The 72,089-nt window shown below is 44.8% G+C and overlaps 1 protein-coding gene across 1 annotated transcript; it reads left to right on the forward strand.

Annotated features, from left to right (window-relative positions):
• The first annotated feature begins 12,580 nt into the window (after nucleotides 1-12,580).
• Nucleotides 12,581-46,380, forward strand: LOC142581924 (uncharacterized). The gene is made up of 5 exons (XM_075691365.1): nucleotides 12,581-12,926; nucleotides 37,971-38,348; nucleotides 38,916-39,242; nucleotides 45,391-45,500; nucleotides 45,985-46,380. Exons 1-4 carry the CDS (start codon nucleotides 12,830-12,832, stop codon nucleotides 45,474-45,476), a joined length of 888 nt encoding a protein of 295 aa, XP_075547480.1. The 5' UTR covers nucleotides 12,581-12,829; the 3' UTR covers nucleotides 45,477-45,500; nucleotides 45,985-46,380.
• Nucleotides 46,381-72,089: the final 25,709 nt, after the last annotated feature.

Raw genomic sequence — 72,089 nt, forward strand, 5'->3', positions numbered from 1 at the left:
AGTAATGATATTGCCGGTTTTGTCTCTTAACGCATACATCTGAATCTTGGCTATCCCTAGTTTCTTCTTCACTATTTTAGGCTTCCTCCGTTCCTGAGAGCATGTTAAATTCTATCCATATTATAGTTCCTTATGTCAGCTGTCTTACGCTTGTTGATTAACTTAAAGTCCTGCCAGTTCTATTCTAGCTGTAGGGTTAGATGCTTTCATACATTGGTGTTCCTTGATCAGATCCTTCGTCTCCTGCAATAGTTTACTGTTATCCTGTCTAACAGAGTTACCGCCGGCTTCTATTGCACACTCCTTAATGATGCCTATAAGATTGTCGTTCATTGCTTCAACACTAACGTCCTCTTCCTGAGTTAAAGCCGAATACCTGTTATGTAGCTTGATCCGGAATTCCTTTAGTTTCCCTCTAACCGCTAACTCATTGATAGGCTTCTTATGTACCAGTTTCCACCGTTGCCTCCTGAACTCCAGGCTAATTCGAGTTCTTACCAAGCTTGGTCACTGCAGTGCACCTTGCCGAGCACGTCCACATCTTGTATGATGCCAGGGTGAGCGCAGAGTATGAAGTCCATCTCATTTCTAATCTCGCATTTCGAGCTCCTCCACGTCCACTTTCCGCTAACCCGCCTGCGGAAGAAGGTATTCATTATCCGCATATTATTCTGTTCTGCAAGCTCTACTAATAACTCTCCCCTGCTATTCCTCTTGACTTGTCTCGAGCCTGCTTCTTGCCTACCCTGGTATTGAAGTCACCAATCATTATAGTGTATATTGTTTTGGCTTTACCCACCGCAGATTCCACGTCTTCATAAAAGCTTTCGACTTCCTGGTCATCATGAGTGGATGTAGGGGCGTAGACCTGTACGACCTTCAATTTGTACCTCTTGTTGAGTTTCACAAGACCTGCCACCCTCTCGTTAATGCTATAGAATTCCTGTATGTTACCAGCTATATCCTTATTAATCAGGAATCCGACTTCTAGTTCTCGTCTCTCCGCTAAGCCCCGGTAGCACGGGACGTGTCCGCTTTTTAGCACTGTATATGCTTTTTTTGTCCTCCTAACCTTACTGAGCCCTATCATATCCCATTTACTACCCTCTAATTCCTCCAATAACACTGCTAGACTCGCCTCACTAGATAGCGTTCTAACGTTAAACGTTGCCAGGTTCAGATTCCAATGGTGGCCTGTCCGGAGCCAGGGATTCTTAGCACTCTCTGCTGAGTCACAGGTCGGACCGCCGCCCTGGTCAGTAGCTTCGCGGCTGCTGGAGACTGAGGGCCGGGGTTTGATTGATGTATTCATATAGGAGGTTGTGGCCAAGTACTGCACCATGGTGGCCAATCCTTCACTGGTGAGAGAGTACGTTACCGAGATCAGGCCGCTCTCCAGGCCTGTTTATGCAATTTTATGAACACGCGTGTTTTTTTCCGGTGGAAAATTGCACGGCACCGGGATTCGAACCACGGTCCTCTTGCACGCAAGGCGGATACTCTACCTTTTCGCCACCGCAGTAGTTGTACGCCTCATTTAACCTACAGTGGTGCCTTCTTCGATCAGTCAAGGTCGACCAATCTGAACTCGGTTAAACCGCACAGATGGTACACAAATGGAAAAGCCTGGTAGTTTATTACTTGCACCTGAGTGGCCATATATAATAGAGGAGAAAAAAATTACAACTGTTTCAAAAAAAAATTTTTAGGGTTCCCGTGCGGATGGTCGTGGCGAAGATATGCAATTCCCTGATATAGTGATAAACTAGAAGAAAACAGATAAAAAAGAAAGAAAATGGGAAAACAAAAAAGAAAAGGAAGAGTACAGGGGACTTGAACTCGTGACCCTTGGGTGTTGCCCGGAGAGATAGCTCAATCGGTTGGTCCGTCACACCCCAGGTTACATTGAAGCGGCATAGCTCCTGTCCAGAGCCTCGTGCTTACGAGGAAAGCGACTGATGTTGTCCGCGATGGCCGCGAGTCCGCGAGTGGTTGGAAGGCATACTTTCTGGGAAAAATGGCCGCCTGTCGATGAGAGGGAACTCGAGCGGCTCTAGATACTAGGAAAAGCTTAAGCAGGTTCGAGGCGAGCGCGGCACGCTTAGCGTGGGAAGCTCGCCCGAGTAACTATCCCGTGGTGTGCTGCTCACGAGAGCGAAGTACCTTTGTCTAATTATAATAACCCTAATATGACTACTTTGGAAAAGAAAACGGCCCAGAGGGCTGTACTACGAGTGCTATGACTGATAATTCTCTCTCTCTCTCTCTCCTTATATATATATATATATATATATATATATATATATATATATATATATATATATATATATATATATATATCCTCATTTATGGGATCGCATGCGAGCGCTGTTGGTTTGTTTCTGCGTGTAGTGGTTAAGAGAACGAGTTTACGGGAGGAGAAAAAAAAATAAAAGTAAAATTACTCAAGCCTAATTGCAGCGCCGTGGTTCTAAAGCGCACCCACGGTAGAGAAACGGACGGAGATATAAACGTGCGTGGCCATGGTACCCATGTGAAAAACTGCCTTAATAAATTTAGAGACTTGAGAAAAAGTGACGTTAACGACAGATAACATGGCAATCAGCACTCGAATACGACAAGAAAAATTATTGAGACATGGAAAATTTCCTTGAACTAAGTATAGTATTCGAGGGAAGTGCTTCTAAGTATTGAACATTTTAAAAGATGAGGGAATATAAGATAGTCTCCGCGCTTATCGAGAGGATGGCGTCCGCACGAGACTACACCAGGCACCTTACTGATAGGTGGAGCTCTGTGGCCTGTTCAAAACCCCCTTCTAGGCCGGGCGTAGATCACGTGCGTTCCAATCGCCCAAGGTTGCGCGGACATTATTTAGTTTGAATAGAGAGAACTCGAGCGGCTCTAGAGACTAGGAAAAGCTTAAGCAGTTGCGAGGCGAGCGCGGTACGCTTAGCGTGGGAAGCTCGCCCGAGTAACTATCCCAAGGAGTGCTGCTCACGATAGCAAAATACCTTTGCCTAAATATAATAACACCAATATGACTACTTTCTATAACTATAACAAAGTAGATCGAAAATTAAATGTGTCTCCTTAGCCAATACATAGGCGCGCCTGCTCCTTGTTACATATTTAAACTCATCTCATTGTTGTGCCCGTCTTTGTATAGTGTTGTATAGCGTCAACAACAACAACAACAAAAAAATCCACTTGAAACAGTTCTAACGCAACGCTCTGCATCCTAAGTGTCAGCGGTGCTAAGCTTACAGTTATTCCACATCGACTTCACTTATAAGTGATGCGCGGAGCGTACAGTAACCACAACCACCCAAAAGATTTAAGTGAATCGGTAACTTGAAATGAATATTCGTGGTGAATTACGCGCTCATAATCTCGTCGCGGTTCAGCGCGGTCATTGTTATCGTCATTGCCAGCTGAGTCGCAGTGAATTAGCCTTTGTTTTACTATGCACTGCTTTGAATAGTATTTGCAACACAGCCATCCTCTGTGAATAGTTTCCACTACTGTGGAGCGCTCACAATTCTTTGAGTTGCTGCGCTGCTGCATTTTGTCTTGTTGCTATAACATAGTCTCGTTTTTGGTTATCAAGAAGCGGATCTGCTGACTAGTTTCCTTGCACTTCTCGTCGAACTACGCCCATACTATGAAGAAGGGCCGTCTTTTATGTTAAACCAGAGAGCTACTTCGGTGCAGCAGATGTTTATCAGGACACACTGCATCGGCCGTGATGAGCAATGGGAGACGAATAACATTTCAGATATTCAAGCAATCCAAATAGCTAGCATAAGTAGATACCAATCAATGCGATTTGGACCATGCCATCTTTTTCATTGATGGCTATGCGCTGATACCAACATATGATATTCACTAATAAACACGCCATGTTTAGTCTAATAGGCAGCTCTTCTCCATAGCATAGAAATCAAGTGACGATGAGTTGCTTATCGGGAAACAATATAACGACTTGCATAACAAGACTTCGCAGAACCGCAGTTTATGTCACCTGTTTGCACTTTCGAAGCACAGTGCGTAAAGTACCTTTGCCTCACAGTCAACATGACCAGCTCCGCAAGTTAGCCACAATACTCCATAGCTGAACAAAACGCAAGTATACGAAGTTAGCACATCTCAACCCCTAATTTTTATTAGATGATTGATGACAACGAAAAAAAAGGCCCACGAAGGAGGACATAAACTACGAGTTGTAGCCCTGTTCGGAAATTAGGACACAAATAAAAAGGTTCGGTAAAAAAATGGAGACAGGAGTAAATAGAGGAAATTAGGTATTTTCCTTTTGAGGGACAATATATTCACGAGGTCTGTTCACATAACTGTTCTCCCCTTCTTTTTTTGTTAAAAAAGAACAAGTTTTCTCGCTTTCAAAGTCACCTTAGGGCTATTGTGAAGAGTATGCAATCGAATGAGCTGGAAAAGATATCGCAGTTTCATTTGCAGTGCTTCACGGTGATAGGAATAGCTAGAGCTATGTTGCACGTAACAAAAACACAGTATAATCGTAAAGGCATCATCTTGTCACTCCTGCTTCCGTTCTGGCAGTTCTTAAGACTCCGCGCGTCATGCGTCGATATCAGCTGGCACAGTCACAGCGTGGCCTTGGTGCCTCGGGCGTTGAGTTGCACCCTTGCTGGCGCATTCTGTTGCTCGTTATTTTGCCGTGCTGGTCCTTGCTGACATGTGTCCTTCGGCGCGATAGGTCCTGGGTGGCTGCTCTTCACCATATGCCCGGACATCACACCATATGTCCGTTCGCCGCACAGGCTCTTTGGCAGCACGCCAAGGTAGTTGGGTGCCTGTGCGATCTCGGTGCTTCCTATAGAAGCTAGAGGTCCATTCACACCATATTGTGAATCGTCGGCCGAGAGCTCGGCGTTGGTACTGTGTGACAAAGGTGCCGACACGAAGTAAAAAACGCTGTCGCCGACAGTCGGCAGACCGAAATCGCGGTCGTGTTGACCTAGTGTGAATGCGCCTTAAGCGATGCTACCTGCGCTTCCACCAATGAGATAAGAGAGTTCGGTCACGTGACGCAAAGTTTGCTACACTGCAACTCTCCTAGATGGTGTGGCATTCCGTGTATCCCAGGAGCCGGAATCCACTGATCGCTCTCCCAGTAGCATGGAAGTTTCGCCACACCGTGGTCAATTTTCGCGTTTACCTTAGTGAGTCGGTGATCGGTGAGTCGACACATGCCACGCGACCTTACGTGGCATGTGTCGCCACGTAACAATACTGAAATATCATCAACAAAGCTGGAGCTTCCAACCACCAATCGATTCGGCCAGCTCTGCTTCAGGAGCTGACACACCTAGCCCATATATCTACTGCTTATTCTCACTACACACTTTTCACTGTCGGGTGAGTTTTCATCGTTTCTGCACTTGGTCATTCCACTAGAAGCAGGTGGGGTAGGATAATTAGCTCTCAGACGAACGGATCCAAGTGAGTGTGCAGCACATGCGCATTCTTTTATTGTTTTATACTTCTATCATTATTTTTTCCACGTCAACGTGATGACGGCATGAATTTACCCCGCTTATCTGCTTAAGATGCGAACTGAATAAACGAGAATACATTTCACACTTCTGCCGGATCCGGTTTTAAGAGTTGCATTAGAAGCCACTTCATGATGACACGAACCACGCTTTTTTTAAGATGAACGCAAGAATAGACAAAATTCACGCAGAACCGAAGTTTGAACGCATGAGATGCTCAGGTCAGACACAAGGTTGGCGTAATGTTCTTCTTCCTCTATGTGCACAACAATTGCACCTTGCTCTAAACGTGAAAGAACACGCGTGACACGTTGACCTACGCAAGCTTCTCCTCCAAGTGCAATAGCACTACACGGTTCGTTTTCCTAGATCAGCATTCTTGAATTCATGAATACATGATGACGAATGACGCCCCACATAACATACCGAGACTCAAATACAAAGAAAATTTGAGAGAATGACGCTGCACTGACTTGGTCGGTCGCAGTTGTTGTGCGACAAGTAGAGACGCCGGATGGGAAAGGAAAGTTTCGGTTCGTGCCCGAGAAAGGAGCTGCCAGAACGACGGCGGGTAATTCAGAAGCAGTGGCAAGGTTGAGGGCCGAATCAAGGCGCGCGATTCTGGCGGTCGCGGCATACTTACTATAAGCAGCAAAGTGCCGCAAATCGTGTTACTTTGCTGCCCTTGGTCATGGTTCACGCAAACCTGACGCATGGTTTGTTTTGACTGATATTCGTTTGTATTCTTTTATGCGGCGACAGAAAGAACGCTTGCCTTAGGTCGTGAACTGAAGCTGCAACACATCTTGGCAGCGCGACAGGCTCATTGGAAATCGCTGACAAAGATGTGCGCTGCTAAAAAATTGCCTTTGCCATCTGCGGCATAACGCATTCTTTTTTCTCTTTTTTTATGGAATTCGTTTCATTGCAGCAACCGTTTCCATGCTGAAATAGGAAACATTTTGCTGGATCGTTCCCGCTGTAGAAATGACGCGGGAGAGTCTGCCCTCATCCCTGCTATGGTCTTTCCGTTTCCGATATCCTTCACTATGCAGAGTAGCATGTAGGTGATTACATATACAGCAGAATTATCTGCATACCATTACAGAGCTTTCTCTCTTTATCGATCTCCTCCGCGGAACAGGGTGCTAGATATTTAGGACTAAAATTAAACTAAATTCTGGTGTTTTACGTGCCAAAACCACGATATGATTATGAGGTGCGCCGTGGTAGGGGACTCCTAAAATGTCGACTACCTGGGGATCTTAACGCGCCCCCAATGCACAGGGCAGGGGCATTTTCGCATTTAACTCCCATCTAAATGCGGTCGCCGCTGCCGGGATTCAGTCCCGCGACCTCGTGCTGAGCAGGGCAACAGCACAGCCGCTAAGCCACCACGGCGGGTCTAAATATTTAGAGAACTAAAACGTTAGAATAGTGGCTCTTAGCCGGACAGCCTTGAAAGGTTACCAGTAATTTGCGCCTTTTCGTAAGAAAAACGAAGTTACGCGAAGATTGCATGTTTCGCAATGCTTGTGCAGGAAAATCAACTGGAAGGGTATGAACTATGTCATTAACGAATACGTTATAACGAGTCTGAGTGGTCCGCTTGATAGACATCGCTGAAGAATTTGATCGCGTCAATTTCAAAGAAGCATAGAGCGCTGCTTTCCTGTGCGCCTGTGCACGCGTTCAGAAATTAAAGCTCTGAGCAGGTTGTGAGGAACAATCAACGAAAGCGACAATCCAGAACGACAATACCTGTCTTGGTGACAACGACGCCTTTTATGACACCTTAAGGAAGTGAAACATCAGCACGATATCCAACATACGAATGCGCTTCAAGAAGACGAATTAAAATGAGGTGTTTAGTGGTATACAATAAAAATATCATGCCTGCGTTTCTACACATCTTGGTGCTTAATAAACGGTGAATAGCGTGGAAAAATGATCATCTAAGGACCAGCCATATAAATCTTCTAAAGTAACCTCAAGCGAATAAGGAATGTATGAAGTAATAAAAACAAACGAGAATAAAGAGAAGGAAAATAAGGAAGGAAAAATAGCGGAAAATATAGCATCACCTAAGTGCAACGTCACATGTTAAACAATATTGAGGGTGCGCTGTATCAGTTATATGCGAGCGACCAGTCACAGTTGAGCATTACAAGGCAGTGCCTATCTGTACAGCCATATTATACCAGGTGTTTCAGTAAACACATTAAAAAAAAAACACTTTAAAATTGCCTGTGGCCGATAACACTATTCTAGTTCATGAGCTGATCTACTTCAAGGAACGGAAATTGCTTGCAAATAACATTAAACTGCATATTTGACTAATTGCTAAAGAAATTCTACTTAGACTCTTAAGTAATTACTTCATGGTGCATATTGCAATTCGCAAATTCTAGCCGGGGAGTTCGCAAGTTGGTTACACTTGGAACGAATTCTCGGTATGACACAAATTTCGAAATAATTATTCCCCAACTTGGCGGAGAAACGCATTGGCAGCCCAGTTACTGTTGTGCTTCAATGCATAAAACGAAGTTTTGTTGAGAAAGTAAGTGGAACAACAGTGCATTTTTACCGCAAATTTGACGGCGCATGTCTCGTAATTGGTGTCATTCACATAATTATTTTGAAGTCTCTATGCCTGGTAGTCTCACCTGCTAGAATGTGTAAATTGAAATATGCGCCTTAAGGTATATGTTAAAAGCTTAATTAGATAATTATTGTTAATTTTGTTTATTATGCATTTTACCTTATCGTACTAGAAATGTCCGCCTCTTCGAGTAGACAAGTTCGTGGACGAAGATTTTGCTTCCTGCCACAGGCAACCTTTCTAAATGTTTTAAAGTGCTCGCCGAAACACTATATATAGCAAAATAGTGAAGGATAAAGCCACATACAAACTGCATAAGTTCAAATAAACCCGTCCAATGTCAGATAGCAAGCCCGTTCACAGTTGATTGACTTTCAAGGAGATTGCTTAATATCTCTATCTGTCAGAAAATCACGAAGAGCTGGGACAGCATGTCTTAGTTTTTTTTAGCAAGACCAGAGTCGAAGGACTTTCTTCACATAAAATACGACGCCTGTCTTGCCGATACAAGTGACTGCGCAGGGACTCTCGGTGTCGTTCGTATTGCGGTCGCTCGATGAGCAGATGTTTCAAAGGCGAGTCGGTGTGGCTATAGTGAAGGCAAGCAGCGAAGATCCTCTTCTTCATCGCGTGTAAGGAGCAATTTGTGTGGGCCAACTCCAGACGCAGTCGATGTATGAGTACGTCAAATGTGCGATCGATGGGCTGGTATGTTGCGAAGCGCCAAAACGGGTCAATCCTATGTAGGGGAGAAGACTTAGACTAGTGTCCCCGTATATGCTCCCGCAGGGTGCAGAGTTGTGCATAGATCCGCCGTTGTGTTCCAGCTCTGCAGTTAAGCAACTCGTCGCGCGCGCAGGAGACAAATGCCGCGCGGTGTTCCATTTGGTTTTTTGTCTGCCAGTCGCGACCTACATGCGGCAATCGTTCGCAAGCACTGAGCAAGATGACACTACCTAATGCAGGCTGCACTCAAACGATTCGCGCAGCCGGAGGGGTTTGTACGTACATGTATGTAGTTTGTATCTACATACATACACGCACATATACAAACACACGAACGATCGTACATATAGGCAGTAGCACCCCCCTCGAGTCCTCGAAATAAAATCCTGACTACATCCGTGACTGAAACAGCTCAAAAGTGCAAACGCCCATTACCTTGCAAGAAAAAGCGGTGCAATATTTTTCAGCATGCATATGAAGTTTTCGCGCAGAGGCCGGACGGAAAGAAATGTTTTAAAGGGTGTTTAAAGAAAAGTTCACACAAGTGTGGTGGACAATTATGTGAAAAGAATAATAATCATTGCAAGGAGAATTATCGTGCCTGAAGTTATGTCAGTGACCGCTAACCGTGACCATCGTGCACAGCTGCTGTACGTTTTCGATATATGCGGTACAGACAGGTAGATTTAAACGCATTTCAATTGTTCACATGCGCACATTTTCTGCAAAGCTTATTTTTGCAATTCATACCACAAACTGAACAGCTGCTTCGTAGCAACAAATCTGCAAGTGGAATAAGATTCACGATGCACGAGCTTCTAGATCATATTTATTTCGTACAAGGGAATGGATAAGCAGTGGCTGGTGGCAGCAGGGGATGAGTGCAGGTTCTTCGAGCCTTTGGGGGCAGAATTCAAAAGCCACTGGAAAAGTAACAAGTTATTATGAGTAATAACAGGTTATCTTTATGGCACTAATTACATAAGATGTCAAACGTGCAAAGTAATTATTCACACATTACAGACTGTAGTATGAGAACACATTTTTTATCTCTTCATACATCTCAAGGTAATTTACTATAACACAGCGTTTATTAAACGTACAAAAAGAATTTTTCATTCCTCACGTTGACTAAGGCTTATCGAATAAGGAGGTAAATGCTGAAGCTATCACCGCTGTCTTTTCAGCGGGAGCGCGCGATGTTTTCGCTTACTGAAAAACAATGAACACCAGTACATCAATCGACCTTACATGAAAAAACAGAATGCCGACAAAAAATAAGAACTAAATAGTAGAGAAAGCCAGGGTGCAGCGGGAAAATTGTATCTGCTAGTATTCAATGTGCTGCGGGCACACTGTTCTAGAGCCGCATAGTCAGAACAATCGTACAACAAACACTCCACATTGGGCGAGTTGATAAGTGTACATTCCTGGCGTATATGTGCAGCGCGACACAGACATGTCGTCCATTCTTTGTCCCACGTCTGTATCGCACTGCACATGTACACCAAAAATTGCAGAAGTGAACACACCTCTCATGCCAGGCGTACGCATTTCAGCGTGTAGAGGAGTGTTACTCTAGATAGATTATGCTTTTATGTAAACAAGCCAAACTCACCAGTGTAAACAAGACGAACGCACCTCGCATATCCTGGTTCCTTTCAGAGCCAGCCGGTCTCTTTCGTCCGCACGGCACCACGTAAAAAAGCTTTGCCACGTTCCGTGCGATATTGTGCCGTTTGGTGCGCTGCACCCCGCCATACTGGAATACAAGTGTCAAAATGATGTGTTTCGTACCACTTCACCAAAGTCATTAACTTAACATCGTCGCATACCATACCTGACACCCGGAGCCGACCGGTGGTTCAACGCACGCTCGACGGTCCGCTGATCGCAATTTCGATGGCACTGACGGAAAAGAGTCGGCGGCGTGCTCGCAAAGTTGGCTTCGCAGCGGCGCAGTTGAACATTTGACGTCATTTTGCACCGCGTGATAACGCTCGGCGAATAGCGGTGCGAGCGGCGCCGGAAAAGTTACGCGCAACACTGCTTCCTGCGGGAGCATATACATGAACACTAACTTAGACTCCCCACAAACCAGGTGGTTTGACTACGCATTTGCCTTAATCTAGATATTGATATTAAAATTCACTAGGGATAACAGTGTCAGAAATTATGCGCCGCTGTCACTAATCTGTCTGCCGCCTCATTTTCTTGATTACCAACATAGCCCGTAGTCTACAGAAAAAGACTTGACGGCCCGAAGAAGGTGCAATCTTTGGTGTTATTGAGATTTATCAGGGTAATAAACACACCAATAATAAAAATAAATGATTGAATCAATGTCTTCACCTTCATCTCTTCTGAAGTAAGAGACATTTCAACTGAAAATGGCTGTTTATAATGCGTCACTGTAAGCTCTTCAGCCACAACGTTGCTGATAAGGTTCATGATGGTAGCATTTTTCTGTAGAAATTAACGTATTAAGCATACTCTAAGCTCCTCAGCTTAGGGTATCGAGCAGTTCCCAGAGCGCATCGAATATATTTAGCAGAATAAATGCGGGCGAATTTTGTAGTTTTTTTTGTAATAATTTTAGATAAGCAGAATGTCGCCCCTCTTCCGCACGATAAAACTTCCATCTGCTTTGAATTTCGCGTTTCCTTGGAACATAAATGCGTCGTTTTAAGGAATCTCGACGTCATCAATCAGCGCACGAAAGAACATTTTGTACTGCTACAGACAGAGTGATGTATCTTGTTACTATCGTTTCTTATGCTAATAGCAAAAGAGAGAATGAAAAGGTCTTATTGGAAACGTTTTCCCCCTTATAACTTGCCGAAAACTGCAATAAAATATGTAATAACCTTTTGCGAATCGCAGATCACGTATGTACCTTTGGTTTGTGTGAGAGCCAGTGCTATGGCTGCTTCCTCTGCCGCTTCGGCATGGGCTGTGTTCACGGTGACGCTCGTGAACTGGTTGCCTCGGTGGCTAGTAACTGCCGCCACGAAACTCTTCCTGTCTCGATAACGGGCTGCATTGGTGAAGACCACCTCCTTGTCGTTGGCGTAACGTTGGCTTTCCGGCTTCCCACGTGGTTTTGGGGGTGCACTCTGCGAGGCAGTGGGGTACGTATAGTTGCTCGCCGTATAGTTCTTGTAATTTCTACTTTGATGCCGTGTTGCGTGTGGTATGTGATGTCGAGCTTTTCGTGTCTGCCCGGGCGCGTCCTGGATAGGCGCACCCCTCCGTCTCTTCCACTGTCAGCCTCCGCTCGCTCTTGAAGACCGCACTGCTCAGCTCGAACCTGACAGCACAACACTGGGCCGTCCAGCGAGCCGTGGAAACCGCTTCGAGACAAAGTCTCGGAACCGTGTCCGCGGCGGGTGCCCAGACCCACTAAAGAGACGCCGGACTCGAATCACTCATTTGAAAATAAAATTTACTTTGTTCTTCTTCTCTTAAGTTGGCTTTTTCCCGTATGAATGCACAATGAGGCGAAGCCAATTGCGCCTGCCCGCCACCCGCAGAGCGCCACACGCACGCGAAATACTCGTACAGCTAGGGCGTCGCACTCGATGGCGACTTCTTCGTCGGCCGCGGCTCCCCCTCGAGTGGGTCGATGGGCGCGTCTCCCCTAGCGGGGACTTCGGGAACCGAGCGCGGTCCTAACCCACCACTGCTACGTTCTCTGATTCTTATTCGGCAGGCAGCGGCGCCGGTCGCGACTGCTCCTCGCGGCCCCGCGTTCACACGCGCGCGCGTGCCGAATATGCGGTTCCCCGGGATTGCTTGCGCCTCGCCGGCTGATTCCGGCCACGCTCACCTTCATTGACTTCGGCATACACGATCGCCGTCAACGGCGGCGGATGACGGCGACGACTACGGATAGGGTGTTGTGAGTGGCCACAACATTGCACTGTAGTCCGGATCATCCTCTGTCTCTCTCTCTGCTTACACGTTTATGTTGTTCAGAATTGGAGCCATGCGACTGGAATACTCTGGCATCGTGCACTCTGCTTCCGCCGTCACCGCTATTTTGATGTTCTTGTGCATTGTCGGTGAGTGTGAACGTGGAGAATACTTTGCACGACTGTTACTTCAAAAGAGTTCTGCGTGTCATTTTTACACTAATGCCGGTGTCAAGACAATATGTACAACTGGCGCGTAATGCCTAGGTGGCGCAAGAAATGTCTGGTCCGTACTTAAAAACCTGCATTGTTCAAAGCTATTGAAGGCACACTAACCCTTCGAAGACACGCTAACGCATCACGGGTTTTCTATTCAAACGTGCGCTATGCTCAATTTCTTGTGTACTTAAGAAAGGGGCAGCTGGACGTGAAGTCCTTGGTTCGATGCCCAGTCGTGTCAGCCACGTTTTGTTAGTAGAGCAGTGAAACATCCGTATGGTGTGAATGGTGAAATTCAGGTCCAGTAATTCGGTTGCGCAGGAGAAAATTACAGATGATCGTAATTCATCTATATGCATCCACGAAGGTTCATGGCTAAATTTCGATTTTGCAAATTACACAAGAACAAAGAATTAGTAATTCGGTAATAGAACATTATGATATCGCTTGTTTAACAGGTTGCACTAGTTATACCTGCAATGTAAAAAAAAAAACATATCACAGTTTCGCCGTAAGGACGAAGTAAGGAATGCGACAGCAACATGTTACAATATTACACGAAGAATGAGACTCGTAGCTGTAGTAGGAATATTATTTGAAGTAAACGTAAGCTGACGTACGTGTATAACAGCTGTGTCTTACCAGTACTCACGTACGGGGCAGAAACCTGGAGGCTTACGAAAAGAGTTCTACTTAAGTTGTGGACGACGCAACGAGCTATGGAAAGAAGAATGATGGGTGGAACGTTAAGGGATAAGAAAATAGGAGATTGGGTGAGGGAACAAACGCGAGTTAATGACATCTTAGTTGAAATCAAGAAAAAGAAATGGGGGGCATGGGCAGGACATGTAATGCGGAGGGAAGATAACGGATGGTCATTAAGGGTTACGGACTGGATTCCAAGGGAAGGGAAGCGCAGCAGGGGGCGGCAGAAAGTTAAATGGGCGGATGAGATTAAGAAGTGTGCAGGGACAACATGGCCACAATTAGTACATGACCGGGGTAGTTGAAGAAGTATGGGGGAGGCCTTTGCCCTGCACTGGTCGTAACCAGGCTGAGGATGATGATGATGATGATGATGATGATGATGATGATGACTAAGCAGGATCGAGTTGTGCTTAAGGGTTCTCTGAATGCTGTCATCTGACAATTTCATTTATATTTTATAATTAAAGCCAACGTCTTTGCTAGCGATTTTCCTAACACTTTTCTGTATCGGGTATATTTTAAACCTATTGCTCGGCTGAACCTGGAGGTCGCGCACAGCCGTGCCATTAAAGTTGCGCCATTTTCAAGTTTTAGCTGTTATTGTTTCCTGCTTTTAATAATGAATTCTGAGACGATTTAGGATAAGAGGCAGGCGCTGTCGGTGTTTTGTTTCATGACATCCGTTTGTGGGCTGCCAATTTGATACTTCTGAGGAGTGATGTCTTCAGGAATGTCAGACCTGGCATGAGAAACTTTAGTGATAGAATCGCGTGGCAATGTAAATCGCATATACCACATTCCGTATAGCACGGCATTGTATGTAGCATACATATACTAAATATACATGGAATCCCACAGTAATGCGGATGGTAGCGACGACGGCAAAAATTCGCTTTGAGTGACTATATAAGTGCGTAACGAAAATAATATTTTGTGAAATTTACATGTGCATGGTGAAATTCGCTAAAATAGCGTTCACGCTGTAGTCAGTTAACGCGCTCGGAAAAGTATTATTCTCGGAGTGGCTCGTGAGAAGTACAACATCTCAGAAACGCTTCAGCGTAAATGATTACAATTATGTTGAAAGCAAATAGGCACTCAGGTTTCTGTTACGAAGTAGAACGCGGTAGGCTCTTTCAGTGGAACTTTTACGGGTGGCTGAAGAACTTGATACCAAGAGGGTGCGTTAAGAGAAATCCAGAAGCCCCGGTGTTTTCTTTAAGTACACATAAAATTGAGCGTCGCGCACGTCTGAGTAGAAAAGCTGCGAAGGGTTAGCCTCAGTTGCATCAGTTCGTCTTCAATAAGCAATTATTATTACCTTGCGCTTAATATACCCTCGATCTGTTTCCAATAAACATTTCTGGGTTTACAACAGATTATTTGGTCCAGACGAGCTTCAGTGCTCATTGTTTAGAAAGATGCTCCAGCTATCATTTCCCTTTATTCTTCTATATGTTACTAACCATACTTCAAAGGTGTCACTTTCATTCAATTATGCGCACTAGATATCTTGAACAACAATCCTCAAAAAAAGAAAGAAGAGCTTTATGAAATGCTGTCTGGAATGCCCAAATTAAATGTAAACAGCTAGCACAAAACGTTACCCTAGTAGTTCACACGAAGTTAGAAAGAAAAACATCCTCTTTTCTAGCGCAGGACATCACATGCTGAATAATCATGGCAGGAATGAGCACTTTAATCCATTGTATAGTCTCTGAAAGGGCAAAGACAGTCATTTTGCGAGTGTTACAAAATTACAATCATAAAAATCTCTTGAAAGCCAACACTCCTAATGAGTGCTGTGAATTTCACGTTACCGTCTTTATTTTTCTATAAGATGTGTTTAAGTTTTAATGACCTGCTTTGGTGGCGTACAGGTTTTGGTGTTGCGCTACTAAACCGGAGCGAACGGGATCAAATTCCGGCCATGGCGGCCGCTTTTTGGCCCGGGGCTAAATGTTTATACGCTGGCGTGCCTTGCGTAGGGTGCACTTTAAGGAACCCAAGGCAGTCAAAATTATTCAGCAGTTCCCCACGGCGGAGTGCTTCATAATTTTGCAATGGTTTTGGCCCGTGTAAATCCACGTAACTGCATGACAAGTCTCAAAGCAAGACGAACCATTCATAATTATGAAACTCATATAATTACTTACTGTGGCATTCTGTAATATTGCCAGCTATGGCGCCCACTCTCGCTTAAAAAACGTTGGCTTCAAGTTTGAGATCCTAAGACAATTTACTCAGCATGAATGCGTTGTACGAGAACTGGTGCAATTTCGCACTCTCCCCTATCTTCAAAGTTCCGAGCTCTGTAAAAAGTTGCAGCAGTAAATTTACTGGGCCAGCAGTCAACGGTATATTAGTCTGAGACACTTTTTTTCTTGAATCTATTCTTTACTCGGCTTCTAAGGAATGGCGCAGGTCCACGTGATAGACAACGACGACATAAGCAAGAAAGCCGAAAAAAAAAGAGACGTGATTTTTCACGGCCTTATAGTAGACGGTAGAGAAACATAAATTACAGTGCTTTATCAAAAATTCTCGACGCTGGGTGGGGTGTCCCAAAGGAGCTATAAAAGTGCAGAGCCGAGGCGAGGGAACGGCAGTTATTTCTTTGCCTATTTTTGGGTTTGGATATATATATGTATGCTCAAAAACACGGCGGAGACCTAAGTCAACCACTTTAGCTCGAGATTTATTTCTAGCGCACAGTAAGTAGCCGTTGAAAGCTGGCGGAAATAATTGAACTCGGGCCCGCTTAGAACTACTTTCTTTTTTCCTGTCTGTTGATAGGAGCTATATAAACCACCCTTCAAGTTCTTAACTAACCATAGCGCCCTATATGAGATGAAGGCTTCCACCGATCTTTCTCGGTTATTCATGTTTGCGCAAGGAGCTTTGGCCTCCGTCCATTTAAATGCAGTGTTTTTTTTTACTGCATTTAATTTTGTTAGAGTCGTAAGTGTTGCGAAGCGGCCTATAGCGTCTTACATGCGTGCTGCTGACTTCTCAGCTCTACATCTTCCATGGAGCTGCTTGCTGTGTTAGGAGCACCCTGTATAGGCAAAAATACCTTTACGCGAGAGTTGTTTGTAACAGCAAATTGCTCTCAGTGTTGATAATACACATAACATTAAAGGTTGCAGCCAGACGATGGTAAAGAGCACGTCTGAAATTCTGAAATTTAGCTTGTGTGCACAAGTGAGTTTTGTTAAACGTAACTGGTTATTTCTATCGCACAGATAAAAATTATCCCTTATAGCGCATGTTCATGAAGGGCCCTCTTCGTGAAATCTGAATGGTGGCTTAGCACAGAAAGTATCGGCGGAAATTCGGACAATAAGACATTCGTCTGTCACGTAAAAACCTACGGGAATTTCGACTCGTTCAAGCAAATCACTCAACTATTTCGAAAAAAGAGGTCTCATCAAAAGAAAATGAAAACATAGGCTGTTTTAGAAATAGAAAGTCCCACGGCACCGCTTATGTGCTTTTGTAATCATTTCCCACTCTTTCGCGCACCTTTGTACACGCGGCGCTTTACGTCAACGTACCCTTGGGTGCTCAAAAACTGTACCTCCCTAATATTTAAAAATTTATAAAACGAAAGAAATGTTGGACACCCACCCAAAGCACCAACACAAAATAGACACCAAGAATGAAAGGTTTCCTTGTTGCTCAAATTTTTTGGTACAGTCGAGGGAATGTTTGTCGCTTTTATACTGCGGTAAAAATTGTTTCAGTTCTGTATCAGTTCCATCTTGCAGGTAAATATATCACGCGTTTTACACAAAATGTGCTTCTTGAGGCACATTTCAGGTATGTGTTTTAATTTGTTTGTAACATGTTCAGTTACAGGCAAATTTTTAAACATAGAATCAGATAATTCGCCGAGAAATCTTATAACCGACTTTGTGAATGAACCGTGATATGAAATCGTTATTGGAATCATGAAGATGAAAAACAGAGCGCCCAGACTACATCCCCCCCCCCCAAAAAAAAATGGACACTGCTTAAACAGCAATAGCTTCTCTTTGAGAATGCCGCCTCCGGCGCAGATTGAAAAGGCCTGAATGCCGAAAAGAGCTCGTTAAGCTCCTTCACATTCTGGAATCGCATTAGCTGGAGCAGCGACCCGAAATTGAATTCTGGGGAGATCGTTTGTTTCTCCGTCTCCGGCACGGTGTTCGTTCCGGCGGAAGCAAACGCGGCCATATATGCAATGCTTTTCTCTAATATTATGCAGTGTGCAGCAGTAAAGCTTATTAAGGTAACGTTGATACGTCCTTGCTTTATGGGTTGCCTCAAAAGGTGTAACTTCATGCTAATAGTAATTTTTTTTCCTGGAAAGTGCATTACATTTTATTTCGTTTAATGTCTTCAATACCTTACATGAAATGAAAGAAAATTTATAGAAGAGAGGTTCAGACGCTCCACGATAAAACCGATTCGCTTTTTCGGGGAGGCGGTTAGGAAAGAGGTCATGTCCTGTTTAGTACCGGCAAATATATTTGAGCCGCTCGATACAGGCGTGATATCTTCAATAATGTAATGTCTGCACGCTCTGACTTATCGACGAGCGGATCAGGAGCGCTCGGCCTTGAGAAAACTTTCTGCGACACTTTCACCGCATGGTCGAGATTGCGCTGAAAAATACATTTTATGAGATACGCTCTAGCACAGAGCTCCTGGTTAACTTTGACGACGTGAGGCTCCTTCACAAGCAAACGAAACATGGCACACGAGTTTCTTTTTCTTTGTTGTTCTTGTTGTTGTTGTTTTATTGTGACAGCAATTACTTAGGCAGGTGCTTGAGCTGTATTTACGCCGTGCGCGTTGAGATGTATTTCGGCCGTGGACGTGCACACACGCGCGGAGGCTGAGAAGGTCTCGAAATACATTAGTATACTCGCAGTTTCGCAACAAAAAAAAAAACGGCCAAGTAGGAGCACCATAACGCTCCACTTCAACATAACTTCAGCTAAGCGAACATCTAGCGTTCTGCCTTCTGCTGAGTTATGTCCGCACACGCTAACGTTTCTGCTGAGGCTAGGCGTGCATACAGCAACATGAATGGTGTGTACGCTGATCTGAGCGGACCGGACAGTATGTGTCAAGCTATAATTATCTCTCATTTCACGTCGGCGCTAACAAACGCCGACGGTTTCCCGTTTAGCGCGAAATCATGGCGCGACGCCTGTAACGCTGCAGTCAGCGTTCCTTATCAAGCCAGCGTTGTGGGGCGCCTGGTATCTGCCACGGCACTGTTCCTGCAGCGCTGAAGTGACTCTCTTAGGTGGGACCTCGCGATATCACGTCGCTTTCGTATATTGTTACAACACCGTCTAAGGAGCTCGAGCGCGAGGCTGATTTCAATGTGTCGTATGCATTACTGCTAATCCTAGCACAGCTTCAGCAGTGCCATCTTAATAGCTACTTTCCTATGCCTTGTAGAACGTAAGCGTGCTTAACCATTAACAAATCCGTTGCAGTTGTGAAATGTATGATACCTTACAGCTTTCTGATATAGATCGCTGGTAACGTAATAAGTATAGCAGTTGGGTGACTGACCATCAACTAACAATGACATGAACATACGCCAGAAGCTTTTTGCTCACACAAATGTGAATGAACCTCATTTTTATTTATCTGAATGGCGCAGCGAACTCGCTTATCAAAAATGTTTGAAAAAAATAAACGGTTTCCCAAGTATCCGGTGTCAAACGAGAACCTTCGACTTGAAAGGTAAGAAACTTACAACATTTGTCTGTTTGACGAAGGCTGCCGTTCCGTTGAACTAAAGTAAAATAAAAGACAGCTGATTTTTTCTTAATGCAGAGAAGACATGTTATTCGGGACTTCTAACAGCTTGCAGAAACAGTGAAGACAAACCGCTCAAGTTGCACAGGAAACGACGCAAGCCCTGTAGCGAATAGGACAACTCTAGCAGGTTCTTTCACGTTGAAGTCGCACAACTTAAGTACAGAAAAGCTACACCGACCATAGAAATGCCCTTCCTATCCGAGAGAAACAAAGTTAGCATGAGATAATAAGGTGGTGAAACTACGTAGAATTTCCTGCTGCCAACAAATTGAGTATGAAGGGAGGAAAAGCTCATAAAGTGCAGCGTTCAGTATAGAAAAAAAAATGGCTGGCTTTAGTCGGCTGATAAAACGAAAAAGAATCCCCTACGATCATTTCTTCTTACACGTCAAATGTCTTCTTCAAATACATTAGCGTTTTCATTATTGGTCTTTTGATTTCAAATAGGGTACATCGATAGACAGCAGTTATGGCAAGCTCCGAAGAACAACCGCGTGTACCGTTTGCGGTGAAGTTCATTTGTTGCCTTGTAACGTGCGCTCCAGCACCCGTTACGCTTGGGTGATAATGTGCTGATAAATATAAATATCCCTTCTCTGCTTCAGCGAGATTAATGACAGCAAAGGACCTAACGACCCTATACGAGCTGGAAAGCGTTGATAGTTTTTTTTCTTTACTGCAAGCATTTTGACAAGACATGTGTTCACTTTGTTTGCTGTATAGTTGACACGTAGTCGTTTCGACGTGAATAACATGGCAGCTTTCATGAGAAGTAAACAGAAATGGATATACCACAAAGAGAACATGTGAGAATAACACGTTTTATTTTCTTTTCCCCGAGCTTCGTAGTCTATCCGCACCGTAACACCTCTTATTTTATTCACTGTTTGCCATCACCTGAAAACTGACTTTACTCGTAGTTCAATGAAAGGTGTCTTGTAACTAAACCACGTGGCTAACAGGTACAACAAATGGGATTTCTTTTGTAAGAGTTGGCGTGGATAGGGTAGCATGACATCATGTAACGTAAAAATTTTCCAAAGTTTTTTATCTCAGTCTCCTGAAATCAAATTTACTCAGCCGTTGACGCAAGAATCTGGCAGTGACCCGCATTGTTTTTTAACCGCCCAGTCACATGACCCTCTAGTTAATAGCAGGTCAGTTTGGTTTGCTTTCAAAGCGAATAGCATTGCCTACCTTGACCAGTTGTTCTTTACTAATTGTCTGAAAAGAGAAAAGGAGCACCCAGAAGTGGAGAGGATTTTGGTTCGGCTGAGCTAGCCCAGTGAAAGTATATAACTGGATGAGAAAAATGGTGCTGGTGTCTGCGACTGGACCGCATCGCCTTACTTAGCTTGCGGTGGCGCGACGAAAACTGCGGCACCGTGCAAGCCAGAATGTTAAAATGCCGCTGAAATGGATCCTTGGCGAAGAAGGGGGAGCGGAGCGATGTTGTATACGTGCCTAAATGGCTCAAAAATGTTATACTTCTCCGCAAAAAAAAAGAAATAACTACGTGCAAATAAATCTGTTCTCCATTGCAGCTCCGACTAGCCAGTGTCAGAGCGATCGATGAGCACGCATCTTCTATTCTTTTTGAATGGGGGAAGGTCAAGCTATACTAAAAAAAAAAAAGAAAATCTGTTTTGTTCAGCTTAATAATGTGTTTTAATGCATAGACGTCAATATCACATGGGCAGTTCTCGCGGTTTTGCGATTTCGCATAAGAGTCATGCGCTTTGGTTTCTCCGCCGTAATTACTTCGGTGACCACTCACGAGATCAACGAGATCAGCCAATTAAAGCGGCTACTTTGTTAACGGCTGATGCAAACAAAGGGGTGCTCGTCGGTTCCAGAAGTTCAGTGGCTGATGCAATCAACCCGGTTTCTCCGCAGCAGCACTGCAGACACCACTGTTCCGAACGGCTCCTTCGAACTATTAGGACCCCAATGATCCTTTGTGAGCGAGTGACTTTCTCTACCCACTTGCACGGAATGCGCCGGTGGCGCTGTCAGTTTCGCCACACGCCGTCGTTTTCGCCTCATCGCTCGTATCCATGGGGCGACCAAGAGGGATTAGAACGCCAATTTCTAGGGAATAGTACGGCGTGGCAGGCTCGAATATCTAGCTGGCGGAACAAGTAAGTGGTGCAGTTTCAGAGCTAGCGGTAACTGTCTTATCGGAGGGATTCACAAGATAAAGCGAATAATTTGTAAGCTCATTATCGTCATGAGAACTTAGTGGACGGATGCTAATTTGGCTTAGCTCCAATTGTGTTCCTTAATGAGTAGTTACGCAAATCGTCATTCTGTCGTTGCCATGATTCTGTTCTTTTTCTTTCCTTTCTTTAATTTTTCGTTCCATTCTAGGTCCGCAAACTCCTTTCATTCCCGCCAGACCTGCGCGAATCGTCTTCGCTCGACCACCGCCGAGCTGGTGCTTCGTTCGCTCCTCAGGGTTTGCCGTTTTTCGCTTCTCGTCCAGCCTAAAGTAGCCTTCATCACCTATTATACAGCTTTCCTATACCGTTATCGCTTTCTGGCTTTTTTTTCTTTCCAATTTAGGGCTCTTGTGCGACGTGGCCAAAATACCGTGGGTTCACTTCGAGAGTCGAGGCTTGCCCCACCCCTGCCATCTTCGAGTTTGCTTCGATTGCAGTGTGCGTTCTCCGTCGATTTCCAATACAGAAGGGGCGTCGTTGAACTTACCGCCGCGCGTCACTGGCTTCCCCCCTTCTGCCATTTCTTTCTTGTTTTTCCCCCGCTTTCCCAACCTGTCCCTCCCGCGTGCTTCTGATTTGCTTCTTTTAAAAAATTCACTCATGGTTCGGGCGATCGAAGTCTCAAAGTGCAACGCCCAACTGCCCTCGTGAGGCTGGTGCGGGGAGGACTTGACGTCGGTGTTTGGGCTCGTCGATAACCATGAGCGAGGGGGGGGGAGCGGAACGGAAACAGTTGGAGCAAAATAAGGTGGCTCAAGAGCTCCACGGTTCCTAATTTTACTCTCATTCCATTTTTTCCCCTGTCTTTGTACGAAGGCTGCAGGAGCTTTGACGTAGCTGTAGGTAGTTGTAACGAAATACACCATAGGTTTTTGTATACGGCTGCATCCTTACTTTTTCTTTCACATTGTGAACGAAGTAAACGAAGAATTCACCACCCGCAGGAGAAAGTGGAGACAGCGTCCTCGAACCATTTCAGAAGAGATACCTAATTGTCTAACCTCCTCTTCCTTTTCTGAACCCTTACTGTAATGAGTCCAAAGCAGATATCAAGCCAATACTTATTTAGAGCACATAAATTACTATTCGCGCGTATTCCTTAGTTGAATATTAGGACTCACTGACAACGAATTTTTACAGCTTCGCTTTTCGCCAAATCACAAGAACCCGAATTTAGAAGCAGGTCATAGCCGTTCCGTTGTAAGGTATCTTGCTTGGTACGTACTCTTAACGGCTATGCAATGCTACCATGTGTAAAGAAAGAATTAGCGCTGTTGTCTCTAAAAACTGTGAGGGAACTGTGACAGCATCAAAGCAGTGTCAGTCTTTCTAGGCTGCAGTCGGTGCACGAGTGTCTAGTCTCCAAGTTGAACAAGATGTCGCACATGAGTCGTAGTGATCGGAACGAGCTCCTTAAGTTTTCTCCAGAATTAGTGTTTTATATAATGTATTGCTCAAATCAGTGTGCACGACCGAAACCGTTTGATGCTATTTTATATTAGGAAGAAATAATCGGCAGTTGTCCTGGAGCATCAGTGCGGTCCACGTGGCGCACGTCAATGCAGAAAACACGCAGAGCACACTCCATCCGAGTTTCGACAGATATGTAATTCATGAAGTCCGAATAAGCGCTTCACGCCTCAATAAAATAAGACCGCTTTCGTGCCCCGTCGACTGAGAGTTTCCGGAGCTGAAGAATAAAATTCGTAATGTATTCTAACCTTGTCAAGTTGACGGTATATTTTGCGGTACACCTAATGAAAGAAAGAAAAAAAGAAGGGAAAGTACGAGCTACGAGTCCCTTCACAGCACATTCTGCGACGCCTTGACGCGTTTACCGATCTTCCATGGCGTCCAAAGCCAATACGTTCGGCAGCGCGCTATTTACTGGAAACGACACGATTCTCTTCTATCGGGCTCCAGCAACCGTATTTGATGAGTTGATTTCGCAATCGCCATGTTTATAGACGGATATGAAACGTTATATTTACCAATTTGTTGTGTTCAACGTTTGCTTCTTGAGGAGGTTTCAATGCACAAAAGTCTACACATGCCCCGTAGTGCACTTACTGTTGCGATTAGACTCAGTAGCGCCTTCGTCGTGAAGATTTCACATGTAAGTGAGCTCTGGGTAGTTCCCAACATTTATATGGAGCTATTTTCAGTGGTATGCATTAGGATACTTATATAATCGTTGATGATATTGTCACGTACGAGTTTGTGCCGCTGTGGACAAAAGGACGTTGTGCGGTGAAGAGAAGGTTGAAGTGTCTCGACGATTAGTACATAGTGTTATCCTGGCTAGCGAGCTGCAACCTTGTAACTGTATATATTTTAAATACATATATTTTCTCCACATAACAATATTGAATATGAGTAGCTGTTGCTGCAATGACAAATGTTGGCACGTTCTTTGTGTAATTCTAATTTCGCGTAAAGGCTTAGAGAAAATTTGATTATCCCCCGTTTTAAGTAGAGTGTCGAACACGATTCCACTGTTTAGCGTCACTGCTTGCGATTGTGTTTGCTTCCATTGAATCTGGCGTTCACCAACATGCAATGTTTACGACAAAAGTCACAGCTTTATTGTAGTACAAGTTTTAGGTTTATACATTGTACCGCTTACAATCTATGCAGGCACATTCAGCCTGACATAATTTACGACGTCTCCACAGAGATATCTTCAGGTCAATGGTGTATGAGTTTTGTCGAGGACAGAGTGGTGGCGACAACTGCAAGCTGCTTCAACGCAGAATGCTGAGCCATTAAAACACGATACTCGGACAACTTGGTGGCCGGTACTTTTTTGCAACACCGGCGGGCGCTGGTGACACTGAGGTGACGCATTTTTGTCACATGAAAGTGAAAATGTTTTGATGCATCGTAACTGCACTCGAACTCCTCAGCGATCAGCGAGCGATCAGCGGTGACGCAAAAAGCGCCATCCGGCATGCTGTCTATGTATGGTGTTTCAATTAGTGTGGACTGTACATACTTGTACATGGCCTGCCACTTCAGCTATTCTGGTTAAACAAAAGGTATTCAGAGATATGAAAATTGACCAGGGCAACGGGGATACGAAGACGTGTTGCAACTGCTCTTACCACGTTAACCATCCTCACCTCTTGAAAACTACTCCGCGCACACTTGCAAACAAAAGATCTGTTAGGAGATATTTGCTTCAATTAAAAATTTCTTTTGTTGCAGGAATGGAAACACAGATACTCCTACCTCTCATTTCAATATCTTTGGCAACTGCCGAACATCTTTTCTTCTAGGCTTTCAGAGGTTCACCTTTATTGGCCCTCATAGGCCAAAGTTCTCCCATTAAACCGTACGCTGTTTTATTTCTATATTTCTGGAATTTTTTTATCATGACGATGCTTTCTCCATTCGTCTACATTCTGCCGCTTCCGCGGGAATGCGCAAATATTCAGCTCATTCTATCTTCGACCTGACCACACGGCAAAATGTCAGCAGAAGGCCGCCCACTATTCGGATTACCGCTGCATTATTGCGCGGGCCACAAGCGGGTGTGAGGAATAGAATCACAGCGGAGTAGATCACTGAAGTTATTTTAGCGAAAAGAAGAGATAACTGTGTATTCCGCTAAGTTACATTACAGAGCTTAATACGCTTGCTGACAATATCATTTCAAGCTATATAAATTAAGCTCGAAAACCATATTGTTGGTGTCCATCTAAATTATCTTGGCTAATGTTTTCATTCCGATTGGCCTCCTCTGTTTTTTTTTCCTTTACCGAAGAGCCTTTGTTCTTGTCTGCCTTATGCGTTCACTGAAAATGTTGTCCAGGTCTGCCCATCGAGTAATTTGTTAGTTATTTTATTTTACTTTATTATATTTATTTCTCGGGCTTAAACCGTGTTGTATTTTTTATTAAAGCCACATAAACATTGTTCCGGCCCCGACCTCTGTCAATTTTATAGAAACAGGAAAGTCACGACCAGTTTTCACTTTCTCCGCAGGCGGGCGCTCTTGTTTCATCGGATTTCGAATGTCCGTCTATATTTTTCAATTTACAAAGCTCCATAGTGTTCTCCAATCGGTATTCTATTTTTACTCATTGCGTTCTTTGGAGTTCCAAAATCCTTATACAAACACTGCGAACAAAGCCTCTACGTAATTCTATTTATTCCTGAACTGCAGGCCTGTTTTCTCATTTTCTTCACTGCGATACACAACCGGCTTTTCTGGTTTCTAAAAAGGAGCCACTTTGCCACTCTTGATTTCCTGCAGCGTTAGGGACAGTATATATATATATATATATATATATATATATATATATATATATATATATATATATATATATATATATATATATATATATATATATATGCATAGCCATCCCATTCTGCAGAGGTGAATGGCCAGCGAAGCTGTAGCACATCTCACATGGTTAGACAAGGGCACATATACTTAGTTTCGTCATTTTGTGATGGTAGTGATGATAGCTTTGTGCTCCCTGTGATATGCACTCATTAGTTGAGCTACAACCTAAGACGGACTCTTGAAGAAAGTTAAATATATACACGACCATTATTGAGTAGCTGAGGGACTCTTATCCTTGTGGAACTTCAAGCCAATATCTTCTAGCACAAACTGCGTAAACAATTTCTTGTCTGGTCCCGAAATGTCCACATTGAAGTCTGCAACGATGATCACTGTGGTAGTGTCATCATGGCTAACCTATGAAAAATGCGTCGTCATGAACCTCTCGGTTTCACACTGGGGCGTGCCTAGAGATATATACACAATGGATTTCACAATCCGCCTCTTTCATTTTCCTGTGCTGCCCTCAGCCGCACGCATTTGAAAACGTTTTGGAAGGGTCCCGGAGCTTTCGCCGGTTGATTTGTGTATCTGGGCCCACGTTGAGTGCGCGTCGGTTGTGTGCTTCATGGATCGCGAATCATTATTAATGGCTTCTTCGGGACAGCATGTCGTTCCTGAAGCCGTGTACCAATCAATGACTACTCGGTGAGCAGGCCTGAGTGGGCCGTTCTGCAAACAGTGCGGCCGATAAAGGCACGCTGAGTTCCGTTCGGCGGCACGGCTGCCTTAGAATTTGTCACTAATTTGTGCACTTGGACATCACTTTTTGTATTCTTTTTACGCATTATTTAGATGTTTCGCATATTCAAAAAGTCTTCGAGCGCAGCCTTCTGCGTCGGATTTATTAAAGTGGTGCACTTGTTTACATCGACATCTACAGCCCGAGGTCGTTCGACGTTATCGTCAAATATTGTAGAAAAGGTCCATCGCTGATATGAAATAGTGTCAAAATGTAGCAAAACATGCATATCTGCGCATATGTGCCATGTTGTTACACCCTGAGACGAGTCAATATAGCGGCCGAACCACTTAAACAACGGCAACTGTGATCCAGATACATACATCACGGGCTGTCAATTAACTCATTGTCGCTTTTCTTTAACTCCATCATACTTACAGTTTTAGCGTGCCATAGAACATTATTAGAGAAAACTTTTGTCGCATAAGCTTACCAGCTCATTTGTAGGTCATGTTATTCTCTCACGAAAACGCGCGCATGCCATCGCTCACACGGCGTTGGTATAAATGAGCGAGGCGGTTGTTTATGCTGCTGTATGCCGAATACGGCGTCTCTTGTTTGCCGCTTAACGCAGAGGCAAACAGTGCATCTCTGAAATTGAGAAATGTGTCGGCAAAGCAACACGTACAGGCACACTCATATACGTAGCGAATGCGGCCGACAGCCTACACGTATGGCGACGTACAGATGTTGGCACAGCGCTGTGTCGCCATTACCGCTTATTGTGTACGCGTCGTACGAAGTGTAGCTGATTTCAAATCGCTAAGGCCAGAACTGAGCTATAAAGGCAGTTTAGTTTGATCTATCTGCTTACATTTCAGGTCACGTCCGCCAGTAGCGAGTGCATGAACTCGACGGCGCCAGGTTAGCCTTCGCTGAACAGGATCGACATTGGCTCAAACTTCGTGGGCACGGCTTGAGAGGGTTAAAGCTTGTGCATTTCAACTTGGTAGGCGTGCTTGACTTATTTTGAGCACGGTTAATTATAAGTACAAGCGAAGACGCTGTCGCTATTCTGTTGTTGGTTCGACGACCGACCGCGCGGGGTTCGGCCGTACGATGGTCGGCACGCTGATTCTACCGGTGCTGTCGACACGAAAGCCTGTCGCAGTACAACTCGCGCTGGTCGGTTGCATAGTTGTCAACCTGGTATGATAAAAAGGTTTGAGTGACGCACAATAGTCGGTCAATCATAAGAGTGAGCGTCTTATCGGTCTCGCATCAACCCAGTGGTACCGGGTCTTACGAGTACGTGCAGTCAGGAACGCGCTGCCACCACCAGCAAGTGAGGACCGACGCTGCAAAAAGACTTCGTCAGCAACGCGATGTACTGAAGTGTCGCCCAAGTGTAACGCACAGGTTTTTCGTTAAATCAGAGAGCCATTCATCAAATGAGGCAACTACCTGGCTCACGGTGCAGTCCGGACAACTCGGACGATGGCCTGGCCGCTTTCTCTTTTAAAGTGGAGTTGCGGTCTGACGCTATGCACGTTTTCGGCACCGCACCGACGTCGAGCTACCAGTAGAGTTTCAATGCGGCACACAGCATGAGTGTTTGGAGCAGCACGTGTCCGAGCGCTTTTTTTTTATCTGGGGACTTCCCGGCGCGCAGCCACGCGCGCGACCCTTCCAAAACGTTTCGCGAATAATCCACTAGGGCAGGGCGCATGCGCCGTCGCGTCATGAAAGAGGCGGATTCCGTCTTTCGTTCGCACGGCACGCACATCTCCACAGTCGGTGGCACGTTCATCTTGCGAGTCAATTGTGTATGGTTGTACAAACATTTTGTACATTGCGTATATGGCAGTGCCTCGTGCTCGTGAATCCATGTGCTGTTCCCGAACGATTCTACTACACCCATTGACTTGAAAGAATGGACATTTATTTATTTATTGCATTATTTATTATTTATTATTATGGCTATTAATATTACTATTATTAGGGGCAGAGTGCTTGAAGCCAGTTTCACCTTTGCCGCGGGTAGGCCCGGTATTGCAATATCTCCGGGATCGGCCCACGCTCACGTATGTTATTGTTGACGCACAAACCCAAAAAATACATGGAAATTTGAATGTACTTATATCATGCATTAATATTTATTATTATTGTTGTTATTAGGGACTGAGTTCTCGAAGCCTGCTTCACGTCCTCCGCGGGTCGGCCCGGTATTGCCCTACCTCCAGGATCAGCTCACATTTTTGCTCACGGATACGAAAAATGCGTCGATAGTCAGAGGTATATAGCTTCGCTCTGAAATGGTAGTGTCTCTCCATCGTCACATGGGATGGATGTGACAACTTAGCAGCACCGCTTTTCAATACCAGAGCCAAGACAGCGGGTCAAACGTGACAGCTTATCAGTTTCGGGGAGAACAGGAAGCGAAGAACCGCGTTTCCTGTGGGCAGCCGCGAGACTCAAAACAAAAGAGAACAAATTATTCGTCTACCTCATTTTGTTCATTTTCCGCCTGCCGAATGACATAAAAATATCACCAATGATGCGACGATAATCCATGCCCACAAATTTCAAGCTCTTGTTAGCATGCCGAGAAATAATTCAACAGCGAGGTCAATAGGAATGCCCAGGCACCCGAGCAACAACGTATTTGCGCCTGGAAGGGAAGCAATATTATCCTAAGTGTCATTCGGACAACTGAGAAAACGAGCGAGAATAAAGCTATAGGCACTTTTACATACAACGTATACAATTTCGGGAGAAACAGCGGAATAATTTTAAAAGTAAGAAGAGAGAAGGGGTGGAGAAAAGAAAGATGAAAGGCAGCGATGTTAACCCGGAATGCGTCTGGTTAACTTCCATACATTGGCGGAGGGGAAAGGGCGAATAAAAAGATGAAATTTTCATCTTTCCACAGAGTCACTTTCTGAAATGCGAAACAAAATCACACTATTTCGGTTGCGTGCAACGTCACTTGAAGAAAAATCATTGCAATAAATACTCTACATTCTCAGATAGCACAACGTTTTTTTCTGGCCAGAAAGAGGGAACTTGAAACCGTTTTTTTAATCAGGAACTAACAGGGCGACGACCATAGGCATGTAACCTTTTTTTTAAAATAGTAGAGTTGAAAATGTCTTCAAAGGGAATGATTTTGTGCTCCAGTGGCCGCTTTGTTGCAATAAGTATCCTTATGACAAATAAGAGAAATGTACTGCACCAAACAACTTCAAGTGTCGTCCACATTACGAAACAATGACGCGATAGCTGGCGCAGTAATATACGCCATAGCTGTTGCACTATTTCGCCGGATATCGGTTGCAGTAAACAGACATTCGCAGGTGCGTGCGAGCAATCTCCTTTTGCGAAGAAGAAAATATCACTGATGGCGGGGTTATAGCATTCGACGGTGTCGAGAAGTTGAAACAAGTATGCTTCTTCTTCCTTTTTATCTTTCTTTCAGATTCTGTCGCTGCTTTGTCTCAACCTGTTAACCTCGGCGTTGCTTTACAGCTGAGCTACAGACGCGAGTGACTATGAGTGGCAGCAGCCAATCAAACCAGCTATCGGCTTAAGCGTGCTCCCTAGGTGCTATATTCGTTACTGCGTTGCAATCGGTTGAGTGGCTAAGTGTTTAGTGTTGCCTTCCATTGGCTTGAACATCATGCTCCAACAAGGATGACTAGTCACATTGTGGGATGTTTTGTATCTGTCTGCTTCTCCATGCAAGGGAAGATACTCTATAATTTGTTTATGTGTTTCTTTCCCGCAATGGTAATTTCTGCCCTGTAATGCACTGTAATGCTCTGTAAAGGCAAGAAAATCATCATTTAGAGGTAAACATCCGACGGTCGCTCTGTGAGAACTGAGTTGGAATACACTCAAGGCACTACCTAGCAGTTCTACGAAAACCCACAAGGTGGAAAGAAGTAATTAATTAAGGGAAATTGAGACATCCACCAAATCGTAGCAATTCCCGGACCAGGTCGAATTTTTCTTCAACTGCAATGCTTTTCTTACAACGAACCTGTATGGGTTTCCTTCGTAGCAATTGCTACGATTGGGTGGATGTTTCATTATCTCTTAATTAAACACTCAGTGTACCTTGGAATTTTTTTGTATTTCCTGATAACATTTTCGCAAATAACTTTTCTATTTTTGTAATCAACATCGACATACCTCAAAACAATAGGGCATAGACAACCTATAGCCACTATCACTAACACTATGACTAACGAACTATCACTAACGAACTAACGAGTGAGGAAAGCTTAGCAGGCATCTCTGACGAATTATCAGGCATTGCCTGAGATATTATTCTCCATATTGAGGTTAGAAGAACTGGAGAGGCTTACACAGAGTCTATTATCCATAACATTCTGTCATACGGAAGTCTTCCAAATAAGAGAGAATACGGGGTAGGATCTCAACTCCATGAGGGAATAGCGGGCAACATTGATTAACTATACAGCATTACGGAATCAGGGTGTAGACCAGCCGTACGTAAAAATACTGAAAGATATCCACAGCGGCTCCACAGCAACCGTAGCTCCAATACTATTCAGAGCGTGTTTACAGGAGGTATTCAGAAACCTGGATTGGGAAGAATTGGGGATAAGAGTTAATGGAGAATTCCTTAGTAACTTGCGATTCGCTGATGATATGTGCCTTGCTTAGTAACTCAGGGGACAAATCGCAATGCATTCTTCACGGACCTGGAGAGACAAAGCAGAAGGGTGGGTCTGAAAACTAATCTGCAGAAAGCTAAAGCGATGTTTAAGAGTCTCGGAAGAGAACAGCAATTTACGACAGGTAGCCAGGCACTGGAACTGCTAAGGGAATGCATCTACTTAGAGCAGGTGGTTACCGCGGATAGGGATAATGAGACTGAAATAATCAGAAGGATAAGAATGGGCTGGGGTGCGTTTGGCAGGCATTCTCAGATCATGAACAGCAGGCTGCCATTATTCCTCAAGAGAAAAGTGTATAACAGCTGTGTCTTAGCAGTGCTCACGTGCGGGACAGAAACCTGCAGGCTTACGAGAAGGGTTCTACTTAAATTAAGGACGACGCAACGAGCTATGGAAAGAAGAATGATAGGTGTAACGTTACGGGATAAGAAAAGAGCAGATTGGGTGAAGGAATAAACGCGAGTTTATCTTAGTTGAAATGCAGAAAAAGAAATGGGCATGTGCAGGACATGTAATGAGGAGGGAAGATAACCAATGGTCATTAAGGGTTACAAACTGGATTCCAAGGGAAGGGAAGCGTAGCAGGGGACGGCAGAAAGTTAGGTGGGCGGATGAGATTAAGACGTTTGTAGAAACAACATGACCACAATTAGTACGTGAAAGGGTAGTTCGAGAAGTATGGGAGAGGCCTTCGTCCTGCAGTCAGCGTAACCAGGCTGATTATACTGCTGCTGCTGCTGATGATGATGACAGCATTGTTAGAGGGCAGAAGTTATCCTAATAAAGCTGAATGTTAGGTATAGAATAAATGTAGTAGAAGCCTATGCTATAATCTCCAGTCATGATGGAGAAATTGAATAGTTTTTGAAGATGTTGAATTAGCAATAAAACAGGTGTAAACTCAGTACACTCTAGTCATGAGCGAGTTCAATACAAAGTGGGAAAAAGAACAGGCCGGGGAAAAACCAATTGGCTGCTACGGCACGGACTCTAGGAAAATTAGAGGAGAGGTGTTGGTCGAATTTGTGGCAAGGAATATACTTAGAATAATGAATACTTTCTTCACGAAAACCATGTAACAGGAAGTCTAATTGGAGAAGCCCTAATTGAGAAACAAGAAGTGAATTTTATTCTATACTCTCTGCCGATCTAAGCATACTGGATAATGTAGAAATTTTACGTAGGGTTCCGGACAGTGACCACGGGTTTTTCTGTCAACTTGAAACGAGTAACATTTGCCAAGAATAAACTGGCCAACCTGGATGCAGTAACGATGAAAATAGACGAATTTAGTCTGGTGGTGGCATACAAATTTGCAGATTTGGAACAGGAAGGTGAAGATAACGTTGACTTACTGAATGAAACTATAGCTAGGCTGATTTCAGAAGCATCAAATTAAGTGTTAAGTAAGGCACCAAGAGAAACCGTAGGTAAGCTGTCTAAAATAACAAGAGACGTAATAGACAAACGATAAATGGTGACAATGTTTAACACAAGAGATCAGATAGAATTCGCTGAACTGTCAAAACTGGACAACAAAAAGAAAGTAAGGGATATTTGAAATCATAACGTGAGAAAGATTGAGGAAGCAGTAAAAAATGATAACAGTATGAAATCAGTAAGAAGAAAATTTCACATAGGAAAAGACAAGATGCTCGTACTGAAAGATAAAACAGCATAATGTCATCAGCAACTTTATTCGAAGTAGTTATGTACAGGAAGCAAAGGCTTCCTCTCAAACTAGTGATGGAGTTAGAAGGGCCTTGCAAGACATGACCCGGGCGAACGCAGCAGGAGAATATCGAATAACTGCTGATTTAGTAAGAGATGAAGGAGATATGTTTGAAAAACTTTCGGCCCTTTATACGCAATGCCTCAGGACTTCAAGTGTTGCATAGAGCAGGAAGAATACCAACGTTATATTGATCCATAAGAAGGAAACTTTAGAGAATTGAATTATAGGCCCTTTAGCTGGATTTCAGTATTCTACAAGATATTCACGAAGATAATTTTCGATAAAATCAGGGCGATAATTGAGTTCTATCAACCAAGTGAACAGGCTGTCTTTAGAAAGCGATATTCTACAATGGATCACATCCGTGTCATCACTGAAGTAACTGAGAATTCTGCATAGTACAATCAACTTCCCTATGTGGGTTTGAAAGGTTATGAAAAGGCATTTGAATAAGTAGAGATACCAGCAGTCACAAATGCATTGCGGAATCAAGCAGTACAGTAGGAATACGTGAATATCTTCTGAAACATCTAAAAGCATTCCACAGCTACCATGGTTCGCCACAAGTAGAAAATTGCCTATCAAGAAACGGGTCACAAGGCAAGGAGAAAGGCAAGGAGACAATCTCTGCAATCCTATTCACTGCATGCCTAGAAAAAGTATTCAAACTAATAGGCTGGGAAGGCTCAGGAGTGAGGATCAACGGCGTATATCTCAGCAACCTTTCGTTTGTAGATCACATTGTCCCACTTAGAAGCAGTGGGACAAATCACAACAACTTATTGAGGACTCTTGCCAAGAAAGAGCATGAGTGGGATTGAAAATTATTGTGTAGAAGACAAAGGTAATTTTCATTAGCCTGGCAAGAGAACGTGAATTCATTATCACCAGTCAGCCTCTACAGACTGTGCAGGATCTATGTTTACATAGATGAATTATTTCCAGGAGACTCTGATCAAGATAACGAAATTTAAATAATAAATATGCCTTGAGTACATACGGCAGGTATCAATCAAATCCTGAATTGGAGCTTACCACATTCGTTGAAAAAAAAGTACACAATAACTTGGAGGTTAACAAAGCAGCTCTACTACAAGTTAAGCACCTCTCAAAGAGCGATGGAACAAAAATGTAAGGCGTAACATTAATACACAGGCCGATAGCATTGTGAATCAGAGAGCAAAGGAGAATAGCCAATATTCCAGTTGATATTAGGGGGAAAATATGGAGCTCGGCAGACTGTGTAATGCGTAGGGCAGACAGCTGGTGTACCATAAGAGTTACAGAATGGGTGCCAAGGGAAGAGAAGCGCAGTCGAGGACGGCCGAAAAATAGATGGGGTGATGAAATCAAGAAATTTTCCACCACTAGTTGGAATCAGCTAGCACAAGACAATGGTAATTGGAGATCGCAGGGAGAAACTTTGATACCACTGTGAACATAAAAATAGGCTGTTGGTGATGATGAATGAAAATTAAAGCATGACAGGCTTGGGGGGTCTTGACGTTGGTACAACGTCGCAAATTTGCGGCGTGTTACGATGAAAGTACTGATGACAGTGGGCCGATCTCGGAGGGAGTGAATTCCTACACGGCTCCTCAGTGCGCGAGCTGTTGCAAGCTGATACGACGAGGAAGTGGCACGAGGAGCATGCGCCTATCGTTTCAAAGAACTGGGCGGCTTCGGTACCAGGAAATAACGCATGCTATCGTGGCCTAATGGCTGACTGGCTACCTATAGGCTGGAGGCCGAGGTACACGCGAAAGAACTTTAACATGACAAGACTGAAGTGGCTTACTGCTTATGCCTTGTTTTCTCTTTCTACTGTAACAATCGTATGTCTCTGATGTTTGTCAGATGTTAAGAAACAAGTAACAAAAGAAGAGTTTATGGCCTAACGGTTAGAGCATCTGACTGCTGTGCTCAACGGCAGAGGTCCAATTCCACTATCGGTGCCACATTATTTTCTTTTTATTAAAACTTGAGGTGCACGTTAAAGAACCCCAGGCCGTCCAAAATTTCGGAATCACCCACTACGGCGTGCCTCATAATCAGAACGTAGTTTCAAAGATTTCACGGCCACGATACCTGCGCAGAACTTTTGCGTCTTAAACTAACGGGGCGCACCCACAATTTGCGCAGTGAATAGCCAGATTGCCGCCATTTCTTACACTGTAGGCATGCTCCCGGAAAATTAAGCACATTAAAATTTCCGAGCTTGGCGGCGGCAGTAATCCTAGAGCAGATAATTCGTTTACTATAGTTCTGCCGACTGCTACACAGTGCGACGCACGGTAGAAACATGAATACGCAATCTGTACGAGAGCGGCGTTCATTCATTGATTTTCGCTTATGCACTCGCAAGATCCTCTTCCTTCTTTTCCTTTGTTTTTTTTCTTTTTTGCTGATCCCTAAGTTTCCGTTCATTAGGCATTCGGTAGCAATCGAGTGGGCAGCGCTTCCAGCTCGCATGCGTGTACGTGCTCATGCTCTACGTTTCTGCCAATTATAAATCGAACTAATCGAAGGTTTTGCGCTGCGAGAGCGATTTGAAAAATGTAATCAATAAATCTTTTTCACTCTCCTAGTGTTAACATCGTCTTTCTTTTCCTTTTTGTCTTCTTACATTTTTTAAAAAAAGCTGTGCGAGCTGTTTTTCAAATTAGCTGTCTTGAGGCTTTTTAGGAAATTTGTTGTTTTTTTTCTGCTCCGGCTGATAAGCTTTGCTTGGGTTATTTTTCGTACGACTTTTCCATTGATCTGTCTAGCTCCACTCAGTACATATAGCAAGAAAACGTGGTGTCGTGGGCTTCGTAATCATTGGAGTGGCTTCTCCCTTCTCGAAGTTAAGTACCATAGCTAAATTGTTGCCCACTTGTGGTGATTACTTTGGGCGCCGAAATGAGCAATCTTAATTAACTCTGATGTATGTCAGTATCGAGTACACCTAATTGATCTGTGCGCGAAAAGGGAAGCATATGTCGCCTTTTTTATTTTACTGATGTGTATGTCACTGTTTCAACCGTGTTTGCTCGTGGACAGCTCTGAGTATGGGGTCACTCATGCTTGGACGTGTCCTGGGTGCTTCACTTTGCTTGCCTGTACTTATTCCACATAAATGCGAGCGCGGCTGAGTCTTTCTGTTTTGCTTTCATATTCAAAAACCGTTGACTTCGCACATTAATCGGAAGAGCCTGTGAGAAAAGAAAGCACTCCGCCCTTTATTTGAATGAGTGAGCGTTCACTCTGTGCCTCGAACTGTAAGCAACAGTGCTATCAGACGTGCACGTACATTAAAGCTAGCGATAGTGTAGTACTGTGCAATTCTTCCAATGACGTAAAAGGCTTAAGCAGTTATATATTATTGGATCAGATAACCCAGGAAGAGACAAATCTCAATAAATATGCGTTCTTGGTAGCTTCAAGTGAAGCTGTGAGTACAATATGTGACATGTTTATTTGCTTCTACACATATCTTTATTTCAACCTCAACATCTATAAAGCGCTGCTCATAGGGACAACAATGTTTACAACTTCCATTCCCAATCACTATCTATCATGAGCAATTCTAAAGCGACGGAGAATTGTCTGTATACTTGACGGTGCTACCTGTGCTTTTTAACGTATTTAAAGTGGATTGAACATGAAACGTGTCAATGAGCACGCTATAATTGCTTGTGTTTCTTCTTTTATTCTTTCTGCTATGCAATAAAAAGATTATATCTATCTCAAACGCTTTCTCCAGAAACAAAATAGACACTCAGGCGCGCTCTGAAGGAGCGTTCGTAGAAAGCAATGTAAGGTATAGCACCGACGCATGATTAAAAAAAGATATCTACCTTGTAACAGCCGTTATAAGTCGAATCTATATATAGTGCACCCGTCGTGGTTGCGTAGTGGCTCAGGTGTTGCGCTACTGCCTCGGGATCAAATACAGGCCACGAGGGCCGCATTTCGATGGGAACATGCGAAAACACCCGTGTACTTAGATTTAGGTGCACGGTAAAAAACCCCAGGTGGTCGAACTCAATCCGCAGTCTCCCGTTACAGCGTGCCTTGAAGCCAGATCGTGGTTTTGACACTTAAACCCTCTAATTTGATTTTTATATAGTGCTCAAGCTACAGGCTAACTTGACCGTCATTAGTCTTGCTGAGCAGCTAATCTCCGCTCTTTCTATTAAATAGCGTTAGATAAAGTAACTGCCATTACGGAGGATAATTTGTGAAACTGCCACTGCAGCAAAATATAACATTTCAAATAAGGAGAGTTTTGTAACTAAGTATTATCTGGAATGTGCAAATCGAATTTCATGTAGAGAAGATGTTCATAAACCACACCCACAAGGGATGCTGCAAGAATTCATATATGACCGCTCACTTGTGCCTCCTTTCATGAGTCCAGGCGCGAATGTCGGAAGCATCGGAACTAACCATATATTTCACTCTGTTCCCTCCATCATGTGATTGTCACTCGCTAAAGAAAGGTACACCAAGGGAGGCGCTGGGCTTGGTATACATAAAAATCATTTTTCGATACTACTACACAAAATCTTTCGATAACCCTTTGGTTCATCAGCTTTCTTTCTTTCGTTTTCATCGGTGCGACCATTCGGCGTTAGCGACGGTGATAACACAGTGTTCTTCCGCAACGTACTGTCACAACGATTGTCTTACTCGACAATTTTTTAAGAAAAAAAAACTAGTTTGGTGAGTGTAATCGAGATGGCCTAAATTTCTGTTTGCAGCAATCCAGTCGGCGTGTGGTGTGCAGATCGTGCGGTTATCTGTGCCCACGTGGGTCGAGAACGGCACCGAGGACTCAGTGTTGTTGGACTGCGAGTACGCGTACACTGAGCGCGACGACTCACAGCTGGTGGTCAAGTGGTTCCTTAACGACGACCCAAAGCCCATCTACCAGTGGATACCCGAGCTGGAGACACGCCACGTCTCTCAGAGGCTGAAGGGGCGCCTGAACACCGACTTCACGGTCACCGCAAACCACTTCACAAAGTTCCGTGCTCTCAATCTGTTGCGACCGACCACCGAGCTGAGCGGCAGGTACTCGTGTCACGTGACCTCGCACAATAGCCAGGACCAAAAGTCGCAACTGATGACCGTCTATGGTGAGCACTGCGCGTTATTTTTAAGCTAGATAACTCACTGTTTTTCACTGTCGCATGCAAGAAATTTGTATGCGTATGTTATTCAAACCTGCCCAAGACGAAGTAAGCTCTGAAGACAAAATAGCTATATTAGTTTGAGTGCATGACAAAGCGCACCAACCTGTTCAATATGAGGTAGAAGATGTGAGTTCCGACTAGTTGATGGCCTCACTCAAACATTTTTTTTTGTCGCAAATGCTTGGTGCTCGCTAAGATAGAAAGAAATGCCCTCTGTGGAGTTTCTTTCTCGTTAATAAGCATACAGCAAAAGGAATAGCAAATTGTTGAGAGGATTTATTTCATTACTCTTGAGAAGTTTGTTACATACTGATTGTACAAAATAGCTGAATCACCGTACAGTTCTAGCTTGGTGCCCGTAAAACAATACATGACTATGTTGGCCGCATGAGCGAGTACAGGCCTATAATGTTAAATGTAGGCTGCTTTCCTTGGCTAAAGAAGTAGCGTTTTCCGTAGATTCCTGACGCAGACTGTACGACTATAGGTTTTTCATACATTCCGCTGCAGCACGTCCAAAGCACTTCGTGTTCAACTTCTCAAGAACCGCCGAAGAATCGGCGACCACCTTCGTCTGCGAGGCGACCGGCGCATTTCCTTTGCCCACGCTGTCGCTGTACCAGCTAGACGAAGGATCTTCTGCTTCCCCACCACGGCGTCATGCCCTCGCCCCAACGCAGAGGGTGACGCCCCAGCAGGATGGATCCTACGTCACTCGCGTCTCCAGCCAAGTGCCGGACGAACAGTTCTCGCGCTCGGGTCGGCACTTGTTCGTGTGCCTACTCTCCATACCGGGCACGGACTTCAAGAAACAGCGACTGATCGAGTTCTATCCAGGTGAGCCATAATCGTCGCTCTCATGTGTGGTCTAAGTTGACGTTTTATTCATGTTTACAATTAAAAGAGGGTTCCTACCAGAGTCGTTAAGGTTTCAGATTATGCGGGACAGCCTGAATTTCGGTTTAGCCTCATAAGATGACACAGTGGTCCGGAACTGATGTCTGGTGCAATTCAAACCTGTACAGCTGTTCAATCATGGCAGCTGCGAAACTCCTCGTAGTCACCCATATTTTATAATGCGGGACACATGACAGGGGAAAAGTGTGCAATATGTTTATTGTCGTACCACCTACCGATAACACAACCAACTATAGAGGCGCCACATTGACGCGAAATGAGGTAGACGCGGAGGATGCCCGCAATTTGTAGGGGAATCGTTGCATCGGTATGATTGAAGAACCTTGTCATAAATGCAGAACTCTTTCACAAGCAAACCCGCTGTGGACACTAGTGCGACTCGAGCAAGATAAGAAAAATGGTACAGAATGTAAATGGTAAATGGAAAAGAAGGTAAATGCTTCCAGGTTACAAAACTGGTCTTATTTATGCAGTTAGCAACTGTGTTTCACTACAGTGGGTGTACTCTACATCTTGTTAAGAACGTGTGTGAGCGAGACAGGACACCCTGTGCAGCTTCTTAGACTACAGCCCTAGACACTTTCTGCCATAGTCCCTTAAAAAGTAAGCTCTAAGGAAAAGCTTGTGCTAGACGGAAAGTTGATGTTTTTTTCAAACACGTATCACTAGATTGAGTATAACTGAGTGAGAGTGCTCAACTGCTCTAATAGGTTGTGAACTTGATATATAATTTGGGAATGCGAAAATTCATGTGCGTAGTATACGAGCAATTGCGATGATCTGTGGGCTCTAAAATACTACGCACCCAACACTTAGAAGATTTATTGGGCTATTGGCAATTTACCAAAACCAAAGCAGCAAATTACTTAGCGCCTGCCACTTGTTATTCGCACTCGTGCAATACTCTTAGTTTACTCTTATGCTTGTTTATAGCAACAGCCAGGGACCCGTAACGATGGAACGTGATTTGCGGTGAAAATTTCTTCGTATTGGCCAGTTTCATGTACTAAGAGGCGCGATAATGCAACCACTTTTAATATCTTTTCTTTACGTACGTACGCCTGAGGCGGGGAGGGGGCAGAGGGGACCGCATTGAATTTTGCCGCCCGGGTATCTCTAACATGAACCCAATGTATGGCAGACGGTGGTCTTAGCATTTGAGCGTGCCTCATAATCAGATCATAATTCTGCTACGTAAAAATTCCACAATTTATTGTGTTCTTCTTGATATCTCTTAAGATATAAAAAATCATGGAAATTAATTTTATCAGACTCGCTTTTACAGCGACTACAACGTGCAATAACAAGCTAAGTTATTTTAGGGCTACATCATCCTTGCTCGCGCATCAGGAGCACATGATTGTTAGAAAAATGTTGCGTGCTCCAAGTAGAACACGCAACTGCACCGAGAGTCTTGTGGCTACTGCCCTTGCACGCCATAATGAATAGAAAGAGCACTTGCAGAATTGTGCTTCTGCATAATGAGCTTGGAAATACTTCTCCGATGGGCAGGCACGATTCTTCATTAACGCAGCCTCGAACACATCCCCAAGCTGCTTCGCCCATAGCGAAGCCATGCTAGTGCGAAACAACACCTGCACCTCAAGGGCGTAGGCAGAAGACTGCCACGCCACGTCCCGCTCCTCTCTTTCCCCAGGTTCGCTTGCTTGATCGCCGGAGACAAGAGCGGTTGAAAAGAAGAGGAGGCATGGGGTCGGGCATCGCAAGCGGCCGAGAGTTGAGCGGAGTGATTTGGGGCGCTCAGGAGCAGGGCCTTTTTGCGATATAGCTCTTTTGAACCGGCTCAATCAATTACAAGCCGCCCGCATTAAGCACTCTCGCAACGCCGTACACACCTCGCCACGCTCAGGCCTTGTGCGTTACCGCGTTCAAGGGCACCGAAAGTTCCAGATGGGGCCTTCGCGACGTGGCAGCTGAACTGTGTAGGGCCTCTGTTTGCATGTACAGGTACGCACAGACAAAGGGGAGAAGACGTATAATTATGCGCCGCCTCGTACGCCATGTACACACACACGGGCGGCTTTCGAGAGGAACGTAGGAGTGGCGGCGGCAAACGCGATTAACACGAAGATTCATGAGCGCTGTCGTGCACGGTGCAGTCCGTGTCTGCACATTCCTTGCGGCCCAGAAAGAAAGGGAAACACCAAGAGCAAATGAAGCTTGAAAGCCCAGAACTGTTTCCAGAACATGGCACTGTACGGAAAGAAAATAAACAGATAGGAAAGACGTATATTATAAATGAAGCGAATGAGCAATAAACAGGGCTGGACGTGGTTGGAGCGAAGGGTTTCGAAATAAGCGGAAGTGTTCTGTTTCTTTTCCAATTTCGAAAGGGTTTAGGAACCGAAAAGACCATTACTGACGCTGAAGAGGAACGGGTTGAGAAGAAAGAAGAGGGAGCTATGGTGAGAGAGAGACGAAAATGACAGCAAGTTTGTTTCAAGCGAAACCGTTGCACACACAAAGAGAGCAGCGCGGGCTGCGCAATGTGATTTGCGATTTACGTCCTCGTGGCGGAGACATGCTGTTCTCAGCGCCACTAATTGCTAAGAGATTCAGCAATTGGGCCCTCAGGGAGCCGTAGGTGGCAACGGGCGTGCGTCGCACATGGCGGGCTCTCTAGGCCCTCTCAGCTCAAGCCACAATCGTCCTGCTGGCCTGCTGAAAAAGGCACAAACCAAGCAAAAGAATTGTGAAAAGCGCTAGAAAAACAACCTGGCGCTAACAAATGATGGGAACGCGTTGCGGTGCTCCGCTATTTTGAACCTTAATCGGCGTCGTTCAGACCACTGGTATTCTGGCATGCCTTGCCAATAGAACGCAGCACATCGTTTTGCTGGAATAAAAATCTGCTCGTTATTCAGAAGCGAGCGTTATTACAATGTACTCCCTGTGAGAATTCGTGGTACCGATGACGCATTGGCGGCGCTTTGTTTCTGACTGTGTGCAACCAGTTTACCTGCTTTGATGGTATTCGCTTAATGTGGAACGCCTCTGCAAACATGCACCTCTGGCCTCCTGGTAAATGGAGAATTTTCGTTTTATGAATATGGTATTGCCCAGAGGTACGCAAATTGCAACCATAAGCAGATGATGTCTGGTCACAATTGCGGTGCTGGAAACTTTGGTGACGAGATCCCCCCGGGAAGTTTCATTCATTCAAGATTGAACAATTCCAAGCTTTAAGTTTTCGTAGAACAGTCAACGATTATTTATTTTTTAGGCTAACATGGCGCTTTATTTTTCGAGTGCAAATTTTTTCGAAATTGTCAAATTTCTGTTTTGTAGTCATCGCTTGTATTTGTTTAAACATTTAGGGTATTATTCTGCGGGGCAGAATCAACCGTCTGGTAAATACTATTTTTGGGATTTAGATGACAAAGGTTCCCCGATGGAACTGTCGAGTACGATGACCAATTTAACGATTATAAAATGCGAAATCACGTAGAAAGGATGCGAAACGCAATGCATTTAACGATGCCACCAATGATACTAACGTTGCTGTTTAAAAATACTGCTAAATGTTTCACGGGTGAGACAACAGAGATTATTAAAGCGATAACTTCTCCAAAGCTCAATTTTAATGAACCACAACTATTCACTTCCTTGTGGCTACCTGAACAAGATAAACAGATTGCTCACTACATTCACCTGTTTTTTCTTCCAAGGCCATGTTACCTCGTTTAGAAGCTGTGCTTATAAGAAATGTGGAACCAATTTTTGCGTTATAGTCACTAAGAATCGTTTTCACTTAGGCAAGAAAATTTGTCACCAGACAAGGAGGACGCCCTTTTTTGTGCTATGATACGAACGATGCTAGCGAAGGCATTTGTAGCCATAACAACACTACCAACAACCAACAACAACAACGAAGATTACGATGAGTGTGCGCCTTGTTCTTTTGCGACATAATAGATGGGATAAAGTTCTTTACCTGGTGTTTTTCTGTGCTAATAGTAAAGAAGATGTGAGCAAATTGTTCAGAAGTTTCGAATTACTAAAGCAAGTTATGTTTCATTTTGGTTCGTGATTCTTTGATCTACGACTTTATTTCCTCATTTATAAAATAATAGGTTCTTTCACAGGCCTTCATTTCATTAATTACTTGTTGATTTTGCTAGAGCATCGCGTTCTTTATTTATTCCGCTTGACACGAAATACGTGGGGAGCATTACCGATGTCCTGATATCTAATGAGGATGGCAATCTCACCAGCAAGGTTCTTATGCCAGGCATTGAAATAACCTTAACAAATCTACATCCTTGGTCAAGACACGATGGGTTGCCTAAATGCGAGATATGCAATATTTCAATGCCCTTTGCAGATGCTTGAGTAGACCGCAGACGCTCCAGTAAATCGAAAGGTTCCTGTCGCGCTATTTATTTATTTCTTCCAAACCAGCGATGTTTAATGCGCATTTGTGTGCAGATGAGGAACAGCCCAAAGTGATCTATTGGGAAGTGAGCGCCACTTCTATGTTGCATCAATTCCGTAGCGGCCTTCTGAATTATGCGCCGCTTTCGAGGCAAATTTATAGGTCAAAGCGTAGCGCGCTCAGTGGAACTTGTGGAAATTTGGTTCCCAGTAAAGACGAACCGAACGATACTGGCAGCACATTTAGCACCGAGGCTGAAGGGACTATATGGCTTCAGGTTTCCGGCGGAATGGCTTTTCAGCGCATCACGCATAATGGCGGAGGCGAAGAGTGTGTGAGCCGTAAGTGGCACCCTGGGCCCTACGGCAAACGATCGCCGGTGTATAGCTGTTCTCGTTTACGTGGTACCCCTTGGTACGGACCCGGTATTTTTAGTGCCCTACCGTAGAAGAACGCGCGAAGGCAGGAAGTAATTTCTGCTCGTGAATTATGGATGAACTGACGCCAGCACAAAACAAAGGACAAACAACCGAATGGCTTTCAGCGGTGCCACTGAAAACAGCATTTTCTTTTTTCTGCGTTATCTTTTATTTTCACCCGCTACCAAAATCTCAACGATTTTGTTTTGCTCCAATGTATCTGCTCCGATTCATTAATTATCCCGAGTGATTGGTGATGTCCTAATGGCTGCGACAGCCGGATGAGCTTTTGATGCCAGATAGTATCGATTTTGGGCTGCGTGGACCTACTGTTGCGCAGGAATTAGTTTTTATGGCTGCTTTGTTATGTTTTATGAGGCTGGCTATACCCGTCATCAACATGGCGAAGGAAAGTTTAAGCAAAAGTGTTAGTCAGGTTCATAGAAGCGCACTGCTTATCAATCAATATTCCTTCTCATTTATTGAGAACGCTGGCACTTAGCAATGATTTTTTCGTCGCAATTTGTAAGGATAATTTTTCCTTTATCCTTTCGGTCTTTCCTTGCTTTACTCTTTCGTTCCGTTTCTTTCCTCATTTAGGATGCGTTGATGTAGCTTTACTAGGCCTTAAAAAGTGAAAGAAACTGCCACCTGATCAATCTGTTCCGAACAGTATCACTCCTTGGCATCCAGAAACACTGATCCTAATATAAATTGAAGGCCAAATTCACAAGGGTTATTATTTGCCCAAGTATAGTTTTCATTAGTCAACTTCCTATTTAACGTTTAGATAGCATGCAATACTTCATCGCGCTATTTGTCACGAAAACACGCTCACTATCGGAAGTGTTCCTGTATTTGTTGTGATCTGCACCAGCGTAAGGCTCGTCGTGTGCAGAAATTTCTACCTTCTATTGGGAAAAACAAAATTTGCATTTCCTTCTCTCAGATCTCCAAACCATATCAGTACAATGCCCTTTCGCCTCAAGGAGGCGGTCATCAGTAAGCCCAAAACGACACTCTCGATTTGCTAGTTACTATGAGAAATGAAAACAAATGGATTTTTGTTGAATTTTTTGAATAAAATTTCTCTATCGTACGTAGGGTTAGTGCACATTTCTTGAAAGGCTTTTTTTTTTGGAAGGCGCCAATTTACTTCTTATGAAGCGCAGTGTTTCTCTAATAGGAACATCGATAAGTCTTTGAACTTTGAAAGTCTTCTTGCACGCATCTTATTTCTTTCTTCTCACAGAATACTACATGGACAGCGCAACCTGCCGGGAGATGAGTTGGTGTCTCGCACTGGCTATGTTTGCACTGATCTGGGCCTCACGATAAAGTCAACAAGGGTCCGCCTACGAGGTAAGTAAGTCATAGTGGGTAACCTGTGGTAAGCACTCTTATATACTGGTAAATACGGATAGTGGGAAATGAATAACGAAGTTCCCACGAGCGGATAAGTTTTATTCTGGACACGTCACATACTTGCAAACCCACGCTAAGCTCTGATAAATATGATATGCGAGTGCGGAGTTGCCCTTCTCTTTTTGCGATTTACATGTGCAACCGAATACCATAGCGGGATTCAAGAAGGTTTCCTGCCTGGGGACTGTTTCGCAATACACAGCCAGATTCACACTGTGCCGGGATGGCCGAGTGGTCTAACGCGCAAGACTCGCAGCCACATCCAGTTGTACTAGTTATTACGGTTCATAGGAAGCATTCTTCCGCACGATCGTGATTGCATTTAACGTGGCAGCTTTCTAACGGGCCTGTTTTTTTTTGTATTTCGGCCAAAACACCTTTATGAAAGATACAATATGCAATTTATATTCACATTTTGCAGCTTCTGGTGATCTGCTTTCGAGACCAAGTCAACTTTGTCCGGGAAAAGTCCAAGCCCGGAATAAAAGAAGAGAGACGTCGTATACTCCTACCGCATCAAAACCAATCGGTAGTGGAACGTTCTCTGGGAGCCTATACAACTTTAGGGGGACCTCGCCCTGCACCATCAACTGCTAAGCGAGACCACAGCCAATAACGTTGCAGGAAAAAGGCTGAAGACAGAAGTGGTTCCATTGAATGAACGTGCACCAAGGATTCCCTGTTATTTCTGCTTAATTTCTCCTGTTTTACTTCTACGAAAGGTTTCGGAGGATATAAGTTTAGAGTATGACCATGCCGGATGTGTAAATAAGATAGCGCCTTGTTAAAATGAGAAAGAAAGGTATGCACAGGTGAAAATAAAAGTATCATATTTATGAATGATTTGCTTTTTATTTGGATCATTTTGGTCCTAAATGGTGGCGAAAAAAGTTCGGTGGAGTCGAAACATGTTTTTTATAGCACGAAACAAGTGGCGCGTTAGTTGAAAAGAAAGAACAGTGCAGGACTACACAAAGAAGGGAGCACTACTAACATGTCTGAATTGTAGCCGTTAGAGTTGTTTTCCGTAGCAAAGACAACTCCGCATAGGATAGCTGGCGGAAGCTATTATTTTACTATCGCCACTGTAAGTCTGAAACATCGAAAGAGGCATGAAAGTTTGAGTAACACCAGCAATAAAGTCTGAAAACGTAGCTTTATAATATCTCACAAGGCTAGGAAAGTATGCATTTCGCGAAGTACTGGGTTAGTGGTTTGTAAGTATTGCCCTTCAGAGTCACTCACCTGACTACAGTGAGAGAGAAAGAAAACCAATGAGAGGCAACGCAGAAAGTCAACCAGGCGAGCCTCCGGTGAGCTACCCTGCACTGGGGTATGGAAGCCCTTCGCTGTTCTTGCCCTCCACCAAGGCCGCTCGTAGCTTGAAGCGGCTGAAATGTTCTGCGCGCTAGTTGTTGGAGCCATAGGCACCAGTGGCGACGCGCCACTGAGTGACGTCCCTGAGGCTATGTACTAGAAATGAACGTGCCATTTGCACTCGAGCAGCTCGACGCTGCGTTGGCGACCTGCAGACGTTCTTCGTCACAGGGGGCCAGATGGCGTTACGCACGCAGCTCGGTGCACCTTGGACGTACGTGACGCATGTGGTGAGTTGCTCAAGTACTACAAAGGAAATCGAGCCGTTTGATGCCAAATCTGAAACCTGGGAAGTCTCCGTTCGAGTTATCACCATGTTGCCCGATTGCTCTTGTCAGCTGCGACGGCGAAGTGATGGAAATAGAGATTCTTGCTCGACAGGAATGTCACCTCAAGGGCTCCTACATCTATGCGAATGCTATGGCAGGCTTTGGTCGAGCTCTTTCATTCATCGGCTGCGCCATTGACCTCTTTATGTGGGCTCACGAACAAAAAAATGCTGATATATATATATATATATATATATATATATATATATATATATATATAATCCGTGTCTGTGTCTGTTATATCCTTTAATCTCAAGCGCGCCAGTAGCAAGACCACAGGGTTGTCCCTCGACACATGAAATTGATTATTATTATTATTATTATTATTATTATTATTATTATTATTATTATTATTGCGAGACAGCTGTTAAGCCTCAATGTTTTATTTCGCAGGTCGCGCGCTGACGACAATGACGTTGGCCTTGATGAATATATACAGATGAAGAAGATGATGGGGTAATATAATGCTCGCATAATTTTCCCCGCGCATGCAAGCGGCCAACCTAGCCGCTTGTTATGGCGGGAGACGCCGTATGAAAGGCTTTATATGCGAAACATGGACAATCTCTGTGGCACGGCCGCGGCCGTCCAAAGGCGGAACAACTGGAGTGACACAATAGTTAGCTGGCGAAGTCTGTTCCCGAACAATATAGGGCCCGATAAAAGGGGACTGAAATTTCTCGCACAATCCAGGAGCGCGAACTCGGGTCCGCAGTAACACTTCGTCTCCAGGGTGGAAGGAAATGACACGGTGAGATGCATCATAGCTAATTTTGCGGTCTTGCTGACTGGCGTCGGTGTTGAGGCGGGCACGTCGGCGACACCGGGCAATGCGCGAAACTAACTGCTCACGCACTGATTTGGACGAAGGTACGGGGACACCGAAGAAAGAAACGTCGAGGATAGTGATCGGTTGGCGACCATACTCAAGGAAAAAGGGCGAGTACCCCGTATTGCGTTGGACAGCCGTGTTGTATGCGAAAGTGACGAATGGTAGAATGACATCCCAGTTGGTGCGGTCAGGGTTGTTGTACATTGATGTCATGTCGGACAGTGTGTGATGAAAGCGGTCTGTGAGACCAGTAGTTTGAGGGTGGTAGCTAGAAGACGTTTTATGGATGGTATTGGACGCAAGGAGAACATCTTCGAGAAGTTTAGAGAGAAAGGTCCTGCCGCGGTCACTCAAAAGGACACGTGGGGCTCCGTGCCGTAAAAAAATGGCTTCCAAGAAAAAGGCTGCAACCTCCTCTACAGATGCCGAAGATAGTGCGGCTGTTTCAGCGTACTGTGTAAAGTTGTCTACAGCTGTAGCGATCCATCGTTTACCGCCAGTGGTTAAGATTAGCAGTCCATAGATGCTGATACCAACGTCTGCAAAAAAGAGCTTCAGGACACGGGATATGTTGGAGCAGTCCAGCCGGAGGTGAGGTCGGTCGTTTGCTGTGTTGGCAGAGTGAGCAGGAAGCCAGGTATTCCGCTACGCTGGTTGCCAGTCCAGGCCAAGAGAAGCGGCTGCGAATTCGCTCATAGGTTTTATGGAAACTAAATTGACCGGCAGTGGGATTGTCGTGAAAGGTGTCCAGTATCTGAGCTCGAAGTGATCGGGGAACGACTGGAACCCAACGGTGTCCTTCGGGATGAAATACGTACCTGTATGATATCGAATTTTCAATCGTGAAGTTCTTCAACTGCCGACAGAGCCGAGCGTTAGGTGTGCGAGATGATCCGCGAATACGTTCCATAACGGAGTCCAGTGGGAGTCATTACGTTGGCTAGAGGCAAATGTATGAGAATGGCTGGATGGGAGCCGGTCGAGAGCTGCAAGCGAAGGGAATGCAGGCGACGCGCCCTGCGGTTTTCTCACGAAAGGTGGTAAGCAAGCAGCGTTTGAAGACGGCGGCAGGGGATAACGAGAGAGAGAGCATCGTCATCCTGGTGTTTCTTTCTAGACGTGTAGGGGACCACGAAGTCGTATTCTTGTAAACGAAGTATCCAACGGCCGAGATGTTCCGTTAACTTCTTTAGCGTCGCTAACCAACACAAGGCGTGGTGATCAGTAACGACCGTAAAGTGGTGGTCACGCCGATAAGGCCGAAATTTTTGGACGGACCAAACAACGGAGAGACACTCTTGCTCGGTAACCGTATAATATTTCTCTGCAGTTGCTAGCGTGTGACTTGTGTATGCAACCACACGTTCTTCAGAATTTTGCTGACGTTGAAGAACAGCGCCGATACCGTGTCCGCGGGCATCAGTATGTAGAAGAGTGGGTGCGGTGTTGTCGAAATGAAAAAGCGCAGGTTTGGACGTGAGGGCACGCTTGAGGGCGTGAAAAGCAGTTTGGCATTCATTCGAGCATGCGTAGGGAGCTCCATAAGGAAGCGGTTGATGGAGCGGCGCCGCAATGATGGCAAAGTTACGTATGAAGCGCCGAAAATACGAAGCTAGGCCAAGGAAGCTACGGAAATCTTTGGCGCGTTGAGGCCTGGGGAAGCGGAGGACAGCGGTAATCTTGTCGCGGTCAGGTTGAAGGCCCTCATTGCTGACAAGGTGTCCGAGCACTTTAATGGTTTTGCGGGCGAAGTGGCACTTTTTTGTATTCAGCTGAAGGCCAACAGCTGAGAGGCATGTCAGGACTTTGTCGAGGCGCTGCAACAGCTGATGGAAGGTCCACGAAAATATGATGATGTCGTAAAGATAGCATAAGCAAGTCTTCCACTTTAGGCACCTTAGTACGGTGTGAATCATCCGATCAAATGTGGCGGGAGCATTACACAGGCCAAAAGGCATTACGTTAAATTCGTAAGTACATCGGGTGTGGCAAAAGCGATTTTCTCCTTTTCGGCTTCGTGCATGGAGGTCAGCCAGTATCCGGCCGTAGGTCAAGGCTGGAAAAACACTGCAAGCCTTGTAATGAATCTAACGCATCATTGATTGTTGGCAGTGGATGTACATCTTTGCGAGTTATTTTGTTCAAGGCACGGTAGTCTACGCAAAATTGCACTGAGCCGCCTTTCTTACGCACCAAAATGACAGGTGTGGACCCAGGGCTTGAGGATGGGCGGATTATGCTACGTTTCACCATGTCAACAACATGGGTATCGATGTTCTGGCGTTCAGCGGAAGAAACGCGATATGGCCGCCGGCGCACGATGCAAGTTGCATCTGTGTGTATGCGATGAGCCGTCGCAGAAGTCTGCCCCAGAAGAGGAGAGTGGACGTCGAAGGAGTGTTTATGCTTGGATAACACGCCAGTAACTCCCCCCGTCTGCTGTGGCATTAGATCGGAGCTGATGGTACTCGCGAGAACAGAATAAGGGACCGGATATATAGCTGGGGGGGGGGGGTGCGTGGTTGTCAAACAACAGTAGTCGAGGTAAACACGGAGACACGGCTGAGTGTCCATGATGCACATGAGAACGGCGCCTTTAGATAGCAGGACTGGCTCAGTGGTTGCGTTGAGTACAGCCAAAGTTGCCGTGCCGTTGGTGAAGCGAACAAGGCTGGGTGCCAGAACAATCCCTTTGGATAAGCAACGCGCTGACGTTCAACTAAAACGTCACCATCGGTGGTGTCAGAGCTAACTACAAGGAGTTGTTCGTTAGCGAAGGCGTGGTTCGTGTACGTCGCCGGAATTGTCGGTCTCTGTCAAGTTAACGAGGCGTTGACGGCACAAGATGAAAGCAGACTGAAACAATAAAGAAGGATAAAACAATAAGCATGCCAGTAGTTCAGTTATATTTTATTGCATCGAGTGTATTCTACGTTTCGCCAAGAGTGAGAGAGAGAGAGAGCTGAGTCATAAGGGAAAGGTACGGAGCGTAACCAGGCTGAGCCCGCTAGGCTACCCTGAACTGGGGAAGTGGGAAAGGAGAAGAAGCGTCCAGAGGCCCTTGCGAGAGAACCGCTAGTTTGATACAAAACCCACGGTAACCGTTCCTAACAGGGGCCGAAATACGAAGAACGCTAATCCTCAGTGTAGCCCTAGCTACTGCCCCACAGGAAATGCACGAACACATGTTTATGAAAAGCAACAGCCTTGGTAAACGGTTGTAGCTGCGCCAATAGAAAACGCGCCTGGAGAAATGTGTCGAGGCTCGTTTATATCGAGCACTGTAATATCAAAGGAGCGATTGCTCCTTTCAGTTAGCAAGCAATAGGTTATATACTTCTTTTTTTACATTATCATAGAAGCAGCCGCTTTCTCCTTCGCGCCTACGGGTCAATGCCCCAAAAGGAACATTAACCTTCACTGCGCAGGTGCCATTGCACGAGACATAAAAGTACTAGCACCTGATGAGCCTATACGAAACGGCGCAGCCGAAATAATTTTTCGATTCACAGCAGACTTCTTTTTTTTATCCCCCGATTCTATCAGCACGTGCGTTACGTCTTCACATAACTCCGTTAATATGGCAAGTGAGACAAGCTCTGGTATATGTCCCCCGTTCCTCCAAATATCGTGTAACGACGCGTAGTAAGTCATTTATGGCCACGCGCCATTGTTTCTTTCCTTTCGACGGCGTTGATACGGGCCATCCCAGAAGCGCATAGGCATCGGCTGTGACCCCTCGAGTCTCCGAAAGCAGTCTTCTCCCTCTCTTCTTCTCCTCATCGCTCGCCAAATGGCCCTTCCGCTGTCATCGCTGTCGCCTCGAAGGAAAATCGCCCTGGCCAACGGCGTAATCCGAGAGCGTGCGGCAACTGGATGTCCCTGTGTCATGTAAAGCGACTCGTTGCTATGGACCGTATATGTTTCGGCGAGATAGTAAAGGTTAACAAGAAAGTGTAGTAAGCATCGACGATGATCGTCAGTCTAAGGAAATAAGCCGATCGCTTATCGGAAGTAGCATTATTGGAGGAATGATGCCCTTGAAGGCTCATATTTCTTGCAGTGAGAATATTTAGATATTGTTTTTTTCTTTATTTCATAGCACAATTCTGTAAAGAATGTCGCCATTTACCAGATCACACGTAAGTATATTATAAGTGGCTACAGGTGCAAGCGGATTCGTTGTATGTGCTTAGTCTCCAACGTCGGGGGCGCCGTATCGCAAGGTGGCTGTCATCATGCTTTCCCACTGCCGTATTCCTCTGCCGAAGCCGCGGCAGGAGAGAGAACTGACCTTCTCGAGTGCCCACCAATGCATGTTTTTTGGTATCCTCAATGAAAAAATATTCTTCCCACGAGCCAGAGATCTCGCGCGGCAGCAGGTGTCTCTCAAATATCTATCACACTGGGAATCGGTGACTTACGCACCCTGCAACTCGGTTGCGTAGTAGCACGTGCCCTTGCAGATGGCGCGTTTATCGGCTGTGAAAGTCCAATCCGCACTGACCACCGGCCACCACAAAAACAGACGGAATAGCCAATGAAAGCTATTCGTTTTCAAGGCGTTGTAGTGCGGTGAAAGGCACAGAAAAAAAAAACTAACTGGATGGTTATGAGTGCGTAACGCGGACGTTTAAGCCTTAGCCGTGGTGTGGGCTAGGTGGTTTCACTCCCGATCTCAACCTCGGCGAAACGCTTTCGGGTTTCAAGGTGACAATTTTCCACGCCATTTCAGTGTAAAGGATGTTTTGTGGTGTACTTGTTTAAACTGCTACGCTCCTCTTGCATGTTCTAGCACTCGCCGGCTTTCTAAATGTACACTGGTGCAGCCAAAGGCGCTACGACGACAAAACGACAAAAAAAATTGAATTCTAGTATTTTACGTTCTAGATACAAATCTGATTAGGGTGCACGTCGTACTAGGGGACTCCAGATAAATTTAGACTACCTGGGGTTGTTTAACGCGCCCCCAACGCACAGTACGCGGACGTTCTTGCTGCTCGCCCCCATGAAAATTTGGCCGCTGTGGCCGGGATTTCATCCCCCGACATCGTCTTTAACAGCGCAACGCCCTCGCGACTAAGCAACCATGGCGGGTGTATGACAAAGGTATGACAATGGGATGACGAAGAGTAGTTGAAGGTGATGGCGGGATGACGATTGTATGACGACGATGGCACGACAATGACAGCGTGACGACGACGCTGTGAGAAGCATGAGATGACAAAGCTAGAATGACGGCGATGGCATGACCACGCCGGCACCACGACGGTGGTAGGCACGTTACATTTTGTGCAGCCAATTCCCATATTAACTAAGACACTGTTCACCAAGGGTATGCACGAAGGCGCCCATTAAGAAGGCGCCCACTGATACTGTACACGCACGATTGCAGCATGCACCTTCTAAATGAGGGCGGGATCCATTCACACATCTGTTTTCACAGGCAAGAAAACACTACACCAGACTTCACGTAGACCGATGCAAGAACGACACCTACGTGGTACTAACAGCTTGCCACGTAGGGCAGTGACCAAACAGTAAATAATTATAATGACACAAGGAGAAAAGTGGCAAATGCGAAAAACAGCCCAGACGTTCATATGGAGCGTGATTTGTCCTAACTTCAAGCAGGAACGGTTATAAAATGCCTTCCAGGAAGCCACTGCTACAAGGTCTATGGACGTGGAGACGCCGAAACCTGAAATCCCCACCTGCTAAAAGTAGTTTTTTTTTCATTGACTTTCATTTCCATTAATTTATAATTTCTTTAATTCATTTACTAAGCACAAGTCATTTGCCCTAATTGTCCTTGATGTCAGTGTTTGTTGGCTTCTTATGATAAGCTTAAGAAAAAACCGGGCCCCTCGGTTAGCCCCCTCCCCCCCAGTTTCTTCTCGTTAAAAAAAAAGAAAGATCACGTGACATGCCCGCTTGCGCGTGGTGATTGCACTGCTCCAAGCATTCCGCGCACAAACGAACACAGCATTTAGCCGGGTGTGCTGGCGCTGCGTCTGCTTATCGCTATCATGAACCGCAGCGAGGGAAGCACATCGCTGGCGTAAATCGCACAGCCAACGCCTTCATCACTCTCCTGTCGCCGTTTAAGCGGCAGCACGCCCTGCTAGATGCTATGTTCGTTTGTACGTGGACAGTTTGGGAGCGCCGCAGGGGCGGCGCGCAAGCGGATATATCACGCGGTAATTTCTTGTATTTCGCGAGCATCCGTAGTAAGCTGGAAAACACTAATACCTAATACATAGAAATTGACAAACTGCCTAAGCGGACGTTTTACAAAGTGCTCTACAACGTTCTAATAGGAATTTTTTGCCTAAGTTTGCTGCGTCAAAAGTTGGTAAATAATCTTGGCTAATTGAGCAAAATAATAAATATAGCGAGGAACACTACGTACAAAAGTGAGCAACATGCATCTGGTCGCGTCGCTCTAGATTGCATCTGCACATTTCTAAACTCTGGCTAAAGTTAGCTGAAACACCCTGTATGTAGATCACAATATGAACTCAAACCATAAACAACAATTACCTCACAGAGATTTCCGAATTCTAACAATATCACAAACCAAAATGGAAAAGTTCGAAGTACTGCCACTTCATGACGTTACAGCAAATAAAAGTATCAGATGTAATCTTGTTTTAAGAACGACAATGTGGCGTCATGCCACCAGTAATCTTGCATGGTTAGAGAAAAGAAAAAAAATACTGGAAGAAAAGAACAACGACAACAAGCTATAACTATAGAACGAGACAAAAGACAGGAGCCCACCGACGTGCCATCCGAGCCGTCTCTCGCGATCGCCCGAAGAGACCGTGAGGCTATATATTTCCGGCCATAAATCAGGAAGCTATCCCGAAGGTGACTGCTTCTCCCTTTCTCTTGTGGTCACTGCGGCAAAACACCAAAAAAGGGGCATGCCGCAACTACCCAGAGCATATATGTCGTGAATGTCAATTCGCTTCTCAGCTTCACGCTGTCGTTTAACACGCGAAACACGTCGGCTACTGCTCAAAAAAAGATGTATTATTCTTTGCGAACGTCTCTGCGCTCGCGATCAGAAAGCCGTGCAGGGAGGGGAGAAGTGTATTTGCCCGTGACAACGACACTGGAAAGTCCGAGGAAAGCGAGCAGCGCTGCATGATGCTCGCGCGCCCCGGCTGGCTATGGGGAGGCTGCAAAAAGCCAGTGAAAATCATCGGAAAATCAATAAACAGCATGATTAAGCAAAAGCTATATGAGGTGAAAAAACAAATGGACAATGTGTCTAAAGCAATGAAAGAATGAGGTGAAAAAAGCAAGTGAGCAGATTGTCTACTACGGGTGGACTAAGAGAATTGTAGTACGTCCGTCTTTCTGCGTGAAAGTATTCCTCCGAGACACGGCTTCGAATGACATCAAGACTACCTCATTGCCACCGACACCGTCTACGACCGACGAAACCGGGAAGCCGTTGAAGGGCGAAAGCCTTACAGCTTTGTCGACATTTGTTTCGCGCTTGACGACTCTCAGCCCAAGAGTGAACCCCAGCCTGAACTTTCTTCCATGCTGTACCATGTTCCGCACCCTCTGCCCCTCATGCAAATCTCACTCTGATTAGACCAATGCATTGCGGCACCTTGAACCCGTTCTTCCTCGCTCCCCCTGTATCGTTGCAATGCGAAGCATTCTTTACCTTATTCCAGGCCCTTTGCAGGAGGTCGGTGTGTAGCTAGGAGTAGGATTAGGATATGTGGAGCTAGTAAGTAGGATATGTTGGCAGGTCTTCCCAATCTCGCCGCATTGCAATGAATTATGCGTGACGGACAGGGCGATCTAAGCTCTGCCATCGAGCACATCAGTTCCAACGTTCTAACCACTAGGCCATGTTTCCTTCTTTTTGCTTCTTTTTTATGGCCCGAGCGACTTTAGGGGGCACCTATTGAGAATGAATGCGATATTTCCATTCATACAGGTTTGATTAAAAATAAACCATATGAATAGCTCAAATAAAAAAGAACAGTACTTAAAGCTTCCTCAAACATACAAGTTCGTCTAATACAGCAAGCTAGTGCGACGGCTCAGCTTGCTCTTTGTAGGCCTCATGGATCTGTGCAAATCTTTCAATAGTTTTTCACTCAAAGATCGCGCATTGCCTTCGGCATGACGCATACGTGTCCTTGTTTTCTAGGGGCTGCGAAGACCCAGGATCACGATACCATCATAGGGGACCCCGTACTCTTTGTCTACCGCCAAGAATCGAGTTCAGCCTGTTGTTATGGGAAATAGTCCACTTTCGCACGCGTACATTTCTCGCACAGCGCCGACTAGCTCTTCGAGACATTTGGCGCGTGCGTCCCGTGGCACTTTCTCGCCTTCTGTCATCGCGACAGCGCACGCCTTGAGTGCTTTGTTACGTAGTCAGCACTGGCTCCGGCGCCGGCCCAAATGCTTCAGTACTTTCCTCGTCGCAGCCACAGTACGCAGAAACTGCGATTTAATTTCGCACAGTTTCCCATGAAGTTGTATCGGCTCCATACGCCAAGGTTTATCACGCTCTACCAATCCTTGGCAGGAGTACAAATGTCATCACCATTTTAACATAACACGTAACATAAACATAGGCAGGCCTGATTGTATAACATTTAATCGCAGATCAGGTCACTATTCTGAGTTCTCTCGCTAACGCATGTTCAGAACCAACGTAGAACCAAAAAATCGCCATGTATAAGTTCGCTTGGGATTGCCACAGTAGAAATCATACCGTTGCCGTCATACGAATGTGACCAACGCGATCGTCACCTTGCTGCTATAGTCCCCTGCACGTACGCTCGCACATACACACAGCTTCGTAATTTACATAAACGCAGAGGATATTCCCGGCATGTTTGGTTCATTATTAAGCACTGATAGGAATTGCACGAGACGGCGAATGTTAGTCTTGGAAGCCTATTATATCTATATCAGAAATAATACTTCGGTGAGTGATACGACCGTATCATTTTAGCGTGAAAACATCTTTTAAATGCACAAGGATTTGTATCGCTACACAATAAGGAAACCTGTCAGTCCGTCCATCCCGTAAGACGATCGCTTTCAAGCTAGCACCCGCAGCAGAGAGCGAAATAACCTTCGTCCCTCTCTTAACCTCTCTCTCTCTTAACCTCATAACCGATCTTCAATGTGAACTAAGCGACAAGAACACAGCGCATACGAAGCTATCAGCACTCGGTGCACCCTGTCCACGTCGCCGATTGCTTTCAAGATAGGGCCCCTGCGGCCGTGCTATACGCAGCCACCGCGAGAGTAAGGTTGATCACGAGTTATGATGGTTCGACGTGGATGCAAAAGGCGCTAATGAGCGATAGCGTCTTATAACGATCGGAACGTCATCAGTACAATGGCGCTGCCACCTGCAGTAGTTTACTTGCGTAACCAATTAATCTTGCGCCGACATCGGCAGAAGTTCTTATCACCGCAGCGCTGTTGTTTATACTAGTCGTATCAAGTTTCATAGCATTGATAAGGCTGCTGCTTGGAGATGAGCAAGGGGCACAATGCTTACGTGTACTCAGTCAAGTCCCAGAGGAGTATTGCGTGAATTTTTTTGCACTGAGGCATAGATTGATAAAGCCTCACGTTTTAACAAAACAGTTGGTACATTGCGCTCAAGCTTTCCTGGTGTTCTTTATCTGTGTGTTGTAAGTTCCCTGTCTCGCACAATTATGATCACTCCTGAATCACACAAACGTGTTGAATCACCCGGTAAAGTTTTACGGAATGCCAAGCAATGACAGATAACCAGCTGCTTATACAATATTTCGCAGAACGCCGATTCCCAGAGTGGAAAGGATCAGCATATTTCCTTTTTTAAATTCCGCTGCAGTCCTCGTACCATCTTTCTCTAAGCAGCTTTCTTTATCTTTCATTTTAGGAGCCCAGGAGGAGGGCAGTGTTTTGTACACATTTTTCTCCCTCTGCTTCAAGTTACGCTAGCACCGTCCTACTTTCTCTGCACTCTCCCACGTATAACCGCTTCACGAGCACAGGTTTAATGCACAATACGTCTTCCCCAGATAAAGGCGAATGAACCAAAAGAGCAGTAACAATATTTTGAACTGCGTAAAATGAAAGTGTGCAGGAGAAGAAAAGCACTGTAGTTGAAAAACGAATTATGACCCTTTGGAGGGCGTTGCCCTTGATGCCGTTTTTATTTGGTCCGTTGACTGCAATGCCTGTTAACGACACGAACAAGCTAAAACAAATAGGTAAAGAACAGACGGCCCTGCTTGCCGCGTTTCTAGTCTCTCGAGAAAGCACCACACGCACGCTGTATGCAAGCGGTATCACACTCCGTGTATATCCTACACGCCCTATGACTTTTTCCCAATACTCCAATCTTCTTAGGCAACTTTCCCATCCTATGTCTTGCCTTTCGACTTCCCTGACGCTGAATCATGCAGGGGTGGTTTTTCCACTAAAAGCTAGTTTCATTTTGATAGAGCTGCTGCATGTACTGAGCTGCGTATATTTTCGGTAAAGAAATGAAGGACTTCGAAACGCATTGGTCGTTGGTACTATCAGATCGATCAGGTGCCCCATTATTAGGTTACTTACCGCGCTTTCTACTTGTGCCGAGTGCAGCGAGATTTGTAAAGTCAAAAAGTAAACAGAAACTTACAAACTGATTGTTTATATAGCGTATGTCTATGAAAGAATTCATGATTTGAGAGGAAAGGCAACAACTTTTATTTATTTATTTATTTATTTAATGATTAATTAATTTATTTATTCATTTCCCAATACGTAGAAGGAGGGCATAAGCTAAAAGCAATCTTTTTATTTATCCGAAGTTCATGCCGTGACGGAGACATGGTCACGTACGTAAGAGAAAGCACTCCTTCTTAGTCTGCTCACGTTCGAATCGGGGCACAGATGCGCAAGTCCGACCTATCGTGACCAAGTCGTTATGACCAGAAAGACAGTCGACTGGTACGAAATCAGGGGGGCGGCGGCCGTCATTTTGATCCACACGCCACGCATTTGCCGTCTGACCCACGTGCTTGCGGAATTGGAGTCGCGTCGGTGCCCTGCCGCCTGAATGATGGACGATCTTCTCGCGTGTCCATGCCATACTCGCCCTAATTATCCATGTCTGCTTCTTACCACATGACCGTTTGATCGCTTTTTATATGCTTGTTATTCGCTACATCTCTACTTACCCCGATGCGTTCACTCCCTTCCCATTGTTCCTTGGCCACTTGGAATTTTCTCAATCTCACACTGACTCAGCTTCACACCACTTAATTCAAGAGGCCTTGTTCTTTGGTAAGGTGGTGTGGCGTAATGAACAATATTCTTTTTAGCGTGAAAGAGTACATAGAGAACAAGCACGCATGTTTTGAATCGTTTCGTATGCTTCATTTTGCCAGAGTGCATCTGCATGGCGCAGCGATATTTCTGGCGTCTCTAACAAGATTTCCCGCTTGTAGGGCTCAGCCTCTGCCTTCAAAAAATCATGTCTCCCTACAGCGATTGGAGAATACCGCACTCTTCCCAAAGCTGCTGCTTTTGTAAGAAATAGAGCCAGGTTTAAGAAATATATTTACTTGAGCCTTTGGAAAACGCAAATGACCTGTCCTGCCTTTCATTCCGAAGCCTCTGCAGTGTAGCAACTGCATAAAACTGGGCCACGTGAGCAGCATCTTTAAGAACGAAACAGTGTGTCCCAGCTGCGCTGAGTCACACGCGACACGCCACGGATAAATTTGCGGCCACTGTCATGAAATGTCCAAACTGCCACGGATCTCATTAGGTTTCATCAAAGGACTGCCGAAAAATTAAGAAAGAAATAGCTATCTTAAAAGAAACTTCAAGAGATCATTCCTCTCATCTGGTAGCCGCCGCTAAAATCACGGAGCGACGTGCCCGTCACCGATGTTCTTCAAGGAAAGCTGTGTCCGTAACGCGTGTGCCACCTCCACTGCCACCTCCTCCACTACCACGCAGGCCACGCACATCAGAAATGCCTACAAAGGACAAGGGTACTGAGAAGAATATGGACACCGAAGTCTGGCCTCCGTTGCCAGAGCGGCAACCACCTGCAGATTCATTGCACGCTGACGGAAGTAATCTACACCAAGCATCTCTTGCCGGTGAATTAACTGAACATGATCGGCAAATGGTTGTGATGGTGCGATCACTAATGAATACGATTCGCATGCTATTGAACAAGCTCCAGACACCGACAGCTCAAAGCGCATTGTAAATACTGGACGCACTGAATCCAGTACTTGCAAATCTAATATAAGCAGCATGGCTCACCCAAACCTTTCTTTTTCGTACTGAAGTTAAAGTGCGAAGATTTTTCAGTGGAATGCCAGAGGCTTGAATTCCCGCATCTCAGATTAGCGCCAATTTGTTTTGAAGAACCAGCTTCCTATACTTGTTATTTGAGAACCGAACGTATCAACTCCTTACAGATTATCTGGCTACGAAGTTTTTGCTTCTTCCACATGCGAGGAATGAAGCAACGTTCTCATTTACACCCGCATGGACTTGACCTATGTTTCACATACGGTTCAGCCTCATGACTACAGCCAAAACGTATGCCTCCCCGTCAGAAAGAACAAAGTGTCTTTCACTCTTGTTGGTTGTTATATCTGCCCATCAATGCAGTCTGACTGCGAATAAGTGAAATATATATGACGGGAAACTTATGGCCCCTGTGTTTTCACTGGGGATTTCAATGCGGGTCACTTGCTTTGGGGAAGCACCACGATTAACTGAAGGGGAAAGAATGTTGTGTCGCTTGCATAGTATTATGACCTCTGCAGCATGAATGATGGTAGCCTGACGTATCTGGGCATTCCGGTGTATAGTTGCTTCCTCCTCTTGACCTTAGTGTTCCGGAGCTACACGTCACATGTTAAATGGTTTTGCGACATCGAGCCTCACGAGAGTGATCACATTCCCGCCCACCTAAAGATTAATGGACTCACTCGGTCTTTCTCGCATAGTATCTCGAAGAGCACTGACTGGACTATGCTCACGTCGCTTTCACCGGCAACGACGACGACACTATCGCAGAAGCCATGAACGCTGCCAAATGTTTATTATCAATGTCGTGAAACCGTGCAAATTTCGAAATTGAACTTGAGAGATTTCATGAAATTCAATGGCGCGCAGAGCGACGATACATATGCACTAAATCAATTTATGAACTCAGAGACGCAGGACGCCTTCAGAATAAAATTAAGCGTCGCATATACAAACAAGGGAGTCAGCACTAGAAGAGATTCTGGAAGTCACTGGACCCTCGGACGCCGCTTTTACATATCTGGAGGACAGTCCGCGGTCTTCATTCATCCTCACAATAGCGACACCCACTCGCAGCTTTGGCACTCCATCTTGGCCAAACTGAGCTTGCTGTGGCGGAGGAATTTTGTGCGAGAGTCACTAGCAAGCCTGCCAACACTAACATTGATGTGTCACCTCCCTGCGACTCGGGTGCCAGAAAATGGACGTGTCCTTTACCATGGAAGAACTCGAAGCTGCCCTGGCTATTTCGAAACGATCATCCTCTCCAGGCCCTGACGGCGTCACCTATGCTGCCCTGGGACAAGCGTTTCTGAGCAGTTGCAACAACTCATGGCATACAGGTACAGTTCCCGGCAATGGAAGTTAAGTCGGCTGGTACCTTTGCTAAAGCCGGGGAAATATCCGTTGGGTTTGGCGGAATATCACCCTATCGCTCTGGCCAGCTGCGCCAGAAAGGTGATGGAGAGGATGGTCCTTGTACGTCTAGAATGGTACCTCGAGCGTTACCATATCTACCCATCTTCTATGGCAGGTTTTCCTCGGGATCGTTCTTCAATCGATAGCGTCATTCACGTGACGTTTGAGCAACAGGAGAAAAGCCGGAAGCGCGTATCAGTTGCACTCTCTCTCGACGTGAAAGGCGCAAACGACAACGTTGCAAATTACGTCGTCGTCATCTCCCTGGAGGCTATTGGAATTGGCGGCCGCATGCTTCGCAGGTTATCCGACTATATAACTCGTCGGTCGTTTTTTGTACAAACAGAAGATGACCCACAGATGAATATTACACATACTGCGGTACGACTCAGGGAGTATTGAATCCCACATTGTTCAATGTGACACTCATTGGACTAGCTGAAGTTTTACCTAAAACAATCTACCTCTCGATATACGCAGGTGACATCTGCCTTTGGACATCTCCGGTAACTCGTCTTCAGGTTCACGCGTGATTGCAGCGGGCAGCAACAGTGACATCGGCATACCTTGAAATGCAAGGTTTGACTGCGTCGGCCAAGAAATGGGCATTGAATGTATTCGCACGTGAACCTATGACACCATAGCCAGTCTCCATTAATGGACACACTATCACCTATCAAAAGAGAAATAAATTTTTAGGCGTAATAATCAATCGAAATGTTTTCTGGAGCCATCATTGCACGTGCCTGAAGAAAAACTGTTGTCGATTGCTCAGGTACTGAGATTCATGTGTGGGAAAACATGGGGCTCATCTGCAAGCTCCCTGCTTCATGTAAAGAGTTCTATTCCTGCGCTATTTGCCCTACAGCCTTCCAGTGTTGCCTAGTACGTGCAAGTCAAATACTCGCTCATTGGAGAGCTTATTGGTTCAAGCATTGCGCACGTGTTTAAGACTTCCTCGCTGTGCATCAACTGCTACAACAGTTGTGCTAGCCGAAGATCACTCCATCCAAACTTACGTTGCTGTTTATTGTCTCATAATAAATATCCGTCAGCTTTCCCGCGTCCCTGATCATAACTTGGCGTTCTTTCTATCGCAGAGACCGCGCGCACCATTTTCTGAAGTTAGATTCACCCATGCAGATCGTCTTCATTTAGGATACATAACAGTAGCAAGGCCTTCATTACGATTGTGGTGTCTCCAACAGCCTCAGCTGGCCACAAGTATTCCGAGTGTAAAGAAGAAGACCAATCACCCAACAATAGCTCTGAGGCAGTTGACGCTGCTAATAATCAATGAGACGTACGGAGGCCAAATACACATCTATACTGATGGTTCGGTGTCACCCACCGGCTTATGAGGTGCCATTGTCATTCCGGCTACGAAAATCACGATCAAACTGTCCCACATGGCAACATCAATGGCGGCAGAGCTCAATGCCCAGGGTGCTGCTGTCAAATATTTTCTGCAAGAGACACCTCGAATAGATCATGTTTTGGCGACTCTAAGGCAGCACTTCAGAGTCTGCATTTTGCGATATATCATAGGACTCATGAGCAGCTGACATATGAAATAAGAGAAGCTCACCATCAAGCTATCGCTAAAGGGCATGAAATTGTATTCCAGTGGCTACCTGGACATACCGGAATCGCTGCTAATGACCTCGCCGACGAAGAAGGCCGGTCTGCCCATCTTGATGCCCCCCGACCAGTTTCAATCCCCTTATGGGGAACCAGCGCTGCAAGACAGCTTCATATATTGGCTAAAGCTATGACCCACCAATACCGGTTTTCTGCCAACGTCCCGAAGTATCATCTTGATAGGCTGGATCCATCCTTAAAGCTACAACTGCCATAAAAAATTTTCCGCTCTCAAGCGACAGTTTTGTGCCGCCTCTGGCTCGGGGTGGCATTTACGAAGGCCTTACTCGTTCCGAATTGTAATGGGGGATACGCCCATGTGCGAATTTTGTAGCACTACAGAAACGATTGAACACATCCTACGTATCTGTCCCCAATACGACGTCGAGCGCGAAGTTCTCCGGACAGCACTGAACCAGCTGGACTTTAGACCATTTTCCATAATGAAGATCTTTGTACCCTGGCCGTTCGCGTCGATGGCACAGAAGGCCACGAAAGCAATCTTGAAGTACCTCAACTCTACAGGTCTTGGAACCGTGTATAGACTCGGTGCGAACCTTCCACTCTGCGCGAAACAGTGCTCTCTCTTCATCCCCATACCCCCTTCCTCCAGTGCAGGGTAGCAAACCCGACGAGCGTCTGGTTAACGTCCCTGCCTTTCCTGTCTTCTATTTCTCTCTCTCTTACTCTTTTTCTGGCCATAGCAATTTTTGCCCCTGGCTGGTAAATTTTCTGAAAAACTATTTACTACTGTTGTGGATGTACGTAATTTCCACTGTCCAGTGAATTCTAATATCAAAATTCAATGGCTCCTTCAACTCGCTTGAAAAAATAAAACAAGTTGAAAAAATAACAATGAACATTGTAAGCGCAAATCGAATCCTAAACTAATCATAACATTAGGTAAGAAGCCAAAAAATCGGAGTGTGGAGACTGCTGCTTCAACAGGATTCTCCCTACGCGATGACAGCTTATGGCGCATGTGTATTAGAGATGGCTGTGACTTAACAGTATAGTAGAGCCCACTTGAATGCTATAACTTTTGCTTCAACTTTACTGGAGGTATCTCTACGATCTACTGCTCATATGTGGTGCAATGTGGCTTCAAGCCGACGACATTAACTGTAAGGAAGTCCAATGTGAGAGCGTTCTTTAAACTCACAACATTGGCATTTGCTTGGAAATGAATACATTTAGCGTGGAATGTGGGGAGAATATCTCTCTGATGAACGTCTTTCTTAAGCTATTTCTGCTTCTGTGACAGAGTTAACATGTATCACCTGCATCTAACGTATCCAGTGTGCAATAAAAGAGCTGCGCTTTAGTATGGTATACATAGGTATGTATTATGAACTTGTACAAAGATGTCAACGTCGCGTCGTCCTTGTTTATATGTCACTTGCGCAAGTTAACCATATGGTTAGAAGTTTCTGGTGGGGCCTATAACTTCCATCTGCGCCTCTTGCGTTGGGATCACAGCCACTGAGATTTTCTGTGCTGATGTCACATCTATCCCTGAAGCAATTTTCACTGCTGCTTCTTTTGTTTGCTACTAACCTCGTCGTTTCCTGTTGCCACTTCACTCCTCTGGGCTTCTGATGCTCTCAGTGGCGGCTCTGTTGTTTATTTTTATTCTTAGTTGCCACTTGTATTTCCTGCTTGAGCCGGTCGGGCACGTTTTGTTTATCCACCCGCACTTATCGCGGTTTCCGGATGGCGTCACGGACTTTGACTTGGGTCTGCCTCTGCGACCCATTGCCGCACAAAAAAAAAAAAACTTCCTCTCGGTATCCTCCTGGCTTGTGTTGTATATTTTCTTTCCCAACGAAGGCATATAGTGTGATGTACTTGCTGTGTTTGGGGGGAGGAAGGATTGCGCCAAATGCACGGTAAATAAACTGAGTCTGAGTTTTCACGGTGCTCTAAAGTTTGATTTCTTGGTCTTGTTTAGGTAAACATACTTCTTTTGTTTTGATTTCCTTTTTTCTTTTTGTCATGGCGTCATGTTACAGTGAAGTTGGATACCCTCTTTAAATAGCTTACTTTGTAGTTGCGCTGATAGTGTACGAGAAAAAGTTGCTTTTTACAGACGAAGCTAGAATATAACAGAATCGCTACAACAGTTGGACTACTTCCAGTCTATTTAGTCTACCATCTTGTCAGTGTGTTGACAATTTTTAACGTGATTTATCCCACGAAAATAGTATTTCATCATTCCTGCGAAAAAACGAAGACATCAGTGTTACATGCATCGTCACATCATTTTCTGAAATGGACGGATGAAACGTTATTCTTAGTATAAACGAGTAATGCTTTATTCTGAAACACTCTCTGAAATACTTCAGTCAGTCATTTTCGAGCTGGTTCTCCGAAACTGACATCTCCATGTTCCTAAGAACATTACGATAAAAGAACAGTGCCTGTGGTCCCACTATACTAAATAGTATTACGTTAAACGAGCCGTCAAGGACGGGTTGCAATATTCCATACGTACATCCTCATTCATAAGGCGTCTAAGATCCAGGTGTAAACCGCCGAAGGTGATGCCATATGTAATATGTAATCTTTCTTGCTTGGCGTGCACCTATTCTGCTAATGCACCCATAATTTTAGACTTCCTCCTAACGGTCTGCTTTACCATCTAGGACTAGTTGTAAAGTCTACAAATTGTTTGCAGCATGTTATAGAACAATGCTTACCTCCAGCACACAATTTTCACTCATTGCGGCCAATACAACTACACTCAGTAGTCTACTTGAACCCAAACATTGTAGTGTAAACTATACTGTCATTCGAATGAATATTTCAGGCAGGCGTGTTAAAATTGCGAATCATAAACAGTGATTTGATGAGGAAGCCAGAATTTTGTAGCGTCTGATATTTTTTTTTGTAGTGATGCAAGTTCAACTACGCAATTCCTAAGCATGTATAAAAGCACGCTTTATCAATTGTGAAGTTGCGGAGATCGCTCAAGCAGCTCGCTATGTACTTCTGTGCAGGCAGCTACCTTTCGAGATATTCTTCTTTTGTATCCCCACCCCACAAGCGAACAGGAAAATATTTCAACTAATTATTTTTTTAAAACGACGTGGTGCGGCCTTCTAACGCTTGGAGTGTTACACTAGGAATGTGATCTACATATCTAAAGACAAGTAAAAAAAATTCACCTAATTATTAGCAGTAAAACAAATATGAATGAGCTGACTCTGAAACTAAAACTACCAGCTACTGTATCGAAACGTGCGGCGAGGAGGCAACCGAGCTGAACCAAATGGAGTGCAGTGTGTACCCTGAGCGGATGTGCGTCTTCTAAATGTATCCACGCCAATATTTAGAAAAATCCATATAGTTTCGATCTTTCTGTGCTGCGACTAAATAAAAGGAGCATCATGTTTCTTTCTTTTAAACATCAGATCAAACTATATGGTTCTCGCAGACGGATTGCTTAGTTGTCACTACTACGGTCTATTTCCATGATGCGCGAAATTAGACGTGGCTCTCTGACATACCCTAGACAACGTTGGGACCATGAGCAGGCATTCGTTTCCACGTAGCCCACATGTAGACAGCGCGCGTTCAAAAGGCGCTTGAAAGTGCTTCAATACTGTAATTAGTAAAGCCAAAAGTATTACAAAACCAATTTCTTATACTTCGCAAGTATTGTTTATTCCTTTAATAATTACTTGGATCAAAATTGTATTTAAGTACCATTCCTGAATTTGCGCAGGTTTCAGAACGTCTGTACAACTATTATTTATCTTACTCCTATAAAATAAACTATATTCTGCTACTGCGAACAATACGCCATTGTGTCTTTCCGCTTACGATGTTGCACGTTTATCGAGTGAATCTTGCAAGTAACGGAAAACAGTCCCGCATGTAATGACGCACATAAAGGTGACTGTAAACTGGCGAGTGCTAACCTATTAAGATACACACTGTAACTTTATAAAAACGACCACTAAAAGGATATTAGACTTGTGCGGAACACATTACATGTAATTAATTACTTGCAATCCAAATTATATTTTGGTGTCCTTGCTAATCTTATAATTTAACGATCCCTTTATTTACTCGGTAACGCTCACTGTGACTCGGTTATGTTTTTATTACACAGTTGCATGTAAGCTGTGACATCTTTCACGAAACAAGCTATAAAAGGCGACGCAGCTTTTGTTTTGTTTGTCACTACATTGTCCAAAGGGGTGAAAACATGTACATCTTCGCATTTTTTTAACGTCCCGCGCGCGTCGACCACACGGCGTATCAGTAGTTTTGTGAGGCCTTGCACTCCTGAAGGAAATTGCGCAGCAGACGGCATTACCTTGCGTACCCGCGTACGCGGTCGCTGTTCTTGCCGCCCCTTGCAGCTGCAAGGGTGCTGACACAAAATGCGAATGACGTCTCGCGTCATAATATTGACACCTACAAGGTACCATGGTTGGCTCCTTCCCGCAGTATGCAAACTGCAGCATGGCTGGCTCGCAGATTTCCACACGTTTCTTGGAAGACCCATCTCGGCGACCTTCTGTTATAATAAATTTGTCTTTCCTGGAGGCGCTTTTAAGTGGCATTCAAAAGCAGCCTTCATAAACTGTAAGAGCTGTTTCTCAATTACCCTTGTTCACTTATGTATTCAATAGCTTCTCTAAAAAGACAAATTTCTTGGCTGTTAAATTTCTTGGCTGTTTTTTGTGTGTGTGTTTGTCTGGTATACAGAGTGCCCCAGCGAAGTTTAGCCAGAGTTTAAATATATGTGAATGCCTCGTAGCTGGACAGAACCAAGTTCATGCTCTTTGTCGTCGTGTAGAGATACTGAAATTATTCTTTTTTCATTGCGCCTAATTAGTTAATTAGTCCTAATTGTTTGTGAACTTCTCCAATATTATACTTAGATGAACAGTGTCAATGATAAAATTGTAGAGTGACATGAAAAATTCCCGATACAGCTCTCTGTTGCTCAATACGTGCTACATAAAAGTGTTTTTCCGAGGAGGAAAGTAGCCGGCTAATGCACAGAAAATTACCGCGCCGACTTGCCGCTCGAAGCACTTTGTCTATAATCGCGTGCTTCAATTATATTTTAGAAAAAAAAAATGTAATCGCAATCTGATACTTTCTTTCTGTAACGTCTACAGACCTGCAGTATGTCGAAAATTTAAGGCTCTTGTAAAGGAGAAGAAAAAGGAAATGGACATACCGTCCCGAGGAATCTTACTTTCTGCCTTGGTAGTGAAAGCTAGAAAACATCAAACAGGTCGTTATTTGTTTTAGTGTATGCGAATGTTTTTCTTTCGTTTTCGCACTTTGGCCTGTTTTAGACGCTCCTTTTTTGTTGAAGGAATCTTATTTGTCGTTATTTATATTGTTAGCTTCCATTGGTTATCTTTCTCTAATCCCTATTCACAAAACAGGGATTAAAAATTAGCATTGGCACTAGAGCCGGAATCGAGACTGCCACAGCATGCACAATTCTGGAGGCGAGCCACTGTGACTTTTCCGCACTCATATAATTGTGTCATTTTGTATCTGAACAGCGTTAAAGAAGGGGATTGAGAAAGGCTTATCTTATTTTATTGTAGCGCAAGCTGAACAAGGACAACAGAAAGGCACATCTGACACACTGTTCTGTTGTCCTTGTTCAGCTTGCGCTACAACAAAATAAGATATGCCGTACGAACAAGCCCCTATAGCTATCCTCATCGACTTCAAGAAGGCTGTAGCGGGCAATGGAGGACATCTAAAGTTAGAGGCTAATTATTGTGCTGACTAGAGTGATCACCTTTGAAGGCTGCGTTTATTGACAAACAGTGGTTACCGCGAGCATTTGATGTCAATAATAAGAGATGAAGGGATACTTGTGACACGCATATCAAGCCGAAGTTGGAGTTGAAAGTCTTTGAATGGGCATAACTTCTTTCATCTTGGAAGCACATTAAAAGCACCTCCCTCGCCAGAAGAGGTACGCTAGCAAAACAACGTGTAATGGTGTATTATAGGATGAGTTGAACTTGACACGACAGACACCGACTCCGACACCTCTTAAAGAATTGAAAACGAGACTGGAATTCCTGAAACAATTCTTGCTAATCCAGTAACCATCACGGCGCGGTTCGTTTATGGATTTTTTGTCAACTATAAATACCAGTTAGGTATATGACCTACTTGACAGTTGGCCGCTCAAATAAGCAGGCTGCAACTTTTCGCCAGCGATTTACCATTGCTGGCGCTGTCGGTAGGTTCCGAAATGTGTTGTTGCCCGAGGCGTAAGAAGGAAGCCTGAGCACAAGGTACACACCTGCTCCCTTTGCCTGTCCTTTTTTCTTTTCCTGTTAACTGCCTGCGCGTGCCAACGAGAGTCGATGATCTCTTCGGCTGCGCCATCGTGCACAACACCGCTCCTCGATCCCTCGCGCACGGACTGTGCCGGAGGCATGGAACACCTCTGCATCCAAAATAGGCGCAGTGGAGCCAAGTGTGCCTAATGGATCGGCTCATAATAATATACATAATCTGAGGAGCTTCAAGCTGAGTGCTTTTTCTCAGCAGCGGTATCATCGCCTGAGGCGGAGAATGACTTTGCAGGAGGTCGAAAGGATCGATGGTACGATGCAGAGCGGAAGAGTACCTATAGAAGAAAAAAAAATCGAGACAATGCAAAGTTTACAAGTGCCGCTGATTGGCAAGCAAGAAGAATACCGGTAAAGCGCGTTCATGGAAAGGAACAGCAGCAAGGAAGCAAAGGTTTTGAGCGATATAACGGATGAGAAAGTGACAGAGAGTCGCCAAGGAGGTCATAAAGAAACAACAAGAAATTGGGCCTTGACCGCCCTAGCTATAACTCAAAGATGCACCATTATCTATCGATCCCCGCTGTCTATATTTAGACACGTTTTCAGGTGCTCGGTGATCGGGGCTGATGAATTTGCGCCCATGATTCGCGTGCGCGCGTGACCCACTCGATCAGACTGTACCAGGCTGCAGAAAAGTCTTTATTGTTTTTGTTTGTTTGTTCGAAAAGTTGCTCTCGGCATCCGCAGGTTACCACCGTCATTGTTTCCTCGAAGATACGACGGAGAAGGATGGACGTTCGCCTGCCTCCGATGCCACCGTAGGTAACGCTGCGCGCTGCGTTTCCGGGTTTCTTTCGCAGCTTGTCCACCCTGCGACAGCGCTGTTCCTTTCTGCGCCGCAATTTTTTTCTTTTGTTATCATTTTTTTTCTCCTATAATTATCTGTTACTTAAGTTGTTCCCTGCAATGATGGACCCTTTCTTTTCAGACAGGTTCTAGCTACCATGTTGTGCGTGGGCGTGTATACGTGGATGTGTGGCCACGTTATGGTGGGCGTTGATGTGCTCATTGCATCGAGGGTAGACGTTTCTGGGGCTTCCTGTTTTTGTTTTTTTAATCTATCGGCCATTTTCGCCGTTGCTCTCTTGATTGATGGGAACGCGAAAATAAGGTGCTCTAGGCCGTGCCCCAATTAATGACGCACAGTTGCGTTGCCCGCGTACAAATTGTTTGTTTGTATTTTATTTATACCTAAAGGTGAGTCAACACAAAAAGAAAAAAAGAAAGAGAAGGAGAGAAATGAAGGACATGAAAAGCAGCGAGTTCGACCAGACGAGCGTTCGATTTGCCACACTAGAAGGTTGTTAAGAAAACGGAATTGCACTAAGATTTGTATTTAGTAGTTCAAAGGCTGCACTTGCACCCTGTACGAGTTACACACAAGTTGTATAAATAAAATTATAATGCACGATACAATAAAGAAGTTTACTAAAGCAATATGGGGGAAGATAACTGTTTTCTGTGGCTGGACACTGGGACGCAGTAGTTTACCCAGATATCGTGCATCTGACGCAGTTGCACGGCCAACACCACAAAGCGCACACAAGCACCGCACTCCTTATAACTGGATCTTAAGTGCGCTGCATTTTACAGACATATAAGCCTAATATAACAGAAGGAAGTGCTTAGGTGGAATCGATTACACTTCGAATATTCATTCTTATACTGATCTCCTTACTAAATTCGGTAAGCTCCAAACACGAGCAGCAATGTCGCCCCACCTATTCACAATCTGCATCTGGGTATTTCCTGCAGAATAACAACGACAACACGGGTGCTTCATCTCAGTTTTGCTCTACATCCATCCTTATGCACGTCACACATCGCCCACTTATATAGCACTTTTTGGAAGGGAAATTCAATCGAAAGTTTGGTCTTGTATTCGTTAACTCCCTAGTCCTTTGTCTTTCGGCTTGTGCACAACAACTAATTATTATGGATTGCTACCAACTCACCCAAACCAGTGCCGTTCTTTTAAGAGCTTATTTGAATGTAGACCATATCCCTTCATAATGCCGCAAGCCCGCTGAAACAAGAAAGCAGCTTGTACCCGTATCATGAAGCTTGATCGCCGAACCATGAGCCTCAAACGTTGTCGGGATCGTGGAGAATAACTACCCTTCAGACAGGCGCACTTCATATTCATAAAGAGCTTATGTCACGAACTTTGCCGGTAAACAGAAGGATAAATATTATGCAGAGGCAACAAACATTTTGGAACTTGAGCGAAGCTCTTGTGAAGCAGTTAACAAGGTGCTATTAATTT

Source organism: Dermacentor variabilis, chromosome 5, assembly GCF_050947875.1.
Source record: "Dermacentor variabilis isolate Ectoservices chromosome 5, ASM5094787v1, whole genome shotgun sequence".
Lineage (NCBI taxonomy): Eukaryota > Metazoa > Arthropoda > Arachnida > Ixodida > Ixodidae > Dermacentor > Dermacentor variabilis.

Excerpts from the sequence above, each read along its gene's own strand:
- LOC142581924 (XM_075691365.1), top strand. The coding sequence starts at position 12,830 with ATGTTGTTCAGAATTGGAGCCATGCGACTGGAATACTCTGGCATCGTG. Across the intron at positions 12,927-37,970 it reads GATGTTCTTGTGCATTGTCG|CAATCCAGTCGGCGTGTGGT; the intron begins GTGAGTGTGAAC and ends TTCTGTTTGCAG. Across the intron at positions 39,243-45,390 it reads ACTGATCGAGTTCTATCCAG|AATACTACATGGACAGCGCA; the intron begins GTGAGCCATAAT and ends TTCTTCTCACAG.